This window comes from Camelus dromedarius, chromosome 23, assembly GCF_036321535.1.
Source record: "Camelus dromedarius isolate mCamDro1 chromosome 23, mCamDro1.pat, whole genome shotgun sequence".
NCBI classification, from domain to species: domain Eukaryota; kingdom Metazoa; phylum Chordata; class Mammalia; order Artiodactyla; family Camelidae; genus Camelus; species Camelus dromedarius.
This window is the reverse complement of record NC_087458.1, coordinates 9,595,641-9,667,729: the sequence shown is the minus strand read 5'-3', so window position 1 is coordinate 9,667,729 and position 72,089 is coordinate 9,595,641. Positions and strand designations below refer to the sequence as shown.

The 72,089-nt window shown below is 37.5% G+C and overlaps 2 protein-coding genes across 2 annotated transcripts; one reads left to right on the top strand and one right to left on the bottom strand.

The window, feature by feature from the left end:
* The first annotated feature begins 24,803 nt into the window (after window positions 1–24,803).
* LOC105086525 (large ribosomal subunit protein eL34-like) lies at window positions 24,804–25,498 on the top strand. Its single transcript, XM_064477889.1, has one exon. The coding sequence runs from the start codon at window positions 25,127–25,129 to the stop codon at window positions 25,496–25,498; it is 372 nt and encodes a 123-aa protein (XP_064333959.1). The 5' UTR covers window positions 24,804–25,126.
* A 10,932-nt stretch (window positions 25,499–36,430) lies between these two features.
* On the bottom strand, window positions 36,431–55,301 carry LOC105086524 (olfactory receptor 10J1). Its single transcript, XM_010977047.3, has 3 exons — window positions 54,738–55,301; window positions 51,507–51,512; window positions 36,431–37,357 (listed from the first exon to the last, which is right to left on the bottom strand). The coding sequence occupies exons 1-3, from the start codon at window positions 55,240–55,242 to the stop codon at window positions 36,438–36,440; spliced, it is 1,431 nt and encodes a 476-aa protein (XP_010975349.1). The 5' UTR covers window positions 55,243–55,301; the 3' UTR covers window positions 36,431–36,437.
* Between the last annotated feature and the right edge of the window lie 16,788 nt (window positions 55,302–72,089).

Genomic DNA, 72,089 nt, shown 5'->3' with positions numbered 1-72,089 from the left:
CCCCGGAGCTCCACCCAGACTCACGTAGTTTGGACCCGCAATGGCCCATCACATTTTAGAGACCCAGTGCAAAGGGACATGCATAAAGAGAGGGTTCAAGCCAGGGAAACTATTTAAGGCACACTTCTGAACAGCCAGCTCCAGCTCTGGTAAGAAGCACTTGGTAAATCAAGGTATATAACACTACTTCCTTTCATGGTTCAAGTTAGATTAAAAATGGCTAATATCTGGAATAAAGTGGTGAAAGGGATACCACTTTTTTTTTTTTCACTTGGGGAGATTCTAATATATGGACCCAGGACATTCTGTGATCCAGAGCTAGCTCCTTACAGCCCTGCTTCCTTCCTGTGTTCCCCAAATACTACTTGTTTTAATACCCGAATCTCCTTCCTTCTGTATGGAAGGTAGTTTCCACTTCTGTTTTCTCATCTGTAAACACAGTAAAGAGTCTGAAACTTAAGGGTTTGAAGTACCAGTAACTATAATAAAACAGTGATTAAAACAAAATATTAAGGTTTATGGAAATCTCTGGCTTTAACGCCAGTGTAAGTGGAGGGATGCTGGACTTTTTTTTTTCCCCCTCTCTTCATTTGTCTCCATTGGTTCATCTATAAAGTAGAATAATATCTACTCATAGTATTACTATGGAGATTATATGAATTACTGTATGTAAATAGCCAAGCACAGTTCTTGATACATAACAGGCAGATAGTAAATTACATTTCTGCTCCCCTCCCTTCATCTGTCCTCCCTATCCTCACTTTAACCCTGGATTCTCCTTGTGTGTTAGACCCACCCAAACACTCCTTCATCTGTTCATTCATTCTCTGCTCTCTCTCCTATTCTCTCTCTCATGTTCATGGGTGGCTCTTGTCATTAACTTCTTCAATATCTATTGATCAGCAAGTCGAGTCCTCACTTTCCACCTCCTCTCCAACTCTAGATTCTGAAATATGTGGGGATGAGGGTAGGAATGGTCTGGAATCTATCCCTTCCTGGCCAAACCCCAGCTCCACTTACTTCACATGTGACCTTAGAAACATTTCCTCATCTCTTTAGGCTTCAGTTTCTCCACCTGTAAGATGAAGACGGTACTGATACCTACCTCAGAGGACTGATGCAAGGATTACACGGGAGGATGCTGGTAAGGCATTTAGCAGAAGGCCTGGTACAGAGTGTGCCATCAATAAATGGTAACTGTTGATAAAGAGGAACATAGACCTAAAAATATGACTTTTGTAGGTCATTGTTTTATCTTCACTTCTCCTCCCCCAAGCCTCACTTCAGGGTTAGAAGGAGTTATTTTCCATCCAACTAGGACTTGTGTAGCAGCTTGCAAGTTAGAGGATGCTTTTTTGTCTTTTGGAGATAGGAGAAGGAGGTAGCGGGAAGGGAAACACAATATTCAAACAGGGGAGAGAATCCCAAAGACCAGGAGGAGGATCTGATGGAGGTTGGAATGGAAAAGCCATTCCCAGCTCAGCAAGTCTGCAGGCATGCCCGTGTCCTGGACCTCCTACTTGAACTCCTACACTCATGAACCCTGATATTTCAGCCAGCCAGCCATTCACTGACCCTCTACCTTCCTGGCCTTTGATTGCTGTCTGGGGCAGGAAGAAAAAAGAAATGGTGGAGACTTTTATGTTCAGGGAATATACTTTTTCTAGTATAAAGGGGGAAACTTAGGTCCATTCAACCAGTCAAATGTTCCATTTCTTTCCTCTAGGCCCCGCAGACCAGGAGTGTGATAGAGGGTGATAGGGGTGGGACTGGATGTTCCTGGTTCCCCTGGCTCATTCAGTGTGACACCTTGAAGGCTATATTTTGGGCTAAATTGACCAATTCACCCTTTGAAAGTTCTGCCTAGACTTTTCTAAGGCGAGTGCCCAGATAACACTTTGCAAGTGATTTTTTCAGTATTTGTAGGGCTCTTTACTCCCTAAGTGCATTCACTTTTCCACTTGACAGTATTCCCAGGAAAGGAAAGAAATGAGAAGGTGGCATGCCATGAGGCAAGGGTCACAAGGCCATATCTAGGCAGGGCTGAGGCTTACTCAGTCTTTAGGAGAGTGAGGCTTGAGAGCGTAGAATCACGATTGCCAGGACTCCCGCTGTGCGTGGCCGACACAGCACCCAGAGAATCTTCTGAAGGGGAGGACTGGAAGAAAAACTTAGAGCCCACCAGAGTCTGTTAATTAATTTCTCTCTCTGATTGGTCAGATCTGGAAGTAACAGACAGAAAGCAACACCAGGCTCTCCTGTGCCTCCCCATAGCCCTATCCTTTAAGTGTAGATTGCTGTCTGTCACAGAGGACCATTCTCCTGTGCCCCAGACTCTGGGGTCCCTCTCCCCAGAGTCACAGTGACTGTCCCCAAGGCAGCAGTAGCAAGATACAAACACCATGATGTCTAGAGAACTCATTAGAAAAGGGATCTCATCAACCCACTCACATAGATAGTATGTAGGTGTCAGGGAGGAAGAAATTTGCCTCTGCCCCTTCAGGATCTTCTGGCTGGTCTAAGAATTAAATTGAGATGAGACAGATTGATATGAGAAAAATCAGCAAAAGGGTAATAGCAGGTATACATGGGAGAGACCCAGGAAAACTGAGTAATGCCTCAATGCCTCAAAACCTCACCTTGAATACCATCTTCAACTAAAGACAAAAGAGGACGTTGTAGATAGCGATTTAGGACTTCAGAGGGGAGGAGGGCAATTCACATGGAGATGGAAAAGCTAGTTTGATAAACTTTTTCTGGGTCTTGGAGGGACAGTGAGACACAGGAAATTTAACAGACTTTCTTAGGTTCCTCCCTATTTACTACACCGAGTTCATACTATAGTTATCTATGGTGATAGCTTCCTTCCTGGAACAGGTCCTCTATCTACATTCTTTTAGGCAGTTAGTGGGAGGGTCAAAGGTTCTTCTGAGTCTTTTGAGCATGGATTGTTTTCAGCTCAAAATAACCCACATGCCAAAGAGACATTTTGTGGCGGCAAATTTTGTTTCCCTGCACAGGCAGTCTGGGATTTCCACAGGAACAAAGCCATTACATCAGGACATGGTCCTGCTCTGCTCAGTGGATGAAGAGAAGCTCTTGCCGCCTGACCCATTGTTGTAGAAAGGGTCTATAACATTGTGGAACCCAACCATGTTTAAGGGTGCAGTTTCATTAAGCAAGCCACTCACACTCTAGGGTCTCTGCACCCTAAGAGCCAAAGGATCTCTCTCTGAGTTCCCTTCCAATTTGAATGTTCCAGGATCTGTGACTCATTCATTCACTGATTCCTTCAACAAGTACTCATTGTGTGCCTCTCATATGTCAGGTACATGGAATATAGCAGAATCTGTACTACATGCCAGTCCCACTGATTTTGCACATCAGACTCCAAGGCATCACTGTGTATTACATAGGAAAAACAGAGACCCTTCTCCTTGTGGAAGATGAGAAGGAAGGCCCCCTTTGCAGTAATTCCTGCATCTCCCCTCTCTCTCCCCCAATGAGACAGGAACAACAAATGTGCAGCGAGAGGAGGGCCATATCCCAGGTCTCGCTTAAGTCCCTGGGACTCGCCCGGCCAAGTGTGAGTCCTTGGCTTCGCACAGGAAAGAATTCAAGAGCAAGCCACAGTTGAGTAAGGGTAGATTTACTTAGAGAGCTACATATTTCATAGAGTTCAGGCTGTTTCAGGAGAGAGAAAAGCCTCGAGGTGTGGAGGTTGGGTGCTCAAGTTAAAGTAAAAGTAGATACACACTCCACAGACAGAGTGTGGGCCATCTCCGAAGACTAGGGAATGAGAGAGGCCATGACGCACAGTGATGCTAGTTTTTATGGACTCGGAAGCTTCCTATGCCAATAAGTGGGAGGATCATTCCAACTACCCTGGGGAAGGGGCTGGGATTCCCAGGAACTGGGCCATCACCTGCTCTTTGACCTTTTATGATTAGCCTTAGAACTGTCATGGTGCCTTTGGGCATGTTATTTATCATGCTAATATGTTACAATGAGCTTATAATGAACCTCAAGGTCTACTGGAAGTCAAATCTCCCGCCATCTTGATCCTCAGTGCCTACTGGGAGTTGAATCTTCCACCATTTTGGTGTTAATTGCTGTGTCATTCCTTGAATGGCTGTGCCCTGCCCCCTTCCCTCCTGCCTCACCAGCATTTAGGCAACCAACAGACCCAGTTTTGTCTGCCTTTCATAATATGAGCCTAAGATGGGCCTTTCCAAAGTTGGAGCAGAGTCAAGTATCACATCTCCCAGGTTCCCCTGGGACTTGGGCTTTTCATTAATCCCAGTTCTGGTACCCAGTTTATGCCTTTCTTCTAGAGACCCCAAAGTAGGAAAGTCTTCTTTCCTAAGACCCAGTGGAATGAGAGATGAATACTTGAAAGCAAGGTGGCTTATTGTAGTGTCTTTGATAAGCCAAGTAAACAGAGAGACTGACAAGCATGGAATAGTTGTGAGGCATTTGGTTTTGTCCTGCATAATCTCTTTTAAGGCCCTCAATCGTTTACCCAAGAGAAACTGCAGATACTCAGGTTCATAAGCCGTTAAGATCCAGAGACCCACAGCTAAGAAACAGATATATAGTATATTTATCACTGCTTGGAAATGGCCAGTGCATAACCTCATTAGAACTGTTTGCAATCCTTTAGGGAGCAGCTAAAGGAAGGCTTAAAGCTGGGCAACAGGTCTTATCAAAATCTTAAAATAATCAGTAAATCTTGGGCCTCATTAGTCAATGTCCATTCTTCACAGTTTTTCTGGTAGCTCTAAATATGTAGCTCTCTGAAATTAGAAATAGAATGGAGTTGAAACCCATGAGAAAGGAAACCGTGATGTTGAAATTATAAACTGGAAAATGACTTTTTTTTAATTATATGAATTCTTATTGTATGGTTATATGAAAAAGACAAAAAAAATTCTGGTGTAGATGGAGGTTTTTTTCTGGAAAGGGAATGAGTACATCATCTGTATGTTTTGGCAGTTTTTGTACTTGTCTTTTCCATTCTGATTTTTTTATATCTCTTATTTCTCTTGACATACCGCATTTAGTTTTGAACTATAATAGAGGGTTGAATGAAGGCAGTTATAGAGGTGTTTTTGTCTTTTTCCAAATTTAATTTAAATGCTTCTCATGTTTCAGTCACCATTAAATGTGATGCTTGCTGTGCATTTCTGGCAGACATCCTTCATTGGATTAAGGAAGTTCCCTTCTATTCCTGGTTTGTTTTCAGGTTTATCACTAACGGTCTGGTAAATGGTCTAGTTCCTTTTCTGTATCTATCCATTGATATAAGTGTATGCTTTTTATTCTTTAATTGGTTAAGGTAGTGAATTACATTAATAGATTTTTTTAATGTGGACTCATTCATATATTTTTAAGGAAAACATTACTTGGCTTTTTTATACACTGTTGAGTTCATTTTGCTATTTTTTAATTCATCCATTACTGGTAGATAATTACCTTTTTAAATATATTTTTATTGAAGTATAGTCAGTTTACAATGTTGTATCAATTTCTGGTGTACAGCATAGTGCTTCAGTCACATAGGAACATACATATATTTGTTTTCATAGTCTTTTTCACCATAGGTTACTACAATATATTGAATATAGTTTCCTGTACTGTACAGTATAAACTTGTTATTTATCTATTTTATGTATATTAATTAGTATCTGCAAATCTAGAACTCCCAATTTATCCCTTCCCATCCCCTTCCCTCCCTGGTAACCATAAGTTTGTTATCTATGTCTGTGAGTCTGTTTCTGTTTTGTAAACAAGTTCATATGTCTTTTTTTTTTTTTTTTTTTTTTTTTTTTTTTTTTAGATTCCACATATAAGTGATATCATACGGTATTTTTCTTTTCTCTTTCTGGCTTACTTCATTTACAATGACATTCTCCAGGTCCATCCATGTTGCTGCAAATGGCATTATTTTATTTTTTATGGCTGAGTAGTATTCCATTGAATAAATACACCACAACTTCTTACCATTACCATCTGTTGATGGACATTTAGGTTGTTTCCATGTCTTGGCTATTGTAGATAGTCTGAACATTGGGTGCATGTGTCTTTTTGAATTAAGTTTCCCTCTGGATATATGCCCAGGAGTGGGATTGTTGGATCATATGGTAAGTCTGTTTTTAGTCTTTTGAGGAATCTCCATACTGTTTTCCATAATGGCTGTACCAAACTAGATTCCCACTAACAGTGTAGGAGGGTTCCCTTTTCTCTGTACGCTCTCCAGCATTTACCGTTCATGGACTTTTGAATAATGGCCATTTTGACTGGTGTGAGATGATGCCTCAGTGTAGTTTTGATTTGCATTTCTCTGATAATTAGTGATATTGGGCATTTTTTCATGTGTTAATTGGCCATTTGTATGTCTTCATTGGAGAATTGCTTGTTTAGGTCTTCTGCCTATTTTTGGATTTCTTTTTTTTATCTTATTAAGTTGTATGAGCTGTTTTTATATATTATGGAACTTAAGTCCTTCTCAGTCTCGTCTTTTGCAAATATTTTCTCCCATTTTGTAGGTTGTCCTTTTGTTTTGCTTATCATTTCCTTTGCTGTGCAAAAGCTTATAAGTTTAATTAGATCCCATTTGTTTATTTTTGCTTTTATTTCTATTGCTTGGGTAGACTGCCCTAGGAGAACACTGCTGAGATTTATGTCAGATAATGTTTTGCCTATGGTTTCTTCTAAGGGGTTTATAGTGTCTTATGTTTAAGTCTTTAAGCCATTTTGAGTTTATTTTTGTGTATGATGTGAGGGAGTATTCACTGACTTCACTAATTTACATGCAGCTGTCCAGGTTTCCCAACAATGTTTGCTGAAGAGACTGTCTTTACTCCATTGTATGTTCTTACCTCCTTTCAAACATTAATTGACTAAAAGTTTGTGGGTTTATTTCTGGGCTCTCTATTCTGTTCCATTGATCCATTTGTCTGATTTTTGTACCAATATCATGCTGTTTTGAATACTGTAGCTCTGTAGTATTATCTGAAGTCTGGGAAGGTTATTCCTCTTGCTTCATTCTTTTTCTTCAGTAATGCTTTGGCAAGTCGGGTTCTTTTGTGATTCCATATAAATTTTAGGATTATTTGTTCTAATTCTGTGAAAAATGTCCTGGGTAATTTGATAGGGATCACATTACATTTGTAGTTTGCTTTGGATAGTATGGCCATTTTAACATTATTAATTATTCCAATCCAAGAACATTGGATATCTTTCCATTTCATTAAATCATCTTTAATTTCCTTAGTGTTTTGTAGTTCTCCATGCGTAAGTCTTTCACTTCCTTGTTCAGATTTATTCCTAAGTATTTTATTTTTTGGATGCAATTTTAAAAGGGATTGTTTCTTTACTTTTCTAATATTTAATTGTTAGTGTAAATAAATTCCACTGATTTCTGTATGTTAATCTTGTATCCTGCTACCTTGCCAAGTTCTTTCATTAGCTCTAATAGTTTTTGTGTGGAACCTTTAGGGTTTTCTATGCATTGTACCATGTCATCTGCATATAATGACAGTTTTACATCTTCTTTTCCAATTTGGATCCCTTTTATTTCTTTTTCTTGTCTATGGCTAGACTTCCAATATCATATTGAATAGAAGTGGTGAGAGTGGGCATCCTTGTCTTGTTCAAGATTTTAGTGGAAAGGCTTTCAGCTTTTCACCATTGAATATTATGCTGGCTGTAGGTTTGTCTTAAATAGCTTTTATTATATTGAGATATGTTCCCTCTATACTCACTTTGGTAAGAATTTTTGTCATAAATGGGTGTTGAATTCTATCAAATGCTTTTGCTGCATCTCTTGAGATGATCACGTGATTTTTTGTCCTTTCTCTTGTTGATGTGGTGTATCACATTGATTGATTTGCGTATGTTGAACCATCCTTATGTCCCTGGGATGAATCCAGCTTGATCATGGTGTATGATCTTTTTTGTTTAATTTTGTTTCTTGTATCTCTCTGATTTATCATAGTTGTTAAAAGTTATATTTTTAGATTAATCTTTCCAAAGATCCAAAACTTTAAAAATCACATTTCTATTCTATTATATTTACTTTAGCATTTTAATTAATTGCTGTTCCATTATTTGTTTCTACGTCCTTTGGGCTTATTATTCTTTTTCAAGCTTTTTGAATTAAAATACTTATTTTTACTTCTGCTTTACAGTAAATATGTAAAGCTATAAATTTCTTTCTGCAAACTGCTTCAGATTTATCTTGTTCATTCTGATGTATAGTGCTTTTGTTAAATTGTACTATGTATTTTTAAACTTTTATTTTAATTTTTTCTTTAATTCACAGTTTATTTAGATGTTAATGTGAAGAGAATAGGCTTAATACAAAAATCAAGAGCTCAGATCCTGGAGTCAGGGTGCCTGGGTTTGTGTCCCACTCTGCCACTTGCTATATGTGACCTTGAACAAGTTACTTAGCCCCTTTGTGCCTCAGTTTCCTTATTGGTAAAATATGAAGTATAGTAACATTGACCTCAAACAATTGTTGTAAAGGTTGAATGAGTAAACATTTGAAAGTTCATAGAATAATGACTAGCATATAGTAAGTGTTTATAAAAATAAATCTTCAATACTATGAAGAAGGGTAATAGAAGGTTTGGTTACTTTTTTTTGATTGATTTGTTATTTTATTGCATGCATACATGCATGCATTCCATGAAAATTTTCTTTATATTAATGTTTCAGAATTTGTTGAGACATCCTTTGGGGTCAAAATACTTAACATTCTCTGTTTGAAGGTTAGACATTCTCATTATGAAGGTTTTGGATTAGGCTTGTTTGTCCTAACCTTTTTAGCCCTATTAACCCACTGATTATCTTCTTAGTCCAAAAGAAATGTGTTAGTGTCTCCTACTGTGATTGGGTGTTTATCAATTTCTCCCTGTAGTTTTATTGGTTTTTGCATAATATGGTTTGAAGCTATGATGTTAGGATCTTATAAATTAATGAATGGAATACCTTCCTGATGAATTGTTTTGTTAATCAATATTATAAGTCTCTTACTGGTTTTCACTTAGAATAATATTTTGCTTGATATTCTTAATCAAATTGCATCAATTTTCTTTTTGTCAACATTTTCCTGGATACTGTTTCAACCTCTTCATTTTCAATCTGTGACATATTATTTTAATAGTATAGTATAGATTATTAAAATTCAATCTGAGAACCTCTGTTTCAAGTGATTAGCTTAATTCATTTACATTTATTATAATTAGAGAAGTTGTTGAATATTACTGCCATCTTACTTTATATTTTCCATGTACTAAGATTTCTTAGTCTCTATTTTTTTTCTTAACAGGCCTTTTGTTTGACTGATTATTTTTTTCATTTTCTGATTAGGAAGTCACGTGTGTGTGTGTGTATATATATATATATATATATATATATATATATATATATATATATACACGCATATATATATTCTATTTATCCAACAGTTAACCTTAATTTTATTTTTAATAAATAATCCAAATGTAGAATTAAAAATACAAAATAGTACTGTATTATTAAAACATTGTCTTTATCCAGCCATGATTCTTGCTTCTTAGAAGTGCCTACTTTCAACTCTTTTGCCTGTTTGTCATGATATTCACCTCCTGTTTCTGCTATATTAAACATTAAAATGCGTATAATGGTATTTCTTAACTCCTAAATTGTAGCCATTAACTCTTCCTAGCTCATTTACAACACTGTCTTTTGTATACATGAATACGAACTTAGGTACATACTTCTTCTCTAGTCATCTTGCCAGTAAAAATTAAATCTATTTTCAGAACACACATTATTATAATATGAAAATATTCACAACTGAGCCATGCAGCATACTGTCAGTATACATCTTTTGCAGTGCATTTTTTGTTTTCTTGTTAAATTTTAGTAATTGAGTCCTTTAATTTGTTCAGTTTTCAAGCAGCTATAATTAATTCAACCTCAGATTTTCCACCAGAAGAGTAAAAACTATCTTCCATGGTTAGATATAGTCAACCATATCAGGTAATAGCCCCAAGTCATTTTTATCTGTCTATCTGTCTAGTTTACTGGCCTCCTAATTAATTTCTTTTCATCCTAGGATGACCATTCTGGAGATCTCTTCCTACCTTCTCCAATCTAGCTCTTGGGTTGCTCTGTAGGACTGCTGCCAGTCTATAAACCTGAAACTTTCCTTCACCAGTATTCCCCCCAAGCCCCCAGATTTATTAAAGTATAATTGACAAAAATTGCATATATTTAAAGTGTTACAATGTGATGGTTTGATATACATTTACATTGTGAATGATTACCACGATCAAGATTATTAACATATCCATCACCTCATGTAATTACCTTTTTTGTGTATGTGTGGTAAGAATACTTAAGATCTACTCTCAGCAAATTTTAAGTTTTCAATACAGTATTGTTAATTATTGTCACCATAATGTACATTAGATTTCCAGAACTTATTTATCATATAACTAAAAGTTTGTACCCTTTGACCAACATCTCCCCCATTTTCTCCCAGTGCCTGGCAACCACCATTCTTCTCTGCTTCTGTGCATTCAACTTTTTTAGAGTCCACTTATAAATGAGATCATACAGTATTTATATTTCTGTGTTTGGCTTATTTCACTTAGCATAATGCTTATTCATGTTGTCATAAATGTCAGTTTTCTCCTTTTGCATGGCTCAGTAATAGTCTATTGTATGTATATGTATATATATGTGTGTATACATACGTATATAAAATCTCCCACATTTTCTTTATTCATTGATCTGTTAATGGATGCTTAGGTTGTTTCCATGTCTTGGCTATTGTAAATAATGCTGCAGTGAACACAGAAGCACAGATATCTCTTTGAGATACTGATTTCACTTCCTTTGGGTACATATCCAGAAGTAGGATTGCTGGATTATAGAGTAGTTATATTTTCAATTTTTTAAGGAATCTGCATACTGTTTTCTGTGGGCTGTAACCAATTTACATTCCCATCAACAGTGCACAAGGGTTCCCTTTTCTTTCTACCCTCACTATCTCTGATTATTTCTTGTATTTTTGATAATGGCCTTTCCAACAGGTGTGAGATGATATCTCATTGTGGTTTTAATTTGCATTTCCCTGATGATTAGGTGCTGAGCACCTTGTTGTACCCCTTGCCTCCAGCAGCCTGAGATTCCCTGATCACTTGCCTGTGTTAGTTTCCCTGTTTCCTGGATCACTCATTTTGATGAAGCAACTCTTCAGTAACTTGGTGAGAACAAGAATGTGGGATATACACTCCTTGAAATATTGCTTCTTTGAAAATATGTTATATTATATTGTGAATAGTTGGCTGAATATTTATTAGTTAAGCTTAGAAATAATTATCCTTAATAATATTGAAGACTTTTTCTAACTTCTTGTGTGGTTGCTAAAAAGTCTAAATCATTAGAATTAGGTCTTTATAATATGATTTTTCCCTTCTCCTTCTCTTTTTGGAAACTTTTAGCATTTTTTTTTTTACCCCTAGAGTTTTATATTACAAGATGATGCTCTGCAACATATCTACTCTTCTGATTTTTTCCCACTGTGTTAGTTACTCAGTCCAGAAGTTTATGATCTTCAATATTTTGAAATATTCTTTTCATTGATGTTGTCTCTCTTCTATTTTCCCTATTTACTTGTTCTAGAACTCATATTTGTTGGACATTAAAACTCTTCTGTTGATCCTCACATTTTATATTCTTTTTGTATTATTATATAACTTTTTTCTTCTTTTTAATATGTTTTCTAGAAGGCTTCTTCAACATTCTCTTCCAATTTTTGAATTTATTAATGGAATAAGTTGTCTTATTTTCTAATTTTGTTATTGAAACCTGTTTTTATTTCATGAATATATTCTGTTCTCTCATCTCTTTGAGAGTATTAAATACATATAAATATACATGCATATGTATTTAAATTTTTTTCTCTGCTCTATTCATTGTCTCTCTTTTCCCCAATATTCATATTTTTTTCTGTTTTGGTCTTTCATGTTAGAAACCACATTGATTTTTCATCTGTATCTAAGAAAGAAGCCCTAGTAAACCAACTGAAAGTTCTGGGTACATGCCTGTGTATATAGGGCAATAAAGTGACAAGTCATTTTTCATTGGGAAGTACCCATGTCAATATCTAGAGATACATTTTCTTGGGGTTTTCCATTTCCCCAGGGAAGATTCCTCTAATGTTCTTTCTCGTGGCTGTGGACCTTATTGTCAGAATCGTGCGAGACCACAGAGGAGGAGGGAACTGGGGGGAAGTCTCTTTGCTTGGCATGTGGAATTCTTCTTTATCCTCTATTTTCTGCACAGCATTTCACTTTAGTTCTCCAACTATCTCTGGAAAATATAAACCTCTAATATTTTGCCTGAATGTGGGAGAGGCCCTGACCTTGCTGTGCAAGTGGAGAAGGAGCCCCCACTCTGCATACTCTGGAAGAACCGTATGTAGAGAATTAAGAAAGCTGAACGAAGTTATTGTCATAAACTGAAGGATCTGAGATTTACCTGCCTTCCAAGTTTACAAGTTAGTCTGCCGTAGTTCCATGGATGCAGGCAAAAGACGTGAGATACCTTGGTCTGAGACAAAAGGCATTATTACTCACAGCAGTAGTATAGACATTTGCACCAGTTCTCTGAGCCCCCATTCTTACAACACAAGGAGCTGAATATGCAGTGAGTTACATTAGAAAAGTGGAACTCTGAGCTTAGGGGATCTAAATCTGCTATAATGTGCTGTAAGCCTACTTGCCCTGTGCTCCAAGAGAGATACTCTCTCTTCCAAGGCTGTTCACTAGGGGAAAAAAAAAATACCCTTGAAATAACCTGAAACAAAGGCAATGTGTCCTCTTACGAGACATGCAGAAATGCAAGAGACCCAAGGAGAATAGTCAAGAGTTCAAATATGTACAGCACAATCTAAAAGGGAAGGAAGATGTGTTATGTGTGACAGTGGGTGGGGGTAAATTTTGGCTTCTATAAAGTGTAAAAACATTGAACATCACCTATAGGGGAAAAGTAGCATGGCTTTTATAAGGGGAATGTATTCTTTAACAGGCAGATGAACCATTTGCTGTATCAATAAGAGAAATAATTTTTTTTAGTTCAGAATTGGAAAAGCTCTCTCTCTAACATTGGAGCCATTAAAATGAAGACACTTTATTATGTTTATATTAGAGGTAGGTATTAAAGGTCAAGATAAAAGGTTATTTATCTTAATAGAAAATATATATACTTCTCAAAGGTGTGACAGTAGGAAGTCAATGAAAATAAATGACAGGAATTTCTTTGCAGCTGCCAGGAAAAAGCAGGTAAGTTTCAGCAAGAAAGTGAAAAATAATACATGAGAAAAAGAATAGAGTATGATTAAAGCACAGAGTGCTCTGAGTTATTAATTTAAAAGGAATTTGAAGTTACTGTAGGCTATTCCTAAGTAAGTAGGGCTAAAAGATTATTTTTTTAAAGATAGAGTTAATCAGGGAGCAGTAAAAACAAAAGCACAAACCCTCTGGCGAATCCTTGGTTCACCTTTGTGCAGTACAGGTGACTCCCCATCCATGTGACTAGAGAAGGTTCAGAGAAGAGCTGGAAGTGTCCTCGTGAGAGTGGCAAGGGCTCCCGTGTGCAAGTAGCCTGATAAGACAGAGTCTCTGAAGTCAGCAGTGGCAGAAGCAGAGCAGGGATGTGATTTACTTCAATACGTTATGAATGGTGTGAACAGAGCTAATGTAGGCTCGTTCAGCTCACACAATATTAGGAAGTACATGATGACATATTTAGTTCAATCAAATTCAACCTTTGTATTTTGGAAAAGCCCACACACCAAGGAGCTCCTCAGTCCCCACGGTCTCAGTTGGGTTTCTCTTTCTTCTTTACAGTAAGTCCCAAGGACTCAGGCTCTTTAAAGCTGCTACAAACCACACAGCCCTAGACCCATTCAGAACAATATTTTATTTCCTAAAAGTGACGTGACTGTCTCTAATAATAATAATAATCTAGACCAATATTTTTTTGATGTCTTACTTTGTGTCAGTCATTTTGCTCAATGGTTTATGCCTTAACCTATTTGAGCCTCACAGTATTCTTCTGAGTTGAGTACTAATATTATCTATTTCACAGATGAGGGAAGTGTGTCACAGAGAGGATCAGACCTTGCCCAAGTGAAATCGAATTCAATCGCAGGGGCGCCTGACTTCAGAGCCTCTGTACTTAACTACTGAGCTGCAGTGATTCTCTTGCTGCTTCATCTACATTGTTACAAATGCTGATCCCTCTAAATGCCTCCAGTGGCACATGCATCATTCACCTTTCCCTTACTATCTTGGATAATACCTCTTTGATAGTATACACTAACCCTAAGACTGAGTTAGGTGCCCCTCCTTTATGCCTCCATACCATCCTATACCGATGTCCATCCTAGCACTCATTAATCTGTACTGTCCTTCTCCCCAATGATGTTCTGAGTTCTTTAACATCACGTATTCTTTCCAGTTCATTATTCACCTAGTAAATACTTATTGAGAAGCTAATGTGTAGTAGCCATTGACTCCATAGACCTTAGCACATAGTAGAGGATTAAGAAATATTTGATGAACAGATTATTAATGTTCTTCTTTGGGATTCCTCTCCCCTTAAGATCAATTGTGAATTTTTTTTTTTTACTAATTTCAGAGAAATATAGGAATTAATTGCATAACCACATTGAATAAAATACAAAACTAATTGTGTTCATGCCAGCTTCCTATAATTACTGCCTTTTATCTTTAGCTTCCAGTTCCTACTCTAAAATGATCCCCTGAAGTCTTCTTAATTAAACACTTCATGTTGAGTATCTCTGCTGGTGGGAAGCCTCAAGCCTTATATATACTTAGAATTTACTTAGCATATCATTTACTAGGTTCCAGACACTTTTCTATCCACTTTGCATATACTCACTAATTTAATCTTCACAGTGACTCTGTGAAGAAGGTGCCATCATTAAACCCATTTTAGAGATAAAGAAACTGAGAAACAGGGAAGTTAAGTAACTTGCCTGTGGTGACATAGTTAGGAATCAGAGGAAACAAGATTCAGTCCTGGGCAGTGTGACTCCAGAGTCCATGCTTTTAATCAGTGAGCCCTATTGCCTCTCATTACTCTCTTTTTCCTCCTAGAGGCATAATGATGGGAAATTGCATTTTGATACATTGTTTGTGAGAGATCACTTGGTAAAAATTTTGTAGAGCACTCTTTCAAAATTTAGGTTGCTTGTAGTCTTTAACTTTGCATTTTCACTTCCTGGTTTTCACATATATGTGAAATGACATGTTTACAGAGTTTTCTATTGCAGAATTGCTTGCAATGACAACAGCTGGGGAAAAAAAAGGACCAAAACATCCATCAGTAATAAACTTAGTTAACAAATAATGACATATCTATAAAGTGGAAAATGATGCCACCATTAAAAAATTCAGATAATTCTTCAAGTACTCTATGGAGGGACATCCAAGATACTGTTAAATATAGTGGAGAAAATATTAATGTGTATATGATCACATGTGCTTGTATATTAGCTCATATATGTATGTAATGCATATCTGTGTATTTATAGACTACATATTTCCTGGAAGGAATATAGGGTGGAGTGGTGAAAGGAGGACGTGTGCTTACTATGTTAACATGACTTTACTATTTAGTTGTTTTCAATAATATAACCTTACTATTCCATTGTCTCCATCAACATGGCATTACTATTTAAAAAAAATTCTTGCCCAGGAAGACAAAAGTTGTATATAACTCTTTTGCTCTTCTTAGGAACCTCCACAGATAACTTATGTTAATGACCATCAAGCTGTTCAGCATTTTAATAAATAGCATCAAATGACTGTTAACTCTCTAAAGCAATTGAAACTCTAATCTCAAAGTATTACTTTGTTGAGTCTGTCTACCAATCTTAAACTATTATATCATGATCCTTACCCAATCTCAACTAAGTCCATGAAGTGAAAGACTGACCATAAACCACACTCCAGAACTTCATAAATAGTCTAATTTTGCACTGCCCTCTAACTTTGCATTAATACTTTGTCAAATGTACTCCCTTATCAAAGTAAGAATAAACTCAGGCTTGTTTATCAATAGGTCACTTTGGTGGTATTTTCAGGGAATCTTCATTCCACAGGAAGGAAGTTGAAAGAAGACTAATATGTAACTATAAACCTGTTTCACTTTTGGATTGCTGTACAGTGTCTGTGTATTACTTGTTCAGCAAAAGAACTGGAAGAAAAGAAGGAAGAAAGAATGAAGGGAAGAAACTAACATATTAGATGGAAACACTTTAGGAGAGAATAGAAAAGAAAAATCCCAGATCTAAGTCTTTGGTCATTTCAGTATGTGGAGGCAAAGTAGGAGCCACCAACAGAGAAGGAGCATCGTGATAATAAAGCTGAGTTTAAAAAACCCAAAACTTCAGAATGCTTTTAATTTCTTAGATACAAGCAGGGTCATTTGTAGAAGAGGAGAGAGGAGGAATGCAATTTATATTTGTGGTTGTGATTAAATTCCATGAATTCTAGAAGAGCTGGGAAGCAATAGGCAAGTAAACTTTAATGCCCTTCTGTTCAACTCATTGTTTTCTAAGTCACTTAATTATTCTTTGGAAGAGGGGAAGGATTCCAGCTGCACCAGTTCAGGCCCACAAGTCAGAGAGTAGAGTTGACTTGCTACCCTGATATGCCGTTTCTTCCTCAGTAAATCCGATGGTCTGGATCCTATCTTGAGAGAATATGCTGTGCAGATGGAGAAAAGAGCTGGAGTTGAGGTTGGAGATCTAGTGCAGACTGAGTTCTCCTAAGAAAAGATAATTGCTTGTTTCTTCCGTCCTCAGTTTCCACTGTGGATTCAGTAGCCAATCTGGCTTCGAAACTTGAAAAACATTAATCTGTCCATCCAAGAATGACAGACACAAAGAAAGCCACATACAGAAACACTGCAGTCAGATTGTTAAATGCCAAAGGCAAAGAGAAAAATCAAGAAATCAACAAGAGACAAACAATTCATCCCATCCAAGGGGAACCAGAATAAGATGAACAGCTGACTTCTCACCAGATAGCAGAGTCCAGAGTCAGTGGGACACGTTTAAACTGCTGGGGGAATATCCCAAACATGAGAAGTGACTTCAGGAAAAGGAATGTAAGTCACTGTGGAACTCTCAGTCGTCTGTAGGAAATGATCTATAGCTTCCTCTTAAACACAGTCTGAAGCTTTCAAAGAATAATGCCCAAGGTCTTAAGATTAAGAATTCTGTATTTAACAAAACTTTTGTTCAAACATGAAGGTGATATCTAGACATTCCCAGGTAATCAAAGACTCAAGAGTATTCTTTGCTAGCAGGCCTGCCTTACAAGAGTACAAAAGGAAGCTCTTCAGGCTGAATCAAAGTGACACAGGACAATAGCTTGAGCCCATACAAAAATATTAAATAAAGAGTACCATTTGTAGTTATTACATAAAATAGAGTATAATCGTATGTTTTTATTTAGATTAAATTTTGTTAACAAAAGTGATCATTCACCTTTCAATTCCTACCCCAGTGCTGGTTCCCAGGGTGGTTTCACTCATGAATCTCTGTTCCAGTAAACTATGACTCTTTGTATTTGCCTGCCTGTCTCTCCAGTCTTAGGGGCAGTAGTTTGCCCTGTGTCCTCACCTTTCTTGTGGATTGAAGAACTGTTGCCTTTTCTGCCTATTCAGGCTTTTACTTGTTAAGATGGTATGCTGAGTTCCATGCTCCCCAGTCAGGTGTTTTTTGACAAATATCCTTTCAAGTAAATCCCCTTTTAAGCATCCAACTTGAATTCTCAATCTAGTTAACTATAACTTTTATTATAGTTTATGCTTCAGTGGTGTAAACAAAACACTTTAGGCTTGAATTTTATGCTACAGACCGTATATCTTGTAAAAATCTCAAGGGCTAAAATCAGTGGGCATCAATTTAGAGACCTATTGAGTAATCTATATACTTGTAACATTAACAATAGGCTGAGGGTGTAAGAAATGTGTTTTTTTAATGAGGTCCATACTTGAGTTGCACTTTCATGCTAGCCCTCATTGTGTTGCATGGCATGTCGCCAGTGGCTTTACTTATCATATTTCTGTCTGAAAAATTTGCAAAACTATTTGAGAAGAGATTTTAATATGCTTTCAATAATCCTGGGGAAAAGCTTATGTCAACTTATGTCAAGGCATTCTTGACATCTTTATTTTTAAGTGTTACAGACTCTGATTAAATTTGGTCACTGAGATCAAGTAATTGTAACCTTTGTTGATCTCACTGTCATGTTTGAAGTAAGCTATAAAGGTACCACTTTACCAAATGATCACCATGGTGAGGTGAGAAATACAGAGGCAATGTCTTCTTCAGGTCCTCGGCTAATGCTATCCTGAAAATAGCAGAAATAATGAAAATATAAGAGGCAAAGAGGACAGTGGGAAGGATAGTAGTCCAAAGACTGTCAGTGACAGGATTAGTGATTGGACTAGCAGACACCAGATCCCACATGACTTAGACATAACAGAGAAAACGATCGCAAAAGGTTAGCTAGGGAATGGCCATAGCCTGACCCAGGGATAGAAGCATCTATGGTACACACTGAGGAGGCCAGCAGGACACAGGTCTCCCAGTTCTTGAATTGAGTAAGAGTGGGTTGCAGGTGCCCATGTCATGGTATTAACCATGGCTTGGTGACAGGAAGGCAAAGAAGGTGATGATCTGTGTCCCAGAGGGTGTACTGATTCTTGCCTATAAGACTTGAAAGCAAATGAGATAATGTCCATACTGAACATCTTTGAAGGAAACTGGAAAGAAGCACAGAGTGAGCATGGAAGTGATAGTCCCTGAAGACTTTAGCCCCAATAATTACATTATCAGCCTTTGTTATGAAGTATGGGCTTAGGGGTAGAAAAAGAATCCTTGAAAAATAACTCACTCACTTCTATGTATATCTTCTCATCAAGAAATCTTATATTAGGAAGAGATTTAGAGAAAGTCAACATCATTTATTAACACCAGGCACTGTTCTTTTCTCTAGGGAGGATACTGTATAGATCAAGAAAAATATATCAAAATTTACTTCAAAGGGATATTGACCTTCATTTCTGGAAACATGGTCAGTATGGTAGCCTGAATGGCCTGGCTATGTATTTTTTTTAACATTTTTTTATTGAGTTATAGTCATTGTACAATGTTGTGTCAAATTCCAGTGTACAGCACAATTTTTCAGTTATACATGAACATACATATATTCATTGTCAATTTTTTTTTGCTGTGAGCTCCCATAAGATCTTGTATATATTTCCCTGTGCTATACAATATAGTCTTGTTTATCTATTCTACATTTTGAAATCCTAGTCTATCCCTTCCCAACCCCTGCCCCCTTGGCAACCACAAGTTTGTATTCTATGTCTATGAGTCTGTTTCTGTTCTGTATTTATGTTTTGTTTTGTTTTAGATTCCACATATGAGCAATCTTACATGGTATTTTTCTTTCTCTTTCTGGCTTATTTCACTTAGAATGACATTCTCCAGGAACATCCATGTTGTTGCAAATGGCATTATGTTGTCGGGTTTTATGACTGAATAGTATTCCATTGTATAAATATACCACCTCTTCTTTATCCAGTCATCTGTTGATGAGCATTTAGGCTGTTTCCATGTCTTGGCTATTGTAAATAGTGCTGCTGTGAACATTGGGGTGCAGGTGCCATGTTGAATTAGGGTTCCTTCTGGATATATGCCCAGGAGCTGGATTCCTGGGTCATATGGTAAGTCTATTCCTAGTCTTTTGAGGAATCTCCATACTATTTCCACAGTGGCTGTACCAAAGTGTATTCCCACCAGCAGTGTAGCAGGGTTCCCTTTTCTCCACAGCCTCTCCAGCATTTGTCATTTGTGGATTTTTGAATGATGGCCATTCTGACTGGTGTGAGATGATATCTCATTGTAGTTTTGATTTGCATTTCTCTGATAATTAGTGATACTGAGCATTTTTTCATGTGCCTATTGATCATTTATATTTCTTCCTTGGAGAATTGCTTGTTTAGGTCTTTTGCCCATTTTTGGATTGGGTTGTTTGTTTTTTTCTTATTAAGTCGTATGAGCTGCTTATATATTTTGAAGATCAAACCTTTGTTGGTTTCAGTTGCAAAAATTTTCTCCCATTCCGTAGGTTGTCTTTTTGTTTCACTTATGGTTTCCTTTGCTGTGCAGAAGCTTGTAAGTTTCTTTAGGTCCCATTTGTTTATTCTTGCTTTTATTTCTCCTGCTTGGGTAGACTGCCTGGCCTGGCTATGTATTAATCATCTTCTCTACACAAAGAAGGAGAGCTGAGAAAAGGAAAGTCCAGGACTCAGGATACTGTTCTAGGACATTCCCAAGGCACTTACTCTATGTTGGCAGTCATGTTGACAGAGATGAATGGATTGATCCCAGATAGTCACCATTCTTCACTGTGTTGCCACCTCCTCATTGTGTCATCAGAGACCCAGATCAGGGATGAGTAGAGTATAAAAGAAGTTGAAGTGCCAGGCTCACTCAACACTTGCTTCCTCTTTGACCTGAACCCACTTCTTTAATGATCAGGTAAGGTGAGTTGTTTTCATAATTCTGTTGTTCATTTTATGTTGAAATGTTCCCTCCCTCCATCCCCTGCCCTAATTGCAGTAAATCATAATAACCTTCTTAATTTGTTCCCAAGGATGCTGAGTTTTTGGCCAGTAGAAAAGAACTGATGACTCCTGAGCTTGAGACATTGTTCAAGAGTGCTGCTCAAAGCACTGCGTAGTCTGTTGTGTAGTTAGAGCCTCATACCTCCCTTTCCTTTGTCCAGCTCATTTAGATCCAGGCTCTCCTCAGTGTTCAGGCCAGACTCCACTGATGTTACTGATTTCTCTAGCTCTGGGTGGTGGCAAAGCTTGCCCTTTTTGGTGGCGGTGGGGGCGGGGGGAATCCTACTGATTTTGTACCTACTGACTTTCTGGCAGTGTCATCACTGTGACTATTATTCACTTGGGTCATCACCTCCATACTCCATTGTACTTCTTAGCATGCCGTCCATCTCTGAGACCTGCTACACTCTGGCTGTTATTGCCTGCATTCTGTCTGCTCTCCTGAGTCCTTACAGCCCATTGTCATTCAAAACTGTGGCATTCAGCTCTTCTTCCATTTCACCTGGGCAACCAACAACTGTTTCCTGCTCATGGCCATGTAATATGAACACTGTGTGGCCACCTGCAACCCCTCTATGGTGTTCAGTCATTGTATTAGAGTTCTCCAAAGAAACAGAACCAGGAGGATATATGTTGGTACATATAAGAGATTTATTATAGGGATTGATTCATGTGGTTATGAAGGCCAGAAGTCCCATAATCTCCCATCTGGAAGCTAAAGAACCAGGAAAGCTGGTCATGTCATTGAGTCTGAGTCTGAGGGCCTGAGAATCAGGGGGACAGATAGTGTAAATTCTAGTCTGAGTCCAAAAGCCCAAGAACCAGGAGCACTGATGTCTGAGAGCAGGAGAAGATGGATGTCTCAGCTCAAGCAGAGAAAGTTTGCCCTTCCTCTGGCTCTGTTTGTTCTATTCAGGCTCTCAATGGATTGGGTGATGCCAGCCCACATTGGTAAGGGTGATTGTCTTTACTTGGTCTACTGATATAATTGCTAATCTCTTCTGAGGACATCTTCAAAGACATGCCTAGAATTAATATTTTACCAGTTAGCTCTCTAGACAACTCTTAGCCCAGTTAAGTTGACACATAAAATTCACCATCACAGCCATCACAGGTAGGAGGTCTTTGCCAGTTAGCATCTGGGTCACTGAGAGTTGCCTTGGAAATGACCATTGTACAGGTAACACCTGTATTTGGCCTCCCTTTCTGTGACACCTTTGACATCTCTCCCTTCTGTGATGGGAGGCACCTGCTGGAGCTGGCCCACACAGTCTGTCGGTGATATTATCAATTTGTTGTTGCATTTGTGGCCTTGTTTTACCCATGGGCCTGATCTTCATCTCCTTTGTTCCATCTTCTGCCCCATATTTAAGATTGCTTCATAATCTTAAGGTTGCATTGGAATCTTAAGGGTTTTTCCACCTAGAGGATCAGAAGGCGGCCTTTGCCACCTGCATCTCCCACTGCACGGTGGTCATCATCCACTATGGCTGTGCCTCCATCATCCACCTCAGGCCTAAATCCCAGAGTTCCCTGGGGGCAGGACAGCCTCATCTCAGTGACCCATGGTGCGTCCTGTCATGTTCAGCTCAGGAACAAGAAGGTCAGAGTTGCTCTTCACAAAGCCGTGGTAAACATACTACTCAGCTCTCAGTGCGTCCAGACTGTGACAGCATCTCTTCGTGTACTCACTCCTCCACAGCACCAGGAGACTCCTGTGGCGTCTGCCTCTGGAATGTCATCTCAGGTGACGTCTCGTCTTAGATCGCCAGTCATATTCCCGTGAAACCAGGTAAAAGGCCCTGGGAGCCTATTCCATTCTTATTTCTGCCAAATAGCACAAAAAAGTGAAGATTCATATTAGACACGTTAGAAGATGCTCCAGAAATTTTGTTCTGCTTAACTAACTTTCACATTTAATCACACACACACCAAAAAGTTATTCCTTTCACAAGCATGAAGCCTTAACTGTGAAGAAAAGGATGATGAAAGAGAGTAGAGGAGGAAATACAATGCTTTCTCTACAAACCGATGGCTTAAAAACTAAGAAAAACACCTTTTTAAGACTTTGGTCACCATATTCATAGCTAATACTTAGGTAGAGTTTTATTCCCCCTGCTTGAGGCCAGGGGACCTTCCGAAGGGAAGATGAAATTCGTTAATTTAATTGGCCTTATGCAATTGTCCACCATGTTTTTATTTGTTTTCAAACTTCGGTATAAGCGCACTGGTTTCTCTTTTACTGGTCTGCCTTTTACCCCCACCCCACGAAAGCTGGGCTGAGCCTTGCCTACATGCTCTTTCCCCTCCCTAGTGCTACCTCATGGCCTGCACCCTGTTTTGTAAGTGAAGAAGCTAAGGTATACATTGGAATTGATTTGCCCAGGCATGTAAAACTGGACAGCTGCAGAGTCAGGATTTGAATCTAGTTACTCCATCATTGTCTCCTGCTCTTTATATTGAATCAACTTACAAGAAGCAGAAACTTCTTTAGCAAAATTAGGGCCTTCAGTGAATAGTGGAGGCAGGACTGCTGCTAGCCTATAGGGTGCTTTTGTATATTTTAGAAAAAAGCATCCCCTCTCCTAGACATTTCTGTCAAAATTTACCATAATTACTCTGTTGCCTCTCCTGGGAAATGATCATAAACCTGTGATGTCCCAAGATGTGAATGGTACTCCCTTAGATGTGGCACTGTCATGCACTACACAACCCGCAGAAAGAATCCTTTGGTGCAGTTCTGACTGTAGGGATGGGAAGGAGCCTGGAAACAAAAAGGTGCCAGTTTCTTTCCCAGAGTCGTTACTCAGTCCTGGATTGTCTGAAGGGCTGAAGTCACTGACTGCTATGATCTACTAGAATACCTCCAGTTTTCCTAACTCAGGTCTGGTGTTTAAAATTTATAAGTTTGGGAGTTATTACCAAGGTGGGACCCAACACGGGAATTCAAGCCAGAGCCAGCCTCTCTGGGTCCTGTGAACCAGAACCATCCCAATCTCTACCAAGAGCTAGAGGTACAAATTCAAGTGCATCGGGGTGAAGGGCATTGTTACTCACCCTACCGGCATCCTAGGATGTCTTCCTAATCAGAGCTCACACATATAGGAGCTATGATGTTAAATTCCCAGTTCTGAACCTGGTGGGTCTTGTTCTGATATCAAGGAAGAAAACATTCATGCTTTACATATTTCCTGTATAAGAAGCACTATGTGGAAAATTATATGCTCATAAATCTAATTCAAATTATACTTGTATCCTTTGAAACCTAGTATACCAGTTCTTTAATTCACTCATTTATTCAAGTGAGGTTTATTGAGGGCTTCATTACCTGTTTATGTGGATGTGGTTAAGCTGGCTCTTTAAAAGGCTGGTGCCATCCTAAACTTTTTGATCAAGAAACCCTTTAAAAACTATTGAAGAACCTAAGAGCTTTTGTTTATATTATTTTACTGTAGTAGAAGTTAAAACTGAAAAAAGTGAAAATGTTTTTTAATTAACTCTCTTGAGAATAACAATAAACCTATTACATGCTAACCTAATAACATATAACTACGAACAAGTATAAGCAACAAAAAATGTTTAGAAGAATGGCCCTGATTTACATTTTTTCAAATCTTTCTAACATCTGGCTTAGTAGAAGATATCTGGATTCTCATGTGTGCTTCTGTGTATAAACTGATGCCATATCACATATTATGTAGCCTCTGGAAAACTCTCAGAGGAGGAAATGAGTGGAAAAAGTAATAAACGTCAGTATTATCATGAAAATAGTTTTGACCTGACAGATCCTCTGAAAGGAATCCCCTGACCACTCTGAGCACGTCCGCGTTAGTGTGTAAGACCTTGTCTGCCTGCGGTGAGCTGTATTTGCTGATGCTCCCCTCCCTGCCCTGAACACACAGGCTTTAGAATAAGGAAAAGAACTAGAAGTGAGGGTCGGGGAGCAGCACTTCTTGGGAGCAGCGAGCAAAGGAGCCAATAAGGAACAGGCGTCTTTGTCTCTTTGAGCATTTCTGTAGTCCATTGGAAGGGGCTTCAGAAAATGCCTGAGTTGAGGAGGAGAGGAAATGAGATGTAGAGCAGGGGTCAAGAGGCCCTAAGAGGGACTCATCACCCATTAGTGTTCCGTATGTGGGTGAGAGATGGGCTTTCCAAAATATGTCTTCCTGTTGATTTTCTCTTTTTCCTAGATGCCAACCCGCAAATTAGAGCCTGTGTTGTGCTTCCTAGCATCAGTTGAGAATCAAGTGAGAACCTTTCTTTGGTCTGGTGATATCAAACAGGGAGAGAAACGACTAGATGGGGTTTTGTTGTTGTTGTTTTGAACAGTTGTTGGCTCTATAATCGCACTGGAGCTCAGAGCCAAGAAGTAAAGTTAAAAATAAATCTGATGAGTCTTCCGGGGCGGTATCTAGACACATTTAGAATGGCCCAGCGTTTGACATTCTGTGGTAGGCTGTCCTACAATACAGCCTCTAACAAAACTAGGCTGTCCCAGACCCCTGATAATAGAATTATTTACCTTTATACCAAGAAAATTGGGAAAGCACCAAAATGCGCATGCGGCATGTGCCCTGGCCGACTTGGAGCAGTTCATGCTGTGAGACCTAAAGTTCTTATGAAATTGTCTAAAACGAAAAAATGTGTCAGCTGGGCTTCTGGTGGTTCCACGTGTGCTGGATGTGTCCGTGATGGGATCGAGCGCGCTTTTTTAAATGAGGAACAGAAAATCATTGTGAAAGTGTTGAAAGCACAAGCATAGGGTCAGAAAGCTACGTTTCAAAAAATGAAGTGTTTTTGAGTAATAAAAAAGTGAAAAAAAAAAAAAAAACCCTGAAGACAAAGTGCTTTATATTTGCGCATATCTAGGTGGTATCTGTTCAATCATAATCTTTTCTTCTTTTTCGTATGCCAAATTAATATATGTGTACACATCTGTTTTTGGATTCTGTTCCTTTATATGGATCTGTTTTGGCTATTTTTATGCCAGTTTTATGCTGTTTTAATTAGTATAGATTTATTATTATATCTGGATATCTGCTAGATCAAGAAATCCATTGTAATTTTTCTAAAATAATCTTGTCTATTCTAGCACATTACTAAATATAAGCCCCATGAAAGCAGTGATACTGTTTATCATTTTGATTGCTATACCACTAGGAGCTTTAATAAAAGAAACTCAGTATAAGCACTCGATGAATATTTGTTAAATAAAGGAGTGAACTATTTTTAGAATTAGTTTTTCGGTATGCATGCTACATCTTACTGGGATTGTTATTGGGAGTGCATTGACTTTGTAGATTGAAGAATCTACATGGGAAGAATTGGCATCTTTGCATCCTTAAATGTTCTCATCAGTGGCTGTAGCTTCATTTATGCAGTTATTCCTTTATGTCCCTCAGTAAAGTGACATAATATTCTCCAGAAGGAGCTTGTCTATTTTTGTTGTATTTTTGTAAGGTGCTCAGGTGTTTTGTTATTGCTGTCAATGGATATTTTTATATAACAGCTCTATTGAGCTATAATTCACAGAACATAAAATTCACTCTTTTAAAGTGTGCAATTTAGTAGTTTTTAGGAAGTTCACAGAGTTGTGCAACTGTCACCACTATCTAATTTCAGAACATTTTCATTACCCCAAAAGATACCCTACTGTAGCCATTAGCAACCACTCTCCATTTCTCCCCTTTCCCAGACACTCACAAACACTAAACTACTTTCTTTCTCTATGGATTTACCCATTCTGGACATTTTATGTAAATAGAATCATACAATATTTTATGTTGTGTTTAGCTTCTTTTGCATAGCGTAATGTTTTTAGGGTTCATCTATGTGGTAATATGTATTAATATTTCTTTCCTTTTATGGCTAAATAATTTTCCAATATATTGATATACTACATTTGTTTATCTATTCACCAGTTAACTGAAATTTAGGTTATTTGCACTTTTAGCTCTTGTGGATATAATGTTGCTGTGGACATTAATCTACAAGTTTTTGTATAGGCATTTGTTTTCATTTCTTTTACATATATGCCTAGGAATGGAATTGTGGCCAAACTTCATTATGTTGAGGATTTTTGCCTCTATATTCAAAAGGAATATTGGTCTATAGTTTTTTTTTTTTCCTTGTGATGTTATTGTCTGGTTTTGATATCAAGATAATACTAGCCTCACAGAATAAGTTGAAAAGTATTTCCTCCTCTTGTATCTTTTGGAAGAGTTCGTAAAGGGTTGGTATTAATTCTTTAATGTTTCATAGGCTTCACCAGTGAAGCCGTCTCGTCCTGGGCTTTCTTTATGGGAAATTTTTTCATTACTAGTGCAGTCTATACTTGTTGTAGGTCTGTTCAGATTTTCTTTTCCTTCTTAAGTCAGTTTTGATAGTTTGTGTCTTTATGGGAACTTGTCCATTTTATCTGAGCTATTTAATTTTTTGACATACAGTTGTTCATATAATTTTCTTATCTTTTAAAATTTCTGTAAGATCAGCAGTGTTACCTTCTCTTTAATTCCTGATTTTGGCAATCTCTCTTCTTTCTTTTTGTCTTTTCTCTTTTTCTCTTGGTCAGTCTAGCATAAAGTTTTATCAACTTTGTTGATTAAACCAACTTTTATTAAATTTTTATTTAATAAAATTTTATTAAGTTTTATTAAATTTTTATTGTTTCCTATTATCTATATCATTTGTTTCCCCTATAATCTTTTTTTTCCCTCTTGTTTACTTTAGATTTAGTTTGCTTTTCTTTTTCTAGGTTTTTTGAGGTGGAATCTTAGGTTAATGACTTGAGAACTTTCTTCTTTTTTAATATATACTTTCACATCTATAAATTTATCTTTCAGCACTGCTTTTTCTGTATTCCATACATTTTGGGATGTGTTTTTATTTTTATTCATCTTGAAGTACTTTCTAATTTTCTTTATGATTTCTTCTTTGATGTGGTTATCATTTAGGAGCATGTTGGTAGCCACATATTTGTGAATTTCCCAAATTTCCTTTTGTAAGACATTCCTAATTAATTTCATTCACTCGTGGAATATACTTTGTTTGAAATCAGTCCTTTTAAATTTATTGAAGCTTACTTAATAATCAAACATATGGTCTGTCCTGAGGAATGTTCCTTGTGTACTTGAGAAGAATATGCATTTTGATAAGGTGGAATGTTCTTTGGGTGTCTGTTCTAGTTAGTTCGTAGTGTTGTTCAAGTCGCTTGTTTCCATGTTGATCTTATGCCTAGTTGTTTTATTCATTATTGAAGATGGAGTAATAAGGTCTCCAATTATTGTTATTGAATTGTCTGTTTCTCCTTTCAGATCTGTCAGTTTTTGCTTTACGTATTTTGGGGCTTTGTTGTTACGTACATGTACAATTTATAATTGTTATGTCTTCCTGATGGATTGAACTTTTATCCCTATAAAATGTCCTTTTCTTCTCTTGTAACAATTTTGGTCTTAGATAATTTTGTTTGATATTAATGTAGCCATTCCATTTTTTGGTTACTGTTTGCATGGCATATCTTATTCCATCTTTTTACTTTTAACCTATTTGTGTCTTTGAATCTATAGTCTGTCTCTTGTGAATACCATATAATTGAATCATACTCTTTAATACAGTCTGCCAATCTCCACCTCTTAACTGGATTGTCTAACTTATTTCTGTTTAATATAGTTACTGACCATGTAGGATCTACATCTCGCATTACTACTGGTTTTCTATATGTCATTCTTTTTTCCTCTCTCGTCACCTATTACTGCCTTTTTCTAATAAAAGATTTTAATTCCTTTGTTTTTTCTTCTCTAGATTTTTTTGAGTTATTTTCTTAGTGGTCACTCTGAGGAAGATTACAATTCATTTTTACCTTAAAGAATTCTAGTTCTTCCTAATACCAATTTAACTTGCAAAGCATACAAAGATTTTGCTCCAGTATAGCTTCATTCTCTCACCTCTCCTTGTGCCTGTATTATTATACATTTTTGTACAAGTCCATCAACACAGTTTTGTTTTGATTGCTTTATGTGGTTGTATTTTAAGTCAGCTAGGAGAAAAAAAGAGTTACAAACAAAATGTATCTTCATTGTCTTTTATACTTACCCTTGTGTATATATTTTTGTCTTTTTCCTGCCTTTCCTGACTGGTATGCTCAGATGTTTTGTTATATGTGCTGTTTCGTGCAGGTTTCTGATAAATGCTCATAGGTAAGGGAAATTCCTTTTTAGTCTTAGTTTGGTAAGAATGTTTATGAATAACTGGGTGGTGGACTTATATCTAATGTTTTATGTTTTTCATCTTTTGAGATAATATGAATTTTATCCTTTAATTTGTTAATACAGTAAATTATTCTGATAGATTCTTTTAATGTTGAATCATCATAGTGTTCCTAGTCTAAACCCAACTTGAATATGCTGGGGTTTTTTAAACTATGAATTCATTCTGTTGAGATTTTATTTAGAATATTTGCTCCTATCTGTAGGTGACATTGGTGTTTTTGTATTTTTAACTGCCTATTTCTGGCTTGATATAAAGTTTTTGAGGCTAGTGGCCTCATGATTTGAGTTGGAGAGATTCTCCTCTTTTTGTAAGACCTGAAAGAATGTGCACATTTTCTCTTAAAGGTTTGGTCTTGTGTCTTTCTCTTGAATGGGAATAGAAAGTATATTTTGACTAAATTTTTCTTTCTCTTGATTATTGATCTAATCATTTTCTGATTATTCTTAGGCCAATATTTATATTTTATTAAAATTATACATTTAATCTGTTTTCAGATCTATTGATCTAAAGTTTATATGCTGTTTTTTAGTTTTAACAGTTTTATTTGTATCCCTAGTTGTGTCCTTATTTCATTTTTCATTTGTAGTTTTATTTAGGTGGTCCTTTTCTCATTTGCTCTTTTTTTTTTTCCTAGTAAAAACAGGAACTGATAGCAATTTTATTCTTATCAATGAAATCAAATGCCCATATATTTAGAAAAAAGAACAATATTTTATTTTTTTAAACCTGCCATAGACAACATGATTGAACAGAATAAAGTTTAGGCTTTTATGATGAGAGAAAGTTAATGTTCTCATTTGCTCTTGATTGTATGTACCAATTATATTTTAGTATTTTTATTTTTAGTACTTAGTATTTTTTATTTTTATTATTTTTTATTGAGGTGTAATTGATTCACAATATTATATTAGTTTCAGGTGTATAATATAGTGATTCACATGTGAATCACTATATTGATTTATCTTTGATATTCATATATTCTCTTATTTCACATCCATTTGTCTTTTTGTTCTGCTATTCCAGACGTGTCATCAGATTTCTCTTACCATTCTCTTACTTGATTTTTCACTTCAGCTAATGTATTTTTAATTTGTAAAATCTCTTCTAAGAACATGCCTTTTATATAACACTCCTTTTATTTCACCAATGCAGTTTTTTGTGGTATCTTTCTGAAAATGTTAAATATTTATTTTTTTGAAAGATTTTAATCTACTGCCTGCCCTGTATGTTATTCTTTTATATTCTTTTGTTACTTGTTTCTTCCATATTATTTTGTTATCTGTTTATTAGGTTGATGTCTCTTTTCATGTTAGTGGTTTTCCTCAGATGCTTGGTGATCCTTGTCAGTCCATTCATAACTATGATTGACATACTAGCAAGCTGTTTATAAACTCTGTGTTTGGATGTGTATGTGTGTGGTGGGGTGGGATGGGTTGAATGGTGCGCTTTACTTACTAGGGTGATAAAGCTGGGTAATGTGATAAAGCTAGCTTTATTAAGGTAAGCTTCCTTATTCAACATAGGACATTAAACTAGCCATATCTAAGTCTTTGTTCTTGAAATGCTATGTTCCCCAGGGGAAAATCCTTCAGTTTCCTGACTGGGATCTGTAAGCCTTATTGTCAGTGTCCTGTAAGATTTGCTGATGTTCTTTTACCTCTTTCTCACCTTTTAAAAAATTATTATTATAGCACACCACCCACTCTACCCCTCATATCTATACGTCTCTCCAGAAAGAAACCCTCCAGTCTTGTACTCAGATGGGGGAAGTGTTCTAATTGTATAACATCTCTTTAAAGTTTTTAAGCAGCTCTATTTTGTTAATTATATATGCTTATGTTCGGAAGTACTTATTACCCCCTCTCCTGAATGCTTCTGACATTCTGGGTGATAAATTGGCATTATTGTTGTTTTCTCTGCCTCAAGCACCTCCTGAGCATTCTACAGCAGCATTTTCCTATGTGCTAAGTCACACAGGAGTCAATAACAACTTATTCCAGATTCCAGAATTCTGTTGTGCCTTCTTTTGTTATCATCTGTTTCCTTTTACTATGGAGGTGATGCTATTCTTAGATTTAGTTTTAGAAAATAAGCCACAGACAATGCATATGTTAAATCTGTGTTCCATCAGAATTCTCTCTATTCTTAGATTATATTGAACAGAATTCATATAAATTTTTAAAATTTATTTTAAGTTATGGTTAGTACTAGCCAGTACGTATAGCTTCACACTGAACAAGATAAATGAGTTTAATTTTCTTATAATAAATTATTTTATAAAAAAATAAAACATTACTGCTTTTTAACTCAACACTTCTAGTATCTAGTTGCTTCCTCCTGTATTTATGGGGGAGTTTTTTCCCTCAGTTTTTGTTATTGGTTGACTCTGTGTCATGGCTTTCTCCAAGCACTGCTCTTATCTGGAAACCACCAACACTGTTCTGCTACCGCCTACTTGGGAGCAGGAAGTGACGGGAAGGGCTACTTCTTCCGCGCTTAATACCCGCTATTAATTTCTCCTGGCATTTATCATTATTCTCATTTTCCTCCGCCTCTGGGTATGAAGTAACTTTTTTGTCCAACTTTTGTGTCTGGACTCTCCTTTTCACTCCCATGTATTTCTGGGATACTTTATCAATCTAATTACATTTGTTTGGAGTCCCTATTTCATGCTTCATAGTTGGCTCAACATGCCTCATCATTTCTAGTCAACTAAATGTTCCATTTTTTTAAAGCTTATAATTCTAATTTTAAAATATTTTCTTTCCTTTCTGAGGTTTGGTGTAGGGGTGGGGCTGGAGAGAGTGGAGAGGAGAAATACTATATATACTCATGGGCCATGGTAAACATCAGAAAAACAAAAGTTCCATTTTCTTCTTTATGATTTTTTGAAACTTTTTTTTTCAAAGAGTGGTATTGCTTTTGTAATCAGAAAAATGCCAATTCACATACTACTATTTAAGAATAAGAGAAAAAAGAAAAATAGGCAGCCTTTCAAATACTTGCCTACCATTTCAGCCAGCTTGGCGTGCCACTCATGCAACATTCCCTCGTGGCATCCATCTCTCCCTATTTTTTCTTTAAGTTTAGTGGATTATACCCAGGAGTACATCAGAGTTTTGCTTTGCTTTTGATATTTAGTCAAAAGCTGCTATTGGGTTGCTACTTTGCTTTCAGTCTTTGCAAAGTCAATGGCTGAAAATTTTGTATGCCTTCTTTTGCGTATCTGAATTTGTAGGTGAGCAGTGATTATGTAATAGCATAGGTTATCTCACATCAGTCAACAACATGAGTAATCTGAATAAAGCACGTCATTTGAATTTTCAAAATATATTCAAATACAGTTAATTATTCTATCTTTGACTTAAACTGAAATGGCTTTATATGGTTTACATGTTAAAATTCTATCAATTGATTGAAGTATGCATTTTGGTTATTATTGCAAGAGATAAATGCAAGAATAATTGATGATAATTATGAGATTTATGAATTTTCTGGGCAAGTTTAAGAGTTTTAAATAGTTAAATCAAAATTTCCTATAAATATTGAGAGAGTTGTTTACTAGATAGTTTTAGAAAAAACAATTATGTCCTTATAAAGCCAATAAGTAGTTATAAAATTTATACAAAGCAGAATAATGGAAATTAGAGATCAGAATTCTAATCTTTGTAAAAATTGTCTGGTGTTCTATATTTATAATATTTAAAACAACTTTTAAGCACTGTATTTTTAACTTCTTAATTCCATTTAAGCCATGAATCTTTTCAAATTTTATACACAAATTGCAGCATAATTTCAGTTTTGCACCAAAATCGTATATGGCAATATCCAGTATAAAGTATTTTAAATCCATATTTAATAAAGATTAAGGAAAGAAAGTGTTAGAGAAAAATGAAGTATTACCCACAAGATATTTTGTTTCTCCACCAATTTCAGTTTCTCACTTGAAAAGTGAGCATCTACCTAGTATCCCAGACGTGTTTTAGTGACAGAACAACTTAGCAGCTACAATGAAGATGAAATGTCTCTCCTCTGAAATCTCAAATGTTTAGATGTGATTACTGAATTTTTAATAATAAAATTCCAATGTTATTAAGTTTTAAATAAGATTTTGATTTTAAGTATCTCAGAAACATAGTCTGATATTGAGCTTAGGGATTAACTTCACTTGAATATATATTGAATATTGAGTACTTGGTCAAAATATGTCTCAGGTGCTCCTCTCTTCCCTAATTTATTTAAATAAAATAGAACAGAATGGACTAGAATGAAAATCATCAAAATGCCCTGCATGTAGTAAGGATAAGTACTGCTTGTTTGTACATGTCTGTGTATGTATACACAGACATAGATAGATGATAGATAGATAGATAGATAGATAGATAGATAGATAGATAGATAGATAGATAGATAGATAGATATGCATACTGATTTATGTTACAATATGTATTTCTTTTCAAGGGCTATAGGTTCTGGTAGAGAGTTTGAAATCCACCGAACTATAGAGAGGGAAGGTGTTTGAGATAGAGCAGGAGGATAAAGGTTAACCACTGGAACTGCTAAGAAAACATAATAATACAAAGTTTGGAAGTGTTTTTTTTTGCAAGCAACTACAAATATGTGACCTATAGATTTAAGGAAGGATACAAAAGCATTTAGAACTTAAGCTTATGTGGGAGGAAGGTAGGAGCCAAGCCAAAAATTAATTAGAGGAAGGATATAAAGTGTCCACAAAAAATTGGACAGGTAAGAATTTAGGGATTATGTTAGCTAATAATAATAATAGTGATAATAATAATAGGGATAATGATGATACTACATTATATTTCTTAATACCTCTTGTGGTTATCACCACTGTTTCTGTTATGTTAATTCTACTTTGGTTGATTCTTACAATGGTCTAATGCAAAAGACAGAGCAGGTATTGGTAACCCCATTTTGTAGACAGGGAGATTCTGTAACTTCCTTAGGGATACACAATTGGGAAGGAATAAAGGTGTGTCTTAAATTCATGTCTTTTTATGATTTTGTGCTCTTCCCAACAAAAGAAACCAGTTGAGAAGTGAAGGGTGGAGCCCATGCGTCAGGGGAAACTAAGTACCACAACCACTTTCCATGCTTATGAGCTCACTAAAGCACCACATCAGGCTGAATGACTGGGATATGTCTGTGGAATATTCTCCAGGATGTCTAAGGGAAGAGACTCTGCCTTGAGGTATAGAAATAAAAGTGGTAGCAGGAAGCCAAAAGAGCAGAATCAGAACTCTCTGAGGCAGTAGCCTCTTCAGATGGATGAGATCGAACCCTCTGGGTTTGGCTGAGATAATTAGTTTACAGAGATTACAGCTGTTTTCTTAATCTAATAAAAATGAGGAATTTTGTCCCTGTTTTCTCATTTACAAAGGATTTTCACACTTACTGTTTCATATGTTTGTCCCAAGAAACTTTGATATGTTTTATAGATAAGGAAACTATGGCTAGAGAAGTTAAGTAATTATTCAGGTATTTATGGTGAATAAGAAGTAGAGGCAGGGAGGGTGCGTATAGCTCAGTGGTAGAGTTCGTGCTTAGCATGCACAAGGTCCTGGGTTCAATCCCCAGTACTTCCATTAAAAATAAAAAAGAAATAGAGCCAGGATTCAAAGTGGAGTCTTTTTCTTACTATGCTTATGTTATATCCAGTTCACTCTGATGGCCTCCAAAAACTGCTGCCTAACCTTTTAAGTAGCTAAGTTTGCAGATACAGAGTATCACTGATAAAGTTGAATGGATAGAGCAACATTTTTGAGACTACAGGCAAAAATAAAAAAGTCTTTTTATTTACTGAGTAAAAGTAAAAGTGACCATTGCCAGACCTGAGTACCTTTATTTTGAATTCTCTTGGATTTCACTATAAATTTTTCTTAAAACATAGTCAAATTTATGTAAGACTGAACCATAATGGGCTATTTATGAAATTACAATATTAGGACATAAGATCCAAACTTTTGAAATTAACATGAAGGAGAACATGGCCTGTGAAAAAAAATCGTATCATTTAGTACAGGTGAGACATTACACAGGATGGAACTGTCCACTTAGGTAAGACTAAGTCTTCATCTGGTTACACCACTCATTGCCCATTTGGACTTTCATCCATAAAGATACCACAAGCAATGTTCACTATAGTATATAATGAATGTATGGGTTTGGAGGTAGGCATGTGAGGGAGTGATTTCTTCTTCATTAGAGGGTTCATAAAAAGAGAGATGCTTTAGTTTGGTGTTTAAAAATGAGCAGGAGAGCACCCTGGCTGAGTAGGCAGTGAAGGTGGCAGTAAGGGTTTCCATTAAGTGGCAAAAAGCTTTAGAAAGGCATAAGAATGTGAAATGGAAAATGGGAACCCACAGGTCACTCTGTGTTCTGTGTGGGACCAGATGACAGGCTGGGGGAGAGGTGCTGAAAGTGGAGTGACTGATGAAAGATGGAACATTTATTCAGGTCCTAGAGGGTCTGAAATGATAGGATTGATGGCTTGAGTCTTCTGTTGAGTCACAAAGTTACCAGATGGCTATATTCTCCTTACCCACCCAAACCTTCCCAATCTTCTCACCTAACTAACCCTGGCTGTAGATTCTCTCCTGTACTCCTGTCCACTAGCTATTTCTGTCCATTCTGCAAACACCTCCAAAGGCAATCCTAAATTCTTTTTAATTAGGTGAACCATTCACATTTATTTCATACATTCTCATAATATAAATGCCAGTATGATTACTTGGTGCAACCTCTTTCTTTAATTAGATCACCACGGCATTTTAATCACTTTCCAAAAATGTTTCTCTTACATGGTCCTGAAAACATTAAGTCTGCATTTTCCCATATGGCCAACCTGGAATTTGTGTGAAAAAGATTCAGACTTTAAGGGCTGATGAATTTTATAGATGCTTATTATCTCTGATCTCCCTTTATTTATGGTGTCTAAGATGCAAGGAACTTGAATTATCCACAAAGGAATGAATTCAGTTGGGTGCTAAACCTATGTAAGTCTAAATGGATAAAAGGGAACCCCATCTCCAAAGGAGAGTATTATAGAATATATTTAAAACTTCAGTCCTGCCCTGAAGGAGCTTCCCCTCATTAATTCGTTCTACTATCTTGATTTCATTCTGTCCCAGGCTGTGCAGAGAGCCCTACTTCCCAACATCAAGTTCTTTCTTCTATATTTGATGCTCTGTACCATCTACATTCTCTTGTGAGATGCAGGCTTGCTTCTGCTTTAGAGAACCTTCTCCCTCTCTCCAGTGGCTGAATTTGTTGTCCTTTTTCTCTCTCCTCTTGTGACCCAAACACTGCTTAGTGGGCTCCAGAATTTTTACTCCAGGCCCTGTGCACACTGCTGTACTTTTTCCTCTCTATAGAATCTTCTAAGACCTCTTGGAAACAAGCCCATCTTGTCAGGAAAGCTTCTTGCCAATGGCCCGGAGCAGAGCATCCTTGACCTCTTTATTCCTCAGGGTGTACACCACAGGGTTCAGTAGCGGGGTAATGATGGTGTAGGTCACTGAGATCAGCTGGTCCTGATCCTTGGTGTTCTCTGACTTGGGCTTGAGATAGGCAATGGAGGCACAACCATAGTGGACGATGACCACAGTGAGGTGAGAGGTGCAGGTGGCAAAGGCCTTCTTCCGGCCCTCAGCTGAGGCAATTTTTAGGATGGTGGAGATGATGAGGATATAGGAAGTGAAAACCAGTCCCATGGGAACCAGGATCACCAAGACACTGATGATCAGAGTCAGGATCTCATTGACAGTGGTGTCAATGCAGGAGAGCTTCATCACAGGCCGGATGTCACAGAAGAAGTGGGCCACCTTTGTGGTACAGAAGGGCAGCCTGAATACAGCTGAAACCTGTGTCATGGCCACAATCAGCCCAATGCTGCAGGCGCCTCCCAGCAGCTGGATGCACACCCTCTTGTTCATGATGACAGAGTACCTCAAGGGGTGGCAGATGGCCACGTAGCGGTCATACCCCATGGCTGTGAGCAGGAAGCAGTTGTTGATGGCCAAAGTGATGAAGAAGAACATCTGAGTGGCACAGCCTGCCAGAGAAATGGGCCGACTCGGGCCTATGAGGTTATCGAGCATCTTGGGTATAATGACGAGTGTGTACACGGTCTCTGAAGCTGACAGCGTGCTGAGGAAGAAGTACATGGGCGTGTGGAGGTGGCGATCAAAGCTAATGATGGTCACAATGATGGTATTGCCTGCCAGGGTTAAGATGTACAGTGTAGAGAACATGATAAAGAGAGGGAGCTGGTGCTCATGGAAGCTGGAGAAACCCTGGAAAGTGAACTCACTCACCAAAGTGTGATTCTCTTTCTTTATTAAATCATACATGGTATCTAAGAAAATAAAAAATTATGTAAGGAACCCGGGTGGTTCGAATAGTAGGCTGGTAAATTCTTTTGGTTAATCTACTTCGGGTCTCTCGGTTCACATTCATGTTCATTTCTTTTGGGAATAGACAGGAGAAATGTTCTGTTCTCACTAAGAAGAAAGTACATGGCTTTTAGCGTTAAAGCAAACTCCTTTCCTGGTTCTACCACATGCTAATTTATCTTGGGCAAGGGATTAACATCTCTTTCTACAAATTTAGTGATGATAACAACACCATAGAATTTTTGATTGAAGTATTTTAAGCTAAATGTCATACTTTTATTAGAATTCAAACAATTACTGAATACATTCACGTTCAGTGGTGTCAGGCAGAGTTCTAGGCTCTGTAGCTACCTACTAATTCCTGTACTTCTAGGGTTTAAGGTAGAGCTCTTGTCAGTGTGGTTTATACGCTGCATTTTCCTTTCAGTCTTTCAACCAATGGTACTGCTCTTAACCTCTGCCCTAGACACCATTCATTTTTCACAGCTACACAAAGTCCACGGCCTCTGTAAAATCTCCCCACCTCTCACTGCCCCCTGCATGTCCTCGCACATGTAGGTAGCATAGAACTAGGTACTGGCTCTTTTGTGTTGAAAACATCTAAGCGCATTTGTGATTATAAAGCACGTTCACATGTATTATTTCATTTCATCACCATCCAGTGGAACAGGGAGGATACGGATTGTTGTTTCTCTTCAGAAGCAGAAGTTGATGATCTGCTCTGTTTAGGAAATTGTCCTTGGACACACTGATGTCAGAGGACAAAAATCAAGACGTGAATCCATGTCTTCTGATCCTGGTCCATTGTTCCTTCCACCACATAAAGTTGCATCATAGGACTGCCCCCAACATAGCTAGATTATATAGTCTTTGAGAACAGGGACCAACTGTTTGTGACCCTAGAGTGACCTACTATAATGTAGGGCACAGATGTGAGCTGGTGGAATCATTACAGGTCATTGCTCCATCAAACAACCTGCCTGTTAGGAAGCAGAGCGCTGGGGCACCACAGTGAGGTCTTCTTCAAAGAGGAGAAGTATTAACAGTTTTAACCTCTGTCTCTTTTTCCCTCTGTCTGTGCCTGTGACCACAACAAACAACTAAAGAATTGGGCTAAATTTCAACATTGGAATTACAACACTAGAAGAACACATGGCACTATTAATACACCTAATTGGAAAATATACTGATAGTGCAACTTTTCTAGTCGCCTTTCCCCAGTTACTAAACAACATGTAATTATGTAACAGGTTAGCTATAAAAAAAAAATACATTTCATAATAGAATAGATGGAGTTGCCTGAAAAGTACATTTCACTGGAAGTAAAAGCAAATTAGTCCACATGGAAAAATGATTTACTGTCGGGTAAATTTCAAAGGCAAGCCCCTTTAAGGCTCTTAAAATTAAATTAATCTATTTTTTCAAAAATATGCCATTTTACATAAAGGAAATTTACAAAAAGGAAATGGTGCACAGTTACGCTTCAACTCCTCAGACCATGATGTGAAAGGAAATGGTATGAGGCTGCAAGAGAAGAAATTTTGTGTTAGATGCCAGGGACCATTTCTTAACAGGGAAAGTTGTTTGGCCTTGATGTGTGTACCATGGCAAGTAGCTGTAAGTGTGTTCCATGAGGCTTCATAAACTGTCTCTCTGTGTTTGTGATTTGTCTGAAGACAAGACTATAGACAAGGAAACACAGTGGATAAGTGGCAGAGCCCCATTCTTCATTACCATATTAGTCACAATACTCTCTAATCTTGGGAAGTCATGATTCCTTAGGATTAGCAGGGGATCTCTGAAAGTGGTAAAGCAGGAAAAAAGAAAAATATCCACACACACTGGAACCCTTTGCAGTTTAATGTAATTTGATCCTTTAACAATGATAGAACCCATACACACGTTTTATTCCTCATGTGGCTCCCTCTGTAAATCACTGAAGTCTTTTCCCAAATCTCACTTACTTTTCTTCCTGCATATCTGTGGCTCAACAGAAAAATGGAGGTAGAGATCAGAGATGTGGCCCATCGGTCACAAGTATTCACAGATCAAGGTCGTGAAGAAGAAGGCACTTGGACGTGGTCCTTCCACCTGCCCTGGGGCAAGTCCAGGGATGGAGGCAAAGGGAAAGCTACAGGGGCCTCCTCGGACACTAGGTATGCTCTCCAGCTGGAGGAGGAGTTTTGACACTCAGGAAAGGCTCTCTGAGGATCATCCTTCAAAGTTTCTGGGTGCCATTCCCTGAGCACCCCTGAGAGTCGCCCTGGGGCTAGAACGAAGCAGACATCCGGTGCCCAGGGACCTTGTTATGTAGGCCATGCGTTTATCAGTTTATATGGGCTTGTGCTTTGGGAGGCCCATGGCACTTTGCAAGTAGAAACAGCAGTGGCTCATTTGTCAGGTTTTATCTTTTAAATAAATATTCTATTTTTATAAAGTTGGGCCTTGGAAAACCATGGTTACAAAGCCCAAGTGAGCTGGAGCTGAGAGCCACTGTCTTGGATCCCAGGAAGCTCTGCTGTTCTCCCTGTAGTCAGGGACCCTGCTCAACATTAGAAGCTGGGGTTTGTGGGGTTTTTTTTTTTTCCCTTCCTGTTCTTTTTGGAAATAAAACAGTCAGATCTGACTACTGTTTTTGTCCTGTGGGATTCAGAAATGAGAGACCAGAGCTCAGTAGACACTGGAGACCTCTTCAGACAAGGCCAGGAGACCACTGTGCGTATCTGAAGAAACCTGGGCTTGGACTTCAGCCCACGGGCCTGTCCAGGCAGATGGGTACATGCACCGAGCTTCGCAAGCCCCGACTGGGGTCACCTCCACACTGGCTTCTGGCCCCAGCCCCAGGCACTTTTTTTTTCTCAAAGAGTATCTTATTCTCACTGTTTGCTTTCTGTATTGGTAAACAACAAACTGAGGCATATTAAAAAATCTAAGCATTTAGTTGTGCAAAAAATCAATTCAAATCGGGCAGTGCCACACAAGTGGTCAGGGGCCTCCCACTGCCAGCAGCTCAGGGAGGGACTTTGACAGAGTAAAGGCAGATGCAAAGCGAAGGGCACGCTGACTGGCTGTAGCTCACAGCCTGGTTGGCTGTTTGTCATCGGTTGTCCTTAGGTTTTGATTTCATAACCGGAGGCTCTTACGGGCATCGGTTCTGGGTTGTTTACGTAGGCCGCCACAGTGCTATGAGTTTAGAGCCACCTCCGTCTAATGGCCTCCTTGCTTAATTACTTCAACAACATGCAGCCTTATCCATCTCATGTCCAGAGCCTGACAGTTCTTAAGTTTTTTGACACTTGGCCAAAAAATGAAATGCTTTGCATTCGTATCTTGATAACTTAAAACATGCCCCTTGTACTTGGTTTTGGTTTGGGTTGTTTGTTTGTTTGTTTGTTTGTTTATTTTTTGTATTCCTTTTATCTCTACTGAATTTGTGGTAGCTTTTAAATTTAGAAAACTATAAAAAGAAAAGTTTATAGCAAACATGAAAATGTTTCTGTTTGCTATCATTCCTATCCATTCAGAGACGTAAGAAGAGAAAATACTAGCTAATTTAGAGTTTCTTAGAAGGCTCAATTTTTTGTTAAATTACTGTTAATAAAGTTAGCATCTCGACTTCTTTCCTTGCTCTTGATGGCTGAGTGGAATTTTCTTATGCACTATCGCCTTCAGCATTTGGGGTCCAAGTCTAATTGGATGGTCCTGCATTTTTGTGCTACCCTGCTGATTAAACTTGTGTTTTTCTTTGCACTTGTGAGAGAAGAGACAGTCAGGACAGACTGTCAACACACAGTCGGGGTAGGGAGAATTTCATTCTGCTGCAGTCTGAGCTCTCTGTCAGGAGTGAGGAGGCCATGTTATTGGAGGATCTTATTTTATTTTATACCTTTATTTTATATGCACTTGTAACCTTATTTTTCCAGAGAAGGTGTCTTTTTGTTTTAAGGGTTGAAGAAGAAATCTAGCAGAATCCTAGGTTTATGAATAACCAGGAAAAGAAGGAGGACAGTGGTTAAGGGTCTGTGGAGAGGTCGATGGCAGACAACCTCTGACTCCAGGTCGGCGGGTTTCTCCAGGTTGGCTGTGGGAGCAGCTGAAGGGCTGAGCTCCAGGAAATGCCGTGTTCCTGGTGCCTTAACCTCAGCCTTGCATCAGGTGGGTGGCCTTGTCCACATCCATGGTTGCTCATACTGAAACTCAGATGTTCCTGGTCACAGCGTAACAAACTACCCGGACTTAAGTGTCAAAAAGCAACACAGTCCTTCATCATCCATCTCTGGGAGACTGGCCTCAGTCAGGCTGTCTCGTCCCGGGTCTCCCATGTAGCTGTGGGCAGGAGGTGGCTGGGGTTTGCTCACTCACACGCCAGCCAGTTCCTGCTGGCTGTTGACTCTACCTACCTACGCATAGCCTCTCCCTGGGGCCTGCGCTTCCTCATAGCCTGTGTTCTGGATTCCAGGAGCAAGCACCCCAAGACAAGAAGCCTGATAGAAGCTATATGATCGTTTCTTTTTTGGGGGTGGGAGGTAATTGGGTTTATTTATTGGTGGGGAAGGTACTGGGGATTGAACCCAGGACATCATGCATGCTAGGCATGTGCTCTACTGCTTGAGCTGTACCCTCCCCACTGTATGACCGTTTCTGTGCTCAGAAGTCACACAGCATCACCTTCACCACATCGTAGTGGTCCAGTCAGTCACAGAGACCCACTCAGCCTTAAGGAGTGGGGTACAGACTTCGCTTTTTAACAGAGCCGTGGCACACTATGCAGAGAGCATGTGGAAGGGAGAGAGTGTGTCCAGTTTTTGAAAATGCCGTCTGCTACAGTGAATTAGCAGGTGACCAGCATCTTCTTTTGAACAATTTTGGCTCATTGTCCTCAAAGGCAAACATAGAACAAAATCGAAATTAGACTAACCAAACTCCAGGCTCTCCCTACTTAAGTGTCTCTGTGAAACCTGACCACTCTTTCAGAAATGCTTGAGTTCCAGGGATTCTTGAGAAAATGTGAACCTCACCCCCAGAAAAAAGAGGAAGATTCTAGCTCTCCTGCTAATCTAACATTAGAAACTTGAGATGACATTAATGTGAGTTAGAAAATAAAAGAGATAAATGTTTAGTGTATTAGATGATAGCTGGAAAAGTTCTAAACAAGTTCAAAATTAACAAAACTTTGGCTAGACTGACAAGATTTTGAAGCTGTTGGTTGTGATTTGCCTATAGGTTTTTGAGAACACATGTAGTCTTGGCGTATGTTATGTTTATTTTTAAAATATCTTATTTCTTTATTTTTAATGTAACACTCCATACTTATAGAACATTATGTCTAAAATATGTAAGTTGTGAAGTGTAACAATAAAATGACGTAAACATTTGGGAAATCATCACTTAGGTGTTTCTTATTTTTCCCACTTGTTATCTCTTGCTACTGTACCCCCCCATCCACCTCCCATCAATAGTTACTACTATCCTGATTTTTATTTTTATTTTTATCTTATTTTATACCTTTATTATATATGTGTGTTTAAACAACACATTTTTTAGTTATACCTGTTTTTGAGCTTTATAAAAATCATATGCTGTATATAGTTTCCTGAGATTTGCTGTTTTAAAAATTTAGTGTTCCTTTTCTAAGATCCAGAATGGAGATGGTTTATTAATTTAACTGCCTTATGCTATTCCATTATATAAATATACTGCAGTGTTTTTTATCCAGTCTCCTGGTGAGGGATAATGGGGTTGTTTTCAGATTTTTTTTTATAAATTGTAATGTTTCAAATATTTTAATACCTACTTTCTTGAGCAAATGTGCAAAAATTCCTCTAAAGTTTATATCTTTTAGATGAATTACAAGCTCATAGGATATAAAAAGTTTCAACTTTACAAGGTAATACTAAATAGAGCTTTGTAGTGGTTGTACCAGTTTTCACTACAACAAGCAAAGAATGAGAGAAGTTCCAGTTAATCTACATCCTTTCAGACACTTGATATGAGACCTCCTAATTTCTGTCAAACTAGTGGGTGTGAAATGGGGAATGGTTTTAATTTATATTTTTCTGAATACTGAAGATGTTGAACATCTTTTCAAAGCTCACGGGCTAAGAATGTTTTGTCTTCTGCAAAATACTTACTCATGTCTCCAACCACTTTTCCAATGGTTGTGTTTTTCTTACTCCATTGTAGTACCTTTATATGTACTCTGGATATCAAACTTTTGTCCTTAATATGTTATGCAAATGTTTGCTACCACTTTGTGGCTTGTCTTTTCATTTTTTATGGTGCTTTTAACAAAAATTATTTTAAAGTAGTAAAATGATTTCTTGACTTTCATAGTTAGCACTTTTTGCATTTTCTATGAAAAAAGAAATTTCTACCTCAGTGTCAGAATAATCTTTACTTTTTTAAGCCTGTTAATATACTTTTCATATTTAAATCCATCTGGAATTGATTTTTGTATATGAGGAAGGATTGATGTCCAAATTTTTTTTTAACTGAATAAGCTATTATTCTATCAGCTTTGTTTGAAAAGTCCCTCCTTTCCCCGCTGGTCTACAGTTCTGTGTCATACATCACAATTCTTTATAAGCCTTGGTCAGTTTAGCCACTCTCTTCTGCTGCATTGGTCAGTTTAACTCCCTCTGCCCAAATTACACTGTCATAACAATTAAAACTTTATAATAAATCTTAGTTATCAAGGAGATAAACTCCTCTTACCTTTTATTTTTATGTAGCTGGATCTTTGCTTTTCCGCACATATTTTAGGTCAGCTTTTGGCTTTGTGTTAAATTAAAAGATCACTAGGGATGAGTTGATATAAGCTATCTCTCCATTTATTTAAATGTCTTTAATTTTTGTTGGGTGCTCTCAGGATCACTGTCAAGCTAGATGATTCCCTTAGAAAGATTCACAGGATATAGAAAAACTGTTACAGTCATGGTTATGGTTTATTACGGCAAAAGGATAAAGATTAAAACCAACAAAGGAAAAGGGTGCATGGGGAAAAGTCCAGGAGAAGCTCAGCAGAAAACTTCCAGGTGTCCTCCTCCAGTGGAGTCATGTGGACACGGGTAATTTTCCCAGCAACCAGGCAGAGTGACAACAGGTGCAAAGTGTTGTCAACCAGGGAAACTCACCTGAGCCTCACTGTCCAGCTTTTTATTAGAAGTCAGTCACCTTAGGCACATAACACCTTGCATGGTTGACCTCAGGTACTCAGACTCCAGCACTTCAGAGGAAAAACAGGTGTTCACCATAAATCACATTGTTAGCATAAATGATCTGATCAAACACCACATGGTTCAAGGCCTCTGACATATACCGGCACTTACCAAGCAGAGTAATTGAAGAGCTCAGAGCTCATCTCCTGTGAGCTGGCCCAGGGCCAGTCCTGAAGACAAGCCTTTCTTGGGAATGTGTAGCCTAGGCCTGCTGACTTACCCCTTTCCTGCACAAATATCTTTTAAAAAGTTTTAATAATTTTTTCACTTTTTTTTTTAGTTTTTTGAAACTTTTTAAAGATACAATTTCAGACTTACAGAAAAGTAGCAAGAGTACTGCGAAAACTCCTAAACATCTTTTGTCCAGATACTCTAGTTATTTACATTTTGTCCAGCTGTTTTATCATTTTCTCTCTCATTCATCTATTATCTATCTATAAATATGTAATTTTTTGCAAGTCACTTGACAGTAAGTTGAAACCAGTGTCTCTCTACTCCTAAATATTTCAGTGTATTCTCTAAGAAGAGGAGCATTCTCTTATGTAAACCACAGTATAGTTATTAAAAATCAGTGTATACGTGTATGTAATAGATACACATATACATATATATTAGTATCAAATATGACAATACTATTACCTAATCCACAAATTATATTTAAATTACCCTATTATCTCATAATGGCCTTTTTAGCTAAAAATTTTTTTGCAGTGTAAGATCCAGTTCAAGATTACCCATTGCATTTTTGTTTTTCTGTTTATCTGTTGCCTTTTGATCTAAAACAGTACCTTACTTTTCTTTGTCTTTCTCAACGATGATACTTTTGAAAGCTGTAGACCAGATGTTTTATGGAATGGCTCTTAGTTTGGGTTTATTTTAAGAGTGCATCATTTCCCCCTTACATTCATCTTCAATTCTTTTTCAGTTCTTTCTCTTCCTTCTTTGACTTGGTTTGATTTAATATCCTTCATGACTAGATTTAAATTTTGAATTTTTAGCAAGAATATCACAAAAATGACTATCATTCTCAATGACTCATACCAGGAACCACATGATGTCAGTTTGTTTCAATATTAGTGATGTTTACTTGTTTAAGGTGGTGTCCACCAGATTTATCCACTGTAAAATTATTATTTTTCCTTTTTATGTGTGTAATTTGTAGGGTAATACATTGAGTTAAGATTCTGTTCTTCATCAAACTTTCATCTTCTCATTTTAGGATCCATTCTAACTCCATCATTCTTCCTATAGATTGTTATTCTGTAAGGAAGAGACATTATTTACCTACTACTAGATTTAGGTACTGTAGATGTTATGAGATAATGTTAGATACTACGAACACTATTTATGTTGATACTCAAATCACCCTAGGATTGGCCAGTGGGAACTACATTGGTCTGGCTTTTTGTTCTTTTGATATGTCTCCACTATTCTTTGAGCACTTTTATTTTTAATTGAGGTGTAATTAACATGTAACATCATATTAGTTTCAGGTATACAATGTAATTATTTGGTATTTGTATATATTGTGAAATGATCCTCACAGTAAGTCTTATTAAAATCCATCACCATACGTAGTTACGTATTATTTATTTCTTGTCATGAGAACTTTTAAGATTTAATTTCTTAGCAGTTTTCAAATATGCAGTACAGTATTTCAATGAGACTAAACACCCCGTATTGCCAAATCTAACAGTCAGTTCTAACTCATCATACTTGGCATACTGATAGCATCGGACTCAATAGATAAATTCTCTTTCTTGGAAACCTGTTTGTATGTGGCTTCAAGGACACACCCTCTTTTAGTTTTCATACTTTTCACTTCTTCTTTTTTTATTTTTTAATTTTTTTTTTGCCTCTCAGAATCTTTTCTCTTTTCTCCTCAATCTTATAATGTTGGAAAATACCTCAAGTTTCAGCCAGAAACCACTTCTGTGTTTGCAACCTAGTGATCACTTCCTCTTCTGGCTTTAAACAATTTCCATATTTATGTCTCCAGTCCATATTCCTTTCCAAAATCCAAAGTTGTATGTTCCACAGTTATATCATTATCTCTACTTGAGTGTCTCCTTAACATCTCAGATGGAACATGTCCCCAACTGAACAGGTCAGCTTTTCACTCAGATGTGCACTTGTTTCAAGCTGCCGTCACTTCTAACTTGGACCACAGCAGCAAGGTCCTGACTGGTTTCTTCCTGTATCTCCTTTGGCTCTGGGATTGCTTTTCCATGCAGTAGCAGCCAGAGTAAAGATTTTAATGTATAAATTAGGTAGCCCCTTTGCTCAGATGTCTGCACAATGACGTTTCATTCCTCTCCAGATAAAATTCAAAGACCATGATTTCCCCTCAGTGCTCCCCTCAGTCACCTTGGTCATTACTTTCCAGCCACACTGGCCTGTTTGTTGTTCCTCAGCATGCCAAGGTTAACCCCTCCTCAGGACTGTTCCCTTGATCTGTCTTAGCCTGGAACACTCTTCCCCCTGTGTGGCTCACTCACTTCTTCACTTCATTCATTCTTATGCTCAAGCATTACCTTTCCTGACCACCCAACCCAAAATGAGCCACTGTTTTCTGCTGCCAGAAACGACTGTCCTTTTGTCCGTCTTTCCTTTTGATTTTTCTCCAAACACTTATCACTTCCCAAAATAACATTATATATTACACATATACTTTTTAAAAATTGTCTATGTTCCTCTTTGAATGTAAGTTCCATGACAACAGGAACTTTGTTTTGCTCACTGCTTGTTTGTTTTTAAGTGCTTTATGCTTTCTTCTGTTTAGTATTTTGCCTGGTATACAGTTTTCCATTCCTTATTTTCAACTTTTCCTTATTTTCAACTTTTCCTTATTTTTTTGTTTCAGATAGTGATAAGTGCTATAAAAACCATAAAACACCTAATGGAGAATGGCATTGGTGGGCGTTAATGTAGCTGAAGTGGTCAGCTGAAGTGGTCAGGGAATTCCTAAGTATTAATTCTCATTTCAGTTGAGGCTTGAATGATGGAGGCTGAACAGGCATACATGAATGAATAAGAATCTGGAAAAACAGAGCCTTCTAGACTGAAGGAATAGCAATTATAAAGTCCCTAAGTGGGAATAAATCTATGTTGATAGTCACTGGATTAATAGGTAAGAGGTTAGACGTAAGAGGTGAGGTCAAGGTTAGACGTAAGAGGTGAGGTCATTCTTGATGGCATGGAGTGACAAGGTCAGGTAGGGCGTTATAGATCATCATGACAAAAGTGAATTTTATTCCAAGTACAATGGAAATTCATTGGATATTTTTAATTAGGGGAAGAGCATGATCTAATTTTTATCTCTCAAAGACAACTTTGGCTGTTATGTAGAGAACTGACTTGAAAAGAATAATATAAAATGTGGAAACACAAAAGGCTCCAAATAGCTAAGACAGTCTCAAGAAAGAAGAATAAAGCTGGAGGTATCACACTCCGTGATTTCAAATCATATTACAAAGCTACAGTAATCAAAACAGTATAGTACTGGCACCAACAGACATTCAGATTTATGGATCAGAATAGAGACTCCAGAAATGAACCCACACTTATATAGGCAATTAATCTACAACAAACAAGACAAGGATATACAATGGGAAAAAGACAGCCACTTCAGTAAATGGTTTTAGGAAAACAGGACAGCCACATGCAAACGAATCAAACTGGACTACTCCCTCATACCATGCATAAAATAAATTGAAAATGATTTAAAGACTTAAATATAAGAACTGAAACCATAAAACTTCTAGAAGAAAACATAGGCAGTAAGCCCTTTGGCATTGGTCTTAGTATTATTTTTTTGGATATGTCTTCTCAGGCAAGGGCAGCAAAAGCAAAAATAAACAAATGAGAGTACATCAAACTAAACAGCTTTGCACAGTAAAGGAAACCATTAACAAAAAGAAAAGGCCACCTACTGTATGGGAGAAGATATTTACAAGTGATATATCCAATACAGGGTTAATACCCAAAATATATAAAGAGCTCATACAAATCAAAATAAAAAACCAAGCAACCGAATTTAAAAATGGGCAAAAGGTCTGTGTAGACATTTTCCCAAAGAAGACATACAAATGGCTAACAGGCACATGAAAAGATGCTCAGCATCACTAATCATCAGGGAAGTGAAAATCAAAACCACAGTGAGATGTTATCTCACACCTGTCAGAATGGCTATTATCAAAAAGACAAATAACAAGTGTTGGCAAGGATGTGGAGAAAAGGGAACCCTCCTGCACTGTTGGTTGAAATGTAAATTGGTACAGCCACTATGGAAGAGTATGGAGACTCCTCAAAAGATTAAAAATAGAACTTCCATTTGACCCAGAAATTCCACCCCTGGGTATTTATTTGAAGAAAATAAACACTCATAGAAAAGATACATGCACTTCAATGTTCTCTGCAGCATTATTTACAACAGCCAAGAAATAGAAGCAACCCAAATACTCATCAATATATGAATGATTAAAGGAGATGTGTCAGTATATACAATGGAATAGTACTCAGCCATAAAAAGAATGAAATCTTGCCATTTGTGACAACATGGATAGACTTAGAGGGTATTATGCTAAGTGAAAGAAGCTAGACACATACTATATAATTTCACTTGTGTATGGAATCTAGAAAGCAAAACAAATGAACAAACATAATACAGAAACAGAGTCATAGAGAACAAACAGGTGGTTGCCAGAGGAGAGGGGGATGGGAGGAGGAAAGAAACAGGTGAGGGAGATTGAGGTACATCCAGTTGCAAAATAAATGAGTCACAAGTATGAAAATAAGTACGTATATCTTTGTATGATGGCATTGTAAGTAGGCTTATTGTGGTAGATTAATAAGAAATGTAAAAAAAACAAAGCAAAAACAAAGAGACTTAAACCAATGGAAAATATAACACTATGTTTTTTAATACAGAGACTCAAGATCATTAAAATGTCGGTTTTTCATAAATTAATAATAGAATTCCAGTAAAATAATACCAGAGTTTGATTTGCTTATATGTGTGTAACTGTGTTGAGTATGTGTGTGTATTGGGGAGGGGTGTAAGTTAAGCAAGCTGCTTCTAAAATGTATATGAAAAATTTAAACAAGCAAAACACCCAAAAATATTCTAAAGAAGAATAATGGCAGGCAACTATCTCTACTAGATAATAAAACATTTTTTAAAAAACTATGATAATTAATATTGTTGACACATTAAATAAATATATAAATGCAGCAGGATAAAAACTGTACATTATTTCCATATTTCACATAGTTTCCGAAGACTTTCATTTGCCCCAGGGAAGGGTAAACCCAAAAGAATCTGGAAAAAAATAAAGAAGTCAATTGAAATTCAAAAAGATTTTTTTTAACTCATAACTAAAACATTTGTCTTAAAAGCTGAAATAGTTTTTAACTGCAGCAAACTTTCCTAGAGAGGAAAGCTTCTTTTAGTTTACAAAGAATGATTTTGAATATCAAAAGCCTAAGCACTGAAAGTACTTCGTATGTGAAATGTGTAATGTAAACTACTACAGAGTTAGGAAGAATTTAGGTTTTGCTGCCAAAATAAAATAAAGGTGCCCGGCTTTGTGGAGAAAATAACACTGGAGTGAGTTGGATATTGAGAAAGGCCCACTCGTCCACCTACCAGTAGGTGTACCAGGCTTGCCCTGCTGTAAAGAAGGGAGGGAGACATCTGGTACAACAGAAGGGATATGTCCCTCACTTCCCAGCCTCTGAGAAAAGGCCTCAGTCCTGGTAGAGCAGGAATGGGTGAGTGATACATCTAAGTGGGTGTCTTGGTGACACCTCTCTCTGTCCTGTCTACTCCGTTATAGGGTCAAGGGTGCAGCTAAATGTCTAAGTGCCCTCAGGAAGTGGTTGAGAGGGGGCCAGCTGACCTAGAGTAGTCACAAGGAAGATGAAACTCAGGAACCACATTGGTTAAAGAACATGACCAGACCACAGTCATCTCAATAGATACCAACAAGGATGACCACAGGGGTCAGGTATCTACAGAGACTCCAACATGGGCAGGTGGAAATGACCATGGATCAGGTTCCTCTTCCTCCTTGCTAAGAAAACTAGAAGCCTTTGTTCCCCACCCGGGCTCTTGGCCTCTTTAATCAATAGAAATTGATGAGAGGCCAGACAAGAAATTCAGGCAAGGCTTTACTGGGACTCATGTTGCAGCAGCACAAGGGAGTGAAAGCAAGTAACAGGTTCCTTTGCTCACTCCCAGGGAGCGGGGATAAGCTGGTCCCTTAAATGGGGTGAGGGTCGGGCAGGAGGGGTGGCTTAAGTGGTCTGCCCACCCACTTGGGGGTGCTGTGGGCAAGGGTCATACACAGTCCCCACTTTTGCTCCTGGCACCTCAGAAGTAGCAGTTGGGTTTTGCTCTTTTTGTATCTTGTTGCTCGTAATTAGCCCCAGCTGCACATGTATGCTGTTATTTTTAGTCCTTTAGGGTTTCTGGATGTTGTTGCTGGATGGATGAGACCTTTGTCCAGGTACAAGTGCTGTAGCAGAGCATCCCAGGTCACAGGTCCCAGCCTATCTCACCTTCACCAGAACTTGACTCACCTAGAGGATAATGGGGACGAAAAGGGAGGAGCAGAACCTTGAATTTCATTGTTTATTCATAAAATGACTTAATAATTAAATTGCCTGTGTGTACATGAAAAAGACTAGATGACTTTTCTCTGTCAGGCAGATTGGGAGCTCAGAATTACAAAGTAGACTGAATTGCAGAACTGTTTTCAAGTTAGATTTTTATGTGCTTGCATACATAGCCTATAAAATGCACAATCACTTTACATATTTTATTTGGATATTTCTGTATTTCAAAAATACTTTACAATGAGAGTACTGCGTACTAATGTGTTTCTTATGTATTTTTTTATAAACAGGTCAGTATAGTCACTTTGATTTGCTCAGTAATTATGAATATTAATCATTATAGTTTTACTGAACACCTATTTTGTCTCACAAATTGAGTCTAAAGTTCATCCTGATTCGTTTTTATATTTTTGAGGTAAGAAATAATAGTCTTTTATTATTCCATTTCTAACTCAGTTGCTTTAATTTTATGAAGGTTTTCATGTCAAAATCCTTTATTGTTGACTTTTTTTTTCAGGTTTTCAGGACTTAATGAAATTACCTAATTTATCAGAAAGGTGTTATTCTGACTCTTTTTCATATTTCCATTTCATTCTCTTTCTTTGGCTTTGTGTCTTAGCTTACAAAGGACAGGAAAGGAACCCATCTGAAGGACTTTTTCTGAATTCTTTTTGGCTCCTCCTACCCTCCCCTTGTCAGAACCAGCATGACTAAGCACAGGAAACAGAGCACAGGGTTTGAGCTAAAGGAACAGATCTAACATGGAGTCAGATTTGTTCTTCCCTCTTAACTTTCTCCTGCTCGCCTATTAAGGGAAGCTCCAGTTTGGATCTGCATAGCATAGCATTCTTTCAGCAGTTTGCTCCCTGAGCTGTCAGTCTTTTCTTCCTCTGAGCCAGCTGTGCATCCTGTCCATGAGGGAAACACGTCTTTAAGCCCCACAAGGACTTCATGAGCTTATCTTCAGCCACAAAAAGAAAAAGATTAGACCAAGTCATGTGAGCTCCATGTCCATCATATGTGGCTGGAAGTCCTCTCCACTTAACTCCCCTTTTCCCTCACTTCCCACCCACTGGTTGCCTTTCCTTTGGAGTCCCACATGCTTGAAAATATTCTAAGAGGATTTTAGCTCACTCCAAACCCACTTACTAAAAGATAGCTATATTTTTGCTTTGCTTATCTTATTAAAACACAAGGCATGTAGATTTCTGCACAATATCTTTTCTGGTGACCACTTGTTCAAGCATCCAATTTATGTTAAAAGAGATTTCAGTGGAGTGGTGATTTTAATGTGGTTTATACTTCAGCAAAGTGGACTGGTCACTTTAAATTTAAGCTTGAGATGAACACTAGATCACATTCTGACCTTGTAATTATCTCCTGGAATAAGGCCAATGGGTGTCTGTTTACAGGTCTGTAGAGTGACTTCTCTTTTAATTATGTTAACAAAGAAGTTGAGGAAGTGAAACTCAATTATTAAGAGGCTAGCCCCCAGCTTCATTTTTGCCTGGCCCTGACTGATGTATGAGACTTCACCAGTCATTTGAAATCCAGGCTCTGTAACATCACCTATAAAGGCTTTCTTCTGGAAGACATGTGTTAGCAGATGGAGGGACCCCTAAGGTAGGAAGCCCCCCAAAGTGTGGGTTCTTACCACCAGCTGTTAAAGAATTCACACAGCAGAGGCAGAGGGACAAAGTGAACAGCCACTTTATTGCTCAAGAGGGGAAAAGGAAGGAAAGTGCTCGAGCAGGGAGAAAGAAAGAAGAGCGTTTGAGTGAGAAAAAGGTGCTCGAGCCAGGAAACGGCTGCCAATATGGCCAGCAGGGACAGCTCTGGCCTAGGTCAGGCCACAGGGACTTTTATGAAGGCTCCCACCATCATGCTGTAATAGAAAAGAACAAATCTGACTCCATATTAAATCTGTTCCTTTGGCTTTAACCCTGTGCTCTGTTTCCTACCTTAGTCTTGCTGGTTCTGTACCTTTTGTAAAAGAATTTTCCCTATAGCCTGAAATATACAGGACAGCCTATTCTCAAGGCTCTGATCTTTAAGAATATTAACACTTTTCCATTCATACAAAGATAACAAGTTGCAGAATAGAAAATACCATTTGTTCTGTGACCCATGTGGACAGCTGCAAGAATAAAGGATTCCAAGAATAAAAAAAATCCTACACCAAGAAGTTTGCAACAACCAAGCATAGCCCCTCCCCCTTTAAGGAGCCTGAATCTGACTTGGGGAAGATGGTTCTCCAGGACATTAGTCTGCCATCCTCTCGGTCTGCTGGCTTTCCAAATAAAGTTGTTATTCCTTGCTCCAACACCTTGTCTCCCGATTTATTGACTTGTTGTGCAGCGAGCAGAACAAATTTGGACTCGGTAACAATGCCTCCTTCTGGGTGTGTTGGAGCCAATAAGTCCTTGTTTGAGTTTTTCAGTCCTTGTATGGACTTTTCTGATTGTTGTCGTGGCAGTCGTCAACAGTCACGGTGCTGGTTGGTGTGTCATTTAGCATACTAATACATTACAATGAGATAAATGAGACTCAAGGTCCACTGGAAGTCAAATCCTCCACCATCTTGGACTGGGTTCTAACCAGTTCTTGTTTCTTCTCTGCAGCTGTGCGTCCTGAGACTTAGATAAGAGTAATTGGTTTCTATTTGAGCGAGGGGTACAGGTATGATCCTAGGGGCAACAGCCTTGGTAACAAAAAGGAAAGTTACTTTTAATCAGAATGCCTGCAATCTAGTGGACCCAGCAACACCCCCCCCCAAAAAAAAAATCTCCAAAGATTCTGTTCAGTCATGAAAGTTTTAAAGGGAAATGAAAGAATAATCTCAGTTAATTACTGGGATGGGTGGTCAGAGTCATTGCCGTCCCCCAAAGCCTGCAGGCTTGTCCTAATCAACTGCTTGAGCCTGCTCTTCTGTGACTCAGGGAGGCCTGAAAGACTTCAGCTTTTCTATAAACAAAAGGCAGGGTTGGTGGGGAGCAGAGGAACAGAGTCCTGCTCCCTTTCACATGCACACCTATTTGGGTAGTGATTTCATCTTAGGTAAGGAATTTCCTACCCACCACTCTCTGCAGAGCATCCTGGACTTCTTTGTTTCTTAGACTGTACACAACAGGATTTAGTAAAGGTGTTATAACAGTGTAGGTCACTGAGATCAGCTGATCCTGATCTTTGGTGTTCTCTGACTTGGGCTTGAAGTAGGCAATGGAGGCACAGCCATAGTGGACGATGACCACAGTGAGGTGGGAGGCGCAGGTGGCAAAGGTCTTCTTCCGGCCCTCAGCTGAGGTGATCTTGAGGATGGTAGAAATAATGAGGATATAGGAGATGAAGAGGAAGGTGGCAAGGCCTGTGATGGCCAAGAGGCTGATAATTAAGGTCAGGATATCATTGATGATTGGGGTAGCACAAGCCAAGTCCAACACAGGTCGAACATCACAGAAGATATGCTCAATCAGTGAGTCACAAAAGGGCAGTCTGAAAATGGCCACAGCCTGAACCAGTGAGAGTGAGAACCCTGTGGCACAGACTGAGGATGCCAGCATGGCACAGACCCTCCACTTCATGATGATTAAGTAACGAAGTGGGTTGCAGATGGCCACATAGCGATCATATCCCATTACTGCCAACAGAAGGCAGTTGGTGATGGCAAAGCCAAGGAAGAAAAAAAGCTGGGTCCCACAGCCCTCCAGGGAAATGGATTGGCTCAGGCCTACAAGACTGGAAAGCATGCGTGGGATGATGACCAGGGAGTAGAAAGTCTCTGATGTGGAGAGGACACTTAGAAAGAAGTACATGGGGGTGTGGAGATGATGGTCAATATGGATAATAGTCACAATGATGACATTGCCAGCCAGAGTTAGAATGTACAGGGTGAGAAACACCACAAAGAGTGTGAGCTGATGTTCTTGGAAGCTTGAGAAGCCTTGGAAAATAAACTCTCTTACCTCTGTGTGGTTGGCAGTCTTCATTGAAGAGTTTGGGTCTGAAAGACAAAGAGAAAGTCAGCACCATCTCTTGGCACCACAGACTACCCTGCCCTCTGGTGAACACATGGTCCAGAGCAAAGATTCAACACCCCAGAGACTCAGTTCAAAACTTCATGGATCAACTGCCTTTTCCAAGAACATGGTGACTAGGTCCTAGAACTAGTAGTAAAGATACAAGTAATTTGAGCAACACTATTTGAAAGTTTGAAGTAAAACATTCTTTTTAAGTACTCCTAGGTCATTTAAAAAATGGAAACCTATATATATGGCCCTGAAGTTGGCCTCAAAAATTTCTTAAAACTGGATTTTCTTAAAATGTAGGTGACAAGTCTCAGGCTACAGGGTGATTAAGTTAGAAGTTGTCACAAAAAGGAACTTAAAAATTTGCAGATATTTGATAATCTAACCAATGGTTCAAAGGGAACTCTTAATGGAAACTAGAAAATATTTAGAACTAAACAGTAATAAAAGATTCACATACCAAAACGTGCTGTGCACATAGAACATTATTAGAGGGAGGTTTGTCATTTAAAAATACTCATTTGTTGCAAAACAAAACAAAGGGGCTGCAAATTAATGAGTTGAGCATCCATCCTAAGAAGTTATAAAAACAACATAAAAAAGAAAGTAGAAGGAAAGAACCCAATAATGAAACAATGTTAGCAATATATAAAAGAAAGATAAACTAGACAGTGTCTGTAGGGGTAAAAGTTTATACCTTTAGGTAAACTGCTAGAAAAAGTGACCAAGAAAAACAAACAAGGACATAAACTCTAGTATGAATTAATAAGGGGACACAATAATAGAAGTTTCAGACACAAAAAGATGAAGAGTGACATTGTAAACAACCTTATCTCAATACATTTTTAAACTTCAACAAAATGGATACAATTCTAGAAAAAAAGAATTACTTACCAATATTGAATCAAGAAGAAGAAATTTGAAAACTTTAAGAAATAAAGACGTAGTGAAAAATCTACAATAAACCTCTAGGCCAAGAAAAATTTACCAGTAACGGCTATAAAACATTCAAGGATAAATAAATCTCAATCTCAAACTATTTTGGATAATAGAAAAAGATGGCATTTCAGGTGAGGCTCTTGGCCATTTTGGCAAGTTACTCAGTTTTCCTGGGTCTCTCCCATGTATATACATGTTATTAAATTTTTGTTTGCTGTTTGATTTTCTCTTGTTAATCTGTCTCAGGTCAGTTTAAATTTTTTTAGACCAGCCAGAAAAACCTAGAAGGGCGGGGGAAAATTTCTTCCTCCCTGACCAGGGAAAACTCCCCACCTCATTTTATGAAGCCAGAATTATCGTGACACCAAATTTTTCAGGCCAATTTCGCAGATATAGATTGCAAAATTCTTAAGCAAAACGTCATCAAACCAAATCCAGCAATGTATAAAATGAGTATCTGACCAAGTTGATTTTATTTCAGAATGCAAAGTCTGTTTAACATAACGCAGTCCAATTATATATTTCCTCAGATGAATTATTTAAAGGAAAAAAGACATGATTATTTCCATAGCTGCCAAAAAAGCATTTTTAAAATTCAGTGTCTACTTAGGAGAAGAACCCTTGGTAAACAAAGAATAAAAGATCTTTAAGCTGATAAAGCATGTGTACAGCAATCCTTCAGCCAGCGTATCCTTAGAGGTGAGAACTGAAGGATTCCCTTTAAGATAAAGAACAAGATAAGGGTGACTGCTTTATCCACTTTAGCCAGCCCAGTAACGCAAGAAAAAGAAATTAAAGATACAAGGACTGAGAAGGAAGAAATTCTTTACAGATGATGTGATTGTGAATATAGAAAATCCAAGAGAAGCTACTGATAAACTCCCTTAATAATTCCTATAATTTAACAGGCTTTCTAGCACACAAAACAGGAATTTTATATGAGAGGAAACAGGAATGGCATGTAAACAGACTTTTAAACATCATTAATAGCCAGGGAAAAATAAGACCACAGACCATCTCGCACTTATCAGACTGCAAAAAATCAAAAACCATCACAGATATAGAACAATGGAAGCTCCAGTCCTCTCTTGGAGGGAATGTAAATTGATGCAATCATTTTGGAAGCCAGTTAGATATTACCTATTAGAGCTGGAAATGAACATGTCCTATGCAATTCCACCCTTAGAAAAGCTAAAAAGACACAGGCAAGAGGATTATAGCAAGTTTATTATTATGGAAACAAAATTGAAACAAACCATGTTTTTCAAAAGCAGAAAGGATATTTAAATTGAAACAAATTCTTACAATGAAGTATTACAGAGCATTGAATGAATTCATTAGAAAGCAGGGGTGGGCCAACTACAGCCCACAGGCCAGCTGTTTTTGTAAATAAGGCTTTACTGGAACACAGTCACACCCATTTTTAATGCATTATGTATGACTGCTTCTGCACTATAACAGTTTAAAGAGTGGCAACAAAGACTGGCCTGAAAAGACTAAAATATTTACTAACTGATCCTTCACAGAAAAAGTTTGCTGACCCCTGTTAAAGGTCATTAAAGGGACTAATTACATTGTCACAAGTCAACACGGATGAATCTCAAAAATCATAATGTTGAGTAGTAGAAGCAAATCGCAGGTTATACACATTTGTGTGTGTATTCCATTTAATGTTCAAAAGAAGATGAGATTAAATCATATGTTGTTTAGAGATAACAATATGATCTTTAAAACAATATGTTCTTTAAAACAGTATGTTTCTTTAAAAACATGGGAAATTTAAAACATGGAAATTATTTAGCCTAAACTTCATGATAGTGACAATTTAGCATGTATTTGAAGTATCTGAAAGTATTTGAAAGGAGCATTTTTGAAGCTTCTAGGTTTATGGTGATGTTCTATTTCTTAGCTGGGCAGAGGGTACCTAGGTATTTGTTCTGTCATTTTTCTTAAAATGTACATTTGTTTTATGTACTCTTTTTGGTGTATACTGTATCTTACAATGAAAATTTTAGTGTTATACATCAAGAAAAGTGTTCATCAATTGTTAAATGGAAGAAATATTACAAAATAGTGAAGGTCATATCATCCCAACTTTATATAACATTACTCACGTTAATGTGAATATGTACGAGAAAAAGACTAAGAGTATGTAAGTGAATGAATCTATGTGACACTTGTAAACATAAACTAATACTAATACAATATTATTTTTGAAAAATATATTGTGCAGCTTTTAAATGATGCATGTGAAAAATTTTTAATTCAATAGAAAATAAGTTAAAAACTAGGATACAATATAGTATACACAGAATTATCTCAACTGTATGAACATATGAATACAAAGAAAGCTAATGTAAATCATGTAAATGTTAGTAGGGCACGATTCTGCAGGGTATAACTCTGGGTAAATTTCTACTGTCTCCTGAATTTTCCAGTGTCCATGATGAATATGTACTACTTAGGAACTGGGGTGGAGGATAGGTTTAATTTTTTTTTTTAAGCCTCCCTTAAAGGTGGTCATTCTTACCACCACCTTTCCATCTAAGTATATCCCTCCATTCTTGGTCTGTCAGCATCTCATTCATTCTTGTATGATGCCACCTAACACGTTCAATTGAAATTACTTATTATCTACCTTTTCAACTAGACTATAAGCTTTTTGATGACAGAGATCATACCCAGAACCTAGCCCAATATTTGCCATATCTTAAGCTTTTGGTAACTGTGTTAAATGAACCAATAAATGAAGTAATGCTCTTGAGGTACTTCCAGTCTGGAGCAGGAAACCCATACCTCTGCCAGACAGACAGACAGACAGACAGATAGACAGATACAGCAGCACTGCCTTGGGCACATGGGAACCAGGACAGAGTATTGAAGTGAGAACTTAGTCTCAGTTGCAGAAATTGGGAGACTGCTGGAGAGAAAAAAAAAGAACATGAAAGGACAATCTAGGAATTCAGGAGGAAGCATTATCATTAAGAAGGGACATAGATAATTAATCTGGGGTTAGTTTTCCAATCCTTAATCTGACTTTCGGTGAACATCTCTTTTCTGCAAACAGCTGGTGGAACATGATACGAATTTTCTGCATTTTACAGTTTCCTTTATTCTTCAAAGTGATAATACATCTACTACTCAAAAATAACTACATGGTAGAAATGTGAGGACACTTAATTCCGAGAAGGAGAAAGGAGTTGCCTAATATCACATATTTAGTTCATGGCAGAGATAACTTGGGAACGCAGCTCTCTTGGCCTTGTACTCGGCGTCCGGTGCTCTTGAGAGATCTCAACATCTGGGAGGAAGACATTCTATCTCAGCTGAGATACTGACACATGTAACACTAGATACACAGAACTTTCTCAAGGAAGACATAAAAAAATTAAAGAAAAAAAAACCCAGAGGAAATCACTTTATCTTGTCCCAGGTTGTTTTGCTGTCTCTTTGAAGAGACAGGAACATGGACTTAATAAGTATTACCGAATTTCCTTTTAGTTCTTAACATAGCTGCTAGTCTCTGGTGGAAGGGCAAAGCTCAGAAGAAAACATTATTTCCTCTATTTGTCCTGCTGTACATCTAGCATCTATCTGTCTAGAATCTCCAGCTCCAGCCCCATTCACATCCACATTGCATGTGCGCAGACACACACACACAGATTACAGCAGGCGTATTTCTCTGGAAGTAGTAATCTGGATGCTCTCATGTTACATTGCTGGATGGGAACAGGACTAAGAACCTGACCCAAGGTGGAGCATAATAAGTAAGGGGAATCAAAGCTGCATACAGACCTCAAAAGCTAATGAAACAATATCTGAGTTAATTAGTAAGTGAAAATGCAAAAACATTTGATTAAAACATACTATATGCTACCCTATTAAGACAGGCTGCATAAAGTAAAGCTTAGAAATTACCCTACAAGGAAATAAAATACGTGCTCCCATTTTTATAGGTGGAGAATTTGGGAGCTTAGGATAAACTACTTGTCAGACTCACATATCTTGTCATCGACAAGATCAGGTGTGAAACACAGTATGTCTGACTCCAAATCCTACATGCTTCCATTGAATGAAAATTCTGCTGAATGAATATTCAGGAATGAGGCTCAGGTTAGAGGGGAAGGAGACAACAGCTATATGAAAAATGCCTGATCCTCAGCCTTATTCACTTAAAAGATAACAGGAACATCAGTGGTACTTCACAACTCTGGGATTATTGTAATAGAAAAGAACAAATCTGACTCCATGTTTTCGGTTTTAATCCTGTGCTCTGTTTCCGAGGCTTAGTCTAGCTGGTTCTACATCTTTTGTAAAAGAATTTTCCCTATAGCCTGAAATACACAGGACAGCCTATTCTCAAGGCTCTAACCTTTAAGGATATGAACACTTTTCCATTCATATAAAGATAACAAGTTGCAGCATAGAAAATAACATTTGTTTTGTTGGAGGTTGACAGGGACGCCATGACCTGACCCACGTGGACAGCTGCAAGAAAAGAGGATTCTAAGAACAAAGAGTTCCTACACCAAGAAGTTAGTAACAACCAAGCATACCCGCTCCCCTTTTTAGTCTAAAAGGAGACTGAATTCTGACTTGGGGAAGATGGTTCTCCAGGACATTAGTCTGCCAGCTTTCTGAATAAAGCCGTTATTCCTTGCCCCAACACCTCGTCTCCTGATTTATTGGCCTGTCGTGCAGCAAGCAGAACGAGTCTGGACTCAGTAATGTTACAAAGGTTTTCTAATCTGCTATCTCTCCTCTGTCATTTTAAACAGATTCTTCCATCATATCATAATGAAACTTAGGAGAATATTCTGTTTCACTGTGTAGGCACCTGTTCTCAATCAGCCATCATGCAAGACACGGGAAAGTTTGACACTCTAATATTTAAGAAAATCGTCCGAAAACCAGAATGAGAAAAGGAAGAAACAGTAAATTTTAAAACAATTTTCGTCTTTTTTTTTTTCTTCCCCTACCAGCAACCACTTACTTCTTGCAAAGTTGGCAAAGGAGACGAGAGACGTTCTTTTAGTTGCTGGTGCATCTGAACTTTAAAAACAAAACAAAACAAAAGGAACAAATATAGGAGGCCTTTAAGGGAAAAATTGAAAACTCCAAGCCTAGGTGTTCAGCATTTCCTGGGTGTCAGAAGGAAGCTTAGGGTGGAGACCAACTTAAGACCCAGAGCATTGCAACCTCTGGCCTGAGAGGATCCTCCTACGGAATGGAAGCCTCTTGAAGCCACAAATCCAAGAACTCTGTTTCTTCCTGAAAGAGAGCCAGATCCAGCTAATCTAGGCCTCTGGGGACTTCCCCCTGAGAATCATTCCAGGGCACCTGGGGCAGCAGAGAAAGCGCCTGAGGCTCTGTCCCAGGGGCCCGATTAGGAACTTGGGCAATGAGCAGAACAAAACTCTGCCCTTGGTTACTGACTCATCCTAGAAACTGAAATGTGTTTTGTTAAAAAAAACAGTGAACCCAAAAGAAATGTGCAAAATAAAATACATATCAGTTATTCTGTGCCTGAGGATTATTCCTTCATTTAATGAAGCAACAAATATAAGTAAACATCAACTTATGTTCCATGTACTATGCTGGTATTGGAGGTACAAGCATGAGTTTAAAAAAGTCATGGTATTTACTTTCAGAGTTTATCAAGGAGGGAGGCATATTGAGCTGTAGCTAATCCATTGGGTATCTTTGTGAATTAGAAAAAAAAAGGGCCTCTCTTGGTTAGATGCAGCCCAGATGCACACCACTTGGTGAGTAGACAGTATATTTTTGTAACTACTTAAGGCGTCTCTTCACACAGAAGGAGCTCTATACCAGGATGTATGACTTGTCAAGTGGACTGCGGACTAGATTTTATCCTTCACTCTCCCTCTTGATTAGCTATCTTTGTGCATAGCCTACACACCAGGGAGGTCTCAAAAAAATAGTCTTGCAAATAGATACACTGTCACAAACACAAATAAATGCTTTAAGGAAAATTTTAGGGTCTTATCAGAGCATATGATAAAGGAGAGGAAGTTTTGCTAGTCTGGGGGAAGTCTTGCAGTATTTTTCAGTGGAACAGTGTTTGAGCTGGGATCCTTAAGATGAGTATGGGTCAGCTAGGTAAAGTTAAGAAAGAGAATTTAAGGCAGAAAAACACGAGTGAAGGATTTGATAGACCCATGGTAATTACTCATTCCAAGATCTAAAAGAAAGACCAGTTGTGCACAGACGATCTGAGGGAGAGGTGAGGTTAGAAAGCAACAAGGATGAGGTTGTGCAAGGTTTCGTACCACTTCAAGCTTGTTATAAGGCTGATGTGGAGCCAGAAAAGCTTTTAAGGAGGTGAAGAGCACAATCAGATGTGCATTTCCAAATGTCTGATTGCAGTGGAAAATAAATTGGTGAAGAGTAAATTTTCGAAGCAGAAGGGTCAATTAGGAGGCTGCTGCAGTTCTCCTGTGGCAAGAAGATAGGAAGTACAACTAGAGGGTAGAAGTAGAGATGACTTTGGCTGCCCCAGTTCTGACTTGGGTAATATGGTTCTCCAGGACATTAGTCCCCCATGTTCTCTGTCTGCTGGCTTTGCAAATAAAGTTGTTATTCCTTGCCCCAGCACCTCATCTCCTGATTTATTAGCCTGTCATGCAGCGAGCAGAATGAGTTTGGATTCGGTAACAATATGATAAATCTCAATCTCGATAAAAAAATTGACTCTGAGTACATTGTATCTACGGGGTCATAAGGCTTTAGTGGCGCAGTTGCTTGCACTATCTTGGACTGACTTCAGAGCCGTCTCTTGTTCCAGGCGTACTCAAAATTGACAGTATCACGGCCTACCCAGGAAATGGGTTGAAGTAGCAGATGTGCAATATGTTGCCAATATGTCTGTTTAAATAATACATTTGGAAATGGGAAAATAAAGCAGAATGTTTGGGAATCATTGGTCTTACTGTGAAATGAATTCAGGCCAAAATTCCATTTTTTCACTTGACCTTCATGGGTTTCCAGGCTGAACTGTGTTTTCTATCCAGGGGATAAGTGCCCACTATTCTTCCTAAGATATATCCCTTATATTCAGTCACCCTAGCAAATAGATGCAAATTTAGAATAAGTTTGTACACACGTTTCCTAGGTTCCTGATGGTTTGCATTAGGAGTCTTCTAGGATCTGTCCCTAGTTGTGGATCAGGAGGTAATGAGAGAAAGTGGATCAGACAGAACTTGTCATGATAGTGGCAAGAAGAGACCAGCAGCGCCCTTCTGCAAAAAAACAAGTAAAAAACAGAATGATATAGTACAACAATTTCAAGGCACTAGATACTGACCAAAGGCAGATAACAAATTAAGAAACATTTATTCTCAAACACTGTTAGAATTTCAGATAAGAGTAGCAAGAATCTGTGGCCTTTTTGTCTTGGGATATAACCATACTCGTCCTCAAACCCCTCCTCCACCCCTAGTTCTTCAGTGAGTCAGAATTTTAGTTTTATCTATGAGGCTGGTGGTAAAAACCATCAGCTTTGGTGTCAGAGGACTCGGTCTAAATTCACAGTGGAGCTTGGGCAAAACCCTGCAGCTTTGCTGGCTTGGTGTGACACTACGTTGGGAATGGACAGTGAACACCCACAGCTCTGCTACTCTGATGCTGTGGTGTTGGTTCTGGGAGAGCAAAAAATAAGCCATGTTTTTAACTGGATGATCTTAAAACTAAGAGAGCAGTAGAAAGACCGAGACAAGTTCCCCACACATCTCCGGCTACATGGAAACTACAGATACACAAGGGAGACCTGAGAAATCCTGGCTGAAATGGAAATCTAAGTGAGACCTTAGAACTGGCTAGACCTTTGAATGCATTCCAGCCTGCACACAAGTTGATCAACAGAGAATAGAGCCTTCCGGGCTCTGGGTGTTTGCATATAAACTCTGCCCAAACCATTAGCTACGCACTGAGCTGTGTAGTCACAGGGAACCCCTCGGGAACCAGGCTAAAAAATAAAAATAATTACGAAACTAAGCTGACATCAGCATCCATACAAAGCATGTTCTGCGTTTAAGTTGAAAAAAGTAATTTAAAAAGAACAATGATGACATTTGACAATATAAACCTTCCAGAGTTGCAACAATATTTTCAGTTATTGAACAGATAGTATAAGTTATGTAAAGAAATAGAAAAATGTGATCCAAATTCAGGGGAAAAAGCGGTTAATAGAAGTTGGTTCTCAATAGGCCCATATATTGGATTTAGCAGTGATGAAAGTGTATTTTATAAATATATTCAATGAATTAAAGGAAACTATGTTCAAAGAATTAAAAGAAAAATGTGATGGCAGTGAGTCCACAAATAGTAAATCTCAGAAGAGAAATATAAGCTGTAAAAGAAGTGAATGCAAATTCTAAAGATGAAAACTATAGTAGCTGAAATGATACAAACAGCAGATTTGAGATGGCAGAAGCAAGATCAGAGAACTCGAAAATCAGTCAATAGAGGTTTTCAATTAAAGAACAGAGAAACAAAAGAATGAAGAAAGGTAAAGAATCTCAGAGACCTGTTAAAAGTAAATTTTCCATCAGAGGTATAGTGGGATTCTCACAAAAAGAGGAATAAAAGAGCAGAAAAAAATTGAATATATAATGACTAAAAACCTCCAAATTTTGCTGAAAAACATTAAATTAATAGATTCAATAATCTCAATAAATCTTGAGTAGGATAAATGCAAAGAGAATTATATGCAGACACATCATAGAGAAACTGGTAGAAGCCAAATACAAAGACGAAATCTCAAAAACAGCAAGAGAGAAGTGACTTGTCATGTACAGAGGGAAAAAAAAATGTGATTTACAACTGACTTCTCAACAAACAACAACAACAAAAAACAGTCAAAACTGAGGCCAAAAGACAATGGAGTGGTATTCAAATTGAGTAACAGAAAATGTTTTAACAAAAAATTCTATCTCGCAACAATATCCTTCAAAAATGAAGGCAAATGTGTACTCAGATAAACGAAGACTGAAATTATTTGTTGCTAGCAGACCTACTGTACAAGAAATACAAGAGGAAGTTCTTCAGGCTGAAAGGAAGTGACAATTGACAGTAACTCATATCGACAGGGAAGAATGAACAAAACCAGAAATGCTACCCATGTAACATATGTAGGTGATAATAAAGGAGTGTATGTGTGTGTATATATATCTGCATTTCTATTTTCTTCTTTTAGTTTCTTTTTTGAAAAACATAACATTTAAAGCAATGATATAATTATAATACTGTATTTTGGGATTTATAAAAATAAAGGTGTAATACATATGACAATGATAGCACAAAGAGAGAGGAGGAAATGGAGTCATATTGGGATAAAGTTGCTATATGTCTTGGAAATAAATCTGTATTAAGATGAACTAGATTGTGATAATTTATGCATAGAACAACCACTTAAAAACCTAGCTATAAAATCAACAGAGAAATTAATATGGTACAATAAAAAATTTTAACAAAGAAGGCAGTAAAAAGGGCACAGAGGAATGAAAAAAAAAATGAAACAAAAAAACCCAGCAAAATGGAAGACATTAGTTCAGTCATATCATTAATTACATTGAAAGTGAATGCATTAAATCCTCTTATCAAAGGGAAAATTTGTCATATTGGATTTTAAAAAGTAAGATCCATCTATGTGGTGTCTACGGGAGATACACTTTAGAATCAAAGACACAAATACTTTGAAAGAAAAAGTTGTAAATAAACATGGTAGCCATTAGAGAGCTGATGTGGCTATGTTAATTTCAAACAAGATAGACTTTCAGATAAAGAATATTGCAAGAGATAGAGAAATATATTTAATTATGATGAATCAATATGTTAGAAAGGTATAAATGTATGTGCACCTGACAAGAGAGCCCCAAAATCCCTGAAGCAAAAACAACAGAAGTGAAAGGAAAAATAGGTAGTTCATCACTTATGGTTGGAGAATTCAGTAATTCAATTTTAGTAATTCATAGAACAACTGAACAGAGAATCTATAAGGATATAGAATACTTGAACTATCAAACAACTTGACGTAACTTTTATGGAAAACTCCACACAAAAAGATCAGAATACATATTCTTTTCAAGTTTATATAGCACATTTTTCAGCCTAGACCATATGTCAGGCCACAAAATAAGCCTCAAAATTTTTAAAAATTGAAATCTTCTTTAATGGGTATTAACATAAAGCAGTAACTTTCTTTTCATTAGTATTTTACTTTTTTTTTTATTTTCAATCTTTCTGTATCCTGATAATTAAAGTGTGTTTCCTGTTACCAACTTTATTTTCCTATCATCTGACAATCTTTGTCTACTAAATGAATTATTATTTTACATTTGATGAAATTTACATTTTACATTTAATGAAATTATTGATTATATTTGGGTTTAAATATAACATGTTAGAATTTGTTTTCTTTTTTCCCACTTTTTTTGTGTGTACCTTTCCTCTCATCTTTTTGCTTTATTTTTGAGTAATCCAGTATTTTTATTGTTTCTTTCCCTTTTTACTTGTTACTTTTACATCATTTTAATGGTAATTTTAGAATTACATTTCAAGACTACATGAAACCTTAATTTATCACCATTTTAATGTTATTATTTTGTAATTAATTCTATAAATATTTTAAAGTTAATGACTAATTTATTATTACATAATAATTAAGTATAATATTTATATTCACTCATGCATTTATCTTTTCTGTTATTTTAAAATTTATTTTGGTTACTTTTTATTTTTGTTTCCATCTAGAGTGAATTTTCCTTTTACCTGAAGAACTCCTTTTTATATTTCCTTAATGTAGGTCTGCTGGTGATGAATTCTCTTTCTTTCCATTTCTAAAAATGCCTTTGTTTTGCTTTTTTTTTAACGAAGATTTTCTCTGAGTAGAGAATTCTCATTTGGCGTTCATTTCTTTCAGCACCTTGAAGACGCCATTCAGTTGATCTCTGTTTTCCGTAATTGCTATTAAAAGTCATTTAGTAGTCTTACTATTATTCCTTGAAAATAATGTATCTTTTTCCCTTTAACTACTTTAAGACTTTTTCTTTTTAGCTTTTAGCTTTATTTTTTAGTTATTTTATATGATATGCTTACATGCATCTTGTGTGTAGGTGTGTGTGTAAAATATATCCTGTTTGTAACTCAGAGTTATTCTTGAATCTGTACCTGAAGTTTTCCTCAGGTTTGAAAAACATGTGACTATTATTTCTTCATAGATTGCTTCTGATGTTCTATCTCTCCTAGCCAAGTAGAACTCCAATTATACATATGCTAGACCTTTTAACTGGACTCCATATACCCCAAGTATACTCCATATACTTTCATATATATGTTTTTTTTCTATTTGTTTCTAATGTGCTGTTAAACATTCTATTATGTTCTTAGTTTCAGTTATTGTATTTTTCACTTAAATATTTTTCCCAACTCTCTGTTGTGGCTCCACAATTTGTCATCTGTTTTCTTCAACACAATAAAAATTGCATTAGTTTTCATTGCTTCATAACAAATCAGTTTTTTCCCACATGTAGCATATCTCTGTGTTTTTTCTCATGTAAAGCAAATTGCCACAGATTTAATAGCTTAAAACAGCTCATATTTATTATCTCACAGTTTTCATGGGCTGGGTGTTTGGCATGGCTTGTTTGAGTCCTCTGCTTAGGATCTCAAAAAGTTGAAGTCAAAGTGTCAGCTGAGCTGTATTCCTTTCTGGAGCATGGTATCCTCTTCCAAGCTCATATGGTTCTTGGCAGAATTAGTCCCTTGTGGTTATAGAACTGAGGTTATCAGCTGCCAGCTGCAATTGCTCTCAGTTCCCATAGAGGTTGTCCACATTGCGTGCCACATGGCCTTCTTACCAGCCCTTCCAAAACTTGGCAGCTTACTTCTTCATGGCCAGCAAGGGAAGATCTCTTGCTCCTATTCGCTAAGGTGGATTTTTATAGCTGTAATATAAGCATGGGAGTGACATCCATCACCTATGCCTTATTCTGTTGAGTAGAGGCAAGTCACAGTTCTGCCCACACTCAAGAAGATTATACATGGATGTGACTCATTGAAGGTCACCTTAGGTGCATCTGCTATAATCTGTTTATCCTAAAGTTGTATCTGATCATTTTAATAGTGATTTTTTATGGATCTGTTTCTATGGAATGCTTTTTTTTCTTCTTGATTTTTAGTCTTTTGGTGTTTTCTCCTGGTATGTTTGGTGCATTATTGTTGCACCCTGGACACTCTGTATTAGGAGTTCTCAAAATTTTCCTGAACAGAGCCAGATAGATTCAGGATTTATGGATCGTGAGTCTGTACTGAAACTACTAAATTCTGCCATAGTAGCATGAAAGCAGCCATAGGTAATATGTCAGTGAATGAATTTCGCTATGGTTTTTTAAAACTTTATTTATGGTCACTAAAATTTGAATTTCATACAATTTTTATGTCACAAAATATATTTTTCTTTTGACTGTTTTCAACCATTTAAAGATCTAAAAAACCATTATACAGTTTGCAGGCTGTGCGAAAAACACTGGTGGACTCGTAGGCCAGCAGGATGTAGTTTGCCTACCTTTGTTCTAAATGGAAAAAAATGTAAAGATAAATTGAGGCTTTATGTTATATTCTCTTCCTCTGGAAAAGATTTTTTTTACTTCCTGGCAGGTAGTTAGACCAAAGGCAAAAGCATATTAAGCAAAACTGAGCCGGTTTCAGTCTTTGTGAGGGTTAATTTATTTGCATTTTACCCTTTCACGTAGTCTGTAGGTATATGAAGACTGCAAGATGCTCTGCTCATCTTTTCAATCTTTTGACCAAAGACTACAAACAACAAATTATAGTTTCCTGAGGAGACTACAAAGAAGAGGGTGTCAGGCTAACATTTCCACATATCTCTTCTTTCTGGAATCTTGGCCCCTCAACTCTTTGCTGATTTAGAAACTGTATCTATATCATACAGTCATTATACCATCATTCTAGAGATGAAGGAGAACTGATTCTTTCCTACAATTTTGTAGGGGTGTGAAGAGTAGCAGTTCTTTTAGTTAGCCTTAGTTTCTTCATTTGTACCGTGGGGATAATAGTATTTAAAGGCATATATTTACTTGATCATGTTGTTGTGAGGTTACATAAAACAATGCTGAAGGAGGCAGAGTGAGAGACAAGATCTGGTTAGCCATTACTGTCATCATCATATTCATCATAGTATCGTATCATCACTTGTAGATGAATAGAGGCCCAGAACAATGTCTGTCGAAATACTGATCAAGTCAGTGGCAGATATGGAAAGTAAAACCTGGATTTAAAAAAATCACCAGTGTAATGCTTTTCTCACCATAACCGAGGTGCCTTCTTAGATTGCTATCACTAGCAGTGCTGCTGTGGAACACAATTTCAAACGAAATTCAATCTGACCCATATTTATTGAGAATTATTTCATGTCCAGAATTGTGCTAGTATGACTTTGGAAGCTGAACTTTTGGGGGTTAAGTTGTGGTTTTCCATTTATCAGCTCAGTGTCCTGGGAAAGTTATATAACGTCCCAGTGCCTGTTTGCTGAAAACAAATAATGCTACCTGTTTTTAGGATTAAAGTAATTCATATATGTGTATTGCATAGCTTGGTACTTTGCATGTAATAAGCACCTATAATAAGTATTAGCAATTATTTTTATTAGTGGTAGTGGCTGTAGGTACCCTGAGAGAACCAAAGATAAATGAGCATCTATCTAAAGATGTTTACAGTCGAGTTAGAAATACAAGATCATTGCAAAGAAAATGATTAAAGAATTAAAAATATGTGACAGTTGAGTGTTAACCTTTACATATTTTAGGCTCCTCACACTCATTAACAATTTTGTGGACAATGGATAATAAGATGGGCGTAGAAGGTGAAAGATGACGTGGCAAGGCTGAGGTCCTGGTGGAGCTGAGCTAGGGGCTCCTGAATAATGTAGGGTATGTGGTGGGCAAAGAAGAGATGAGAAAGATCAGTTTATAAAAGTTCTTATAACAAATTCAAGGACTGGGCTGGTGATTCTGCCCTGAGACTTTAATCTGACTTCAAGTGCCAGAATATCTGAAGGTCCACCCTCCATGGACCTGGCAGGAGTGGTCCATGCTTAAACTCTGCTTGGCACTTGTTGCTTCTCTTCTGTCACTTATGAAGGGTCACTCCACAAGGTCTAAGGCCCCCCTCCTTTGGCGCCAGAGAAATGGACAGAAATGGACAGAAATTGACAGAAAGCATGACATGTATCTTAGCAAGACCATAGCCCACTGCAACAAAATTTGAAATCAGCCTTTTCTCCCTGGAGATTTCTCCTAATAGCCAAAACCTGTTAATCTTGAGATTAGGAAATGTACTGCCTGAGTAATAAGGTCCCCAGGTGCCCTACTGTTTGGGTTGTGTTTTCTGCCATTGATCACTTGGGAGTAGTCAGTGCTGTTTTGGGGAAAGAGACCCAGGAGTCTGGGACAGATAATCTGTACCTTACTAAGCAACCTCCAGCCAGAGATACTGCTTTGTGACCCAAAGAGGAGCTTCTTCCAGGAAGAGGGGCTGTGAGAATCTAGAGGAAATTTATGTAACTTTGTCCTTCATTTCCAATCTCGGGCACTGGAAGAGTGGGATAGGCGTTCTCTCTTTAGTTCTTTTAGGTGTTGTGTTCTGAGAGGTACCTAAAGATTTCCCATTGAAGGGGGAATTCCCATTAAGCTCTGCTCAGTAAGACATTAGTGACCTTCAGATTTAAAAAAAGCATAGACTATTTAATAAAATAACAAGTTTTTACAAAATGGCCTAAACTTAACTAAATGATGGGTTTTAAATAATAACAGGAAAGGCATTGATAAAGATCTGGGAAACATTTTATAACTTAATAAAAAATCCATATCTATTATCACAGGCAGTCACATTTCCAGTGTGGGGGACGCGACTCTCAGGCATAAATACGGCTCTGTAGAAGACCCGAGAAACAGGCTGCTTGGTGAGTTTCACTTCCAATCTAAGCTCCATGAGGCCAAGGGCCATTTCTGGGTCATTTTTATTTTCCTAGTACTAACATAGTATTTGTACTTTGGGACCACTCAACACATTGAACTACTGAAAAATGATTTTGCTTGGATTTGAAGCAAAATTTTATTTGTCACAGGAAACAAACAAATCAGGTAACTATGAAATAAATAAGTTCTCTTCACTGGAGAAAAAAAATGTAAATAGTATATTCATCCATGACTGAATCAGGAGCAGGCTTTATTTTACTTTTTAAGAATTTTATTATAACTCAATAAAAAAAGTTTTAAGAAAAATTTTGGTCATTTATTTTAAAGAAAGAAAGGATAGTAAAAAGTCCAAAATCAAAGACATTATCTGAATTTTGAGGTTTCTGTTCTTCTGTACCCTCCCTGCTTTTTTTGTCTCTCATCTTTGCTTCCTACACGCTAGATGAGTAATCCTGCTCTTGCCAATGTTTTTCATTTCTCCATCCCACTCTGCACCCCTTTACTGATTGTTCTGTTAGAGTCTCCCACATCGTGGTGCTGGGATAGAGTCTTTTAAGGTGTTAACAATTAGAGCTGATTAATGGTCTGGAGGAGGAAGGAAACAGAAATATTCTAGGCTACCAGCATGAGTAAGATTGTCTGGCCAAGAAAGTGGAATTAAATTAAACAAATAACCTGGATGAATTTCAATTCAAGTGTGCAAGTATAATGAAAACTGTGATTTTATAGTGGTGGATTCTAAGCAATTGCTTATAACCCAGGACCACAGTCTAGAGGTCGCTACAGATTGGTCCCGGGTATATTAGCTGGGTGGGCTACTGTGACCTAAGGGAGAAGTAAAATGTTGGGCATCTT

Coding starts and splice junctions, on each gene's coding strand:
- LOC105086524 (XM_010977047.3), bottom strand. CDS start 55,242: ATGAAGACTGCCAACCACACAGAGGTAAGAGAGTTTATTTTCCAAGGC.
- LOC105086525 (XM_064477889.1), top strand. CDS start 25,127: ATGAGTCTTCCGGGGCGGTATCTAGACACATTTAGAATGGCCCAGCGT.